The sequence below is a fragment of the Sesamum indicum genome, linkage group LG5 (assembly GCF_000512975.1).
Source record: "Sesamum indicum cultivar Zhongzhi No. 13 linkage group LG5, S_indicum_v1.0, whole genome shotgun sequence".
Lineage (NCBI taxonomy): Eukaryota > Viridiplantae > Streptophyta > Magnoliopsida > Lamiales > Pedaliaceae > Sesamum > Sesamum indicum.
The window spans coordinates 9,162,118-9,231,083 of record NC_026149.1 but is presented as its reverse complement, the minus strand read 5'-3'; the positions used below and the strand labels follow the sequence as shown (position 1 = coordinate 9,231,083).

The window sequence follows — 68,966 nt, the reverse complement described above, 5'->3', positions numbered from 1 at the left end:
CTTATGCCAAAAAAAAAAAAAAAAAAAAAACTAATTACTTGTCAGTAGGAGGGGAATGCTCTCAGCACCACTAGCTAGAAATTTCATCCTAAGGGAGAATGCCTCCTTCATCACTTGATCATCCAGGCTCTTTGAAACTCCTTCCTGTCCAACATTTAGAAAGATCTCCGATAGTTCACGGGGGACCTCCTCATTTTACTCAGGGGCATCAGCCAGCACAGCAAGAATGTCCATAAAAGAGGTAAGGGTGGTAGAAGGATAATAACCTACTTCAGCAAACTGGAGGGCACGGGTCCAAACCAAACATGGTTGTAGTACTTGAGAGCAGTGTAAGCTAGTAGGCTTTGGAAATCCAAAGACTTTTTGAACTCCTCCAACCTGCTGGACCACTCTCTATCGAGCACCTTCTTTCCCCCCTCAGACGAAGAATAGTCATGGATCCTTTCTTCCTGCTTTAGCACAGCTTGTTCCAAGCACTTATAAAGGCTACTAATATCAAATCACAAGTGGTCAAGGCTTTCTTTATGAGAACGATCCTTCTCCTAGGCTGCTCTCTCCAGCTCTTCCACCTTTTACTTTGCATCCTTCGTTTCCAACCCTCCTTGCTCCAGCCAATCAAGCAAGCCACTAACTAGCATAGTCTCCTGAAACATGTGAATAGGTTAGCCATCTATAGTTACATTTCAAAATATTATATATGTTATGCTAACACTTGCTAAGATGAGAAGTTCAAGGCCTGGGGACGGGGGCAAAGCCTCTATATAGGTCATGTCCAAGGGTAAAAGGGATTTCCTTAGAAACTTTGCAACCCGACTGCTATCACTTTCCTCTTACAGTAGGGAGTAGCCTTCACTGGTAACCATTTTTCCTTCATAGTTTTATCCCCAGCAAGTTTGGGAGTTCCAGCCCATGTAACAGCACGAGGAGCTAGAGGTTAGCTGACCCTTTATTCCTCTTATTAGGCGTCGAGGGGGGGGGGATCCGCCTGCCATTTACCCTTTGGGTCTCCCGTTGAGGCAGAACTAGCCAGAGTGGGGGTGGACTCTTCAACAAAGAAAGTCGGTAGAGGAACTAGCATCGGGGGATTTCTCCTCCTCAAGGACCTTGTTCTGCAGCAATCGATTAAACATTTCGACTGCAACAGAAACAAATATATCAATAGGTTAGACGAACTAGTTAGACAGGCAGAAAAAATACAACAAGAAAGCACGCAGACCTACCATCTATATTGGAATCTTTAGAACTTAGCTTGAAATTATGGAGGAGAGTTGGATGAAGTAGCTTATGAGGATCATAATGAGATGTTAAAGCAATCCAGCAAGAAGATAGTTGGGCGCGTACGAATTGAATATCTAAGAAGCTCAAGAGGGGTAGTAATCTACACAATGGGGAAACGCCAAGAAATGGGGGAAGAAATTAGTGGTGTTTCAACTCTTTCACAGTAGTATCAGAAGGCAGAAAGTGGGCATCCCCCTAGAGGTGAAATAGAACAACCCAACACTAGCTTTCTTCAGCACGAAAAATGAAATGAATAGGCGGTAGATGAGGTCTTGCCTGGAGTACTAATCAACATGATAAAGCTGTTTAGCAGACTGAAACATTTGGGGACTAGCTAACTTAGAGGAACCTTAAACAAGGTGGAAACTTCAGGAAGGAAGGCGTGAATAGGAAAGTGCAACCTAGCTTCCAGCTGGACCACATAAAAACAGGCAAAGCGTGAGGGCAAAAAGTTAGGGCGATATTTGGGGAAAGCAACCTGATCCGGAATTTATTGGGTATCCCATACTTCGTCCTTAGTTCATTTACATCAACATCTCTAAAACAAGAACGAAAAATCCCAAAAGATTCTACCTCCGAGGCTATTACTCTATCCTAAATTTGTCTTCTCTCTATCTCCTATTTATTAGCTTTTTTTTTACTGCTTACTTCCTCCTCGCCCTCGCTCTAACAAAGGGCAAAGTTAGAGGCAGCACCGTTTGTAATACCCGCACCCCTTCAAGTCAAACCAATTAGTTTAACCCTTATTATGGCACACCTTGACTAGCAATTTTTATCTTTTTTGGTTATTTTCAGATGTATTTTTATTCCTCCTAGAAATTGGATTTTAAATGCGATTGGAGGTCTTTTAATAGAATTCAACCTCCTAGGCCTATCTATACCCAACCACCACCCGAAAACAAGTAAATACACCCCATTCAAACTCAAGAAACCTATTTCTTCCACACACCTCTTCATAAGCGGGAATAAACAAAACCAACCTTTTGTCACCATAAACTCATACCTTAAGTTTATGATTGTCGAATCTAAATGACATCGTGGTAAAAGGAGATACAAGATAGCCAAATAACTCCCTAGCTGTCAATTTCAGGTAGTCATCATCTCAAAATTTTTAGTTTAATTAAGTAGTGATGTGATAGGTTATTTTCTTTGTAATCTTGATGATTTATACTCTAGGAATTCAATAATTGATTAAGTTCTTGAATTCATGGTGTGAAAATATTAGCACTAGTACTTATATAGTTGTATGAATTATAAATTTCTATTGAAATTGATTGGAGATTTTTACATTTAATAAAGAAAGAGTTTCAAAGGAGAGTTCGCGTTGATGGTGTTTTTGATGGAACGATTTTTTAGCATAGGCAAAAGACTCGTTTTGTGTGAACATTAAGCGTTTTATTTTATCAAGAACAGTTTTTTTATGGAACCTTATTGAGTTGTCGAATTATTCATAAAGTATCTGCAATATTTTGATTGTAATAAAATTTATAAAATTGTTGCACATGTACTGCCAAAAATTAGGCGTGAATATGGCAACCCCTTTTTCAGAAATATTCAACCTATTTCTAGATATCTTTTGGTTATAAAACTTTTATAAATTTTTATTACAAGATATATTCATCACAAGTAAACTGCTAGTCTGTATCATAGTTATTCTTCAACTCGATTTTGAAAATTCTTACACGCGCCTATTTGTTCAACTAAATTTTATCTAATATATTTTTAAATATGTTAATCAATACCTTTAGCACTTTATATAAATTTTTTCACATCCATATACTATGTATATAATTTTACAAAATTCATTTAATAAGATTGCCAATTGGTATCACCCTATTATCTATTTAATCTAGTTACTTTATTTGACTTGAATCGATGAAAGAGTAATGGAGTGATTAAAATCAGCAATTAATTTAGGTATTATTAATTTATTTTGGGTATCTATTTTTATGAAAGCCAATTGTGTACTGAACTAATATTTTGAGTTTGTAAGATCATTTAGGTTTAAATTAAGATAGAATTCTTCATAGTTAGTTTATTTAGAATTAATAGGTTGAAGGCCTATTTTTATTGGGATGAATGTGATTTAAGTAATTATTGATTTATAGGAATTATGATCAAAATAACTTATAGGATTCAACCCGAAACAAGTGGCCAAATAAGTGGATTTGAGTTCAGTATATTCTGTAAGTGGATTTTTCCCTCTTACTTAATATTTTCTGATCTCAAATGATATTTTTTGTATTTGTAGTAAAATGTGATGCCAGTATATGATAATTGGAAAAGTTCAAATTGAGGTACATGCGGTTGGATTTTCTGTCAAATATTTATGCAAGCACTTTGTGAATCTTGAAAATTGAAAATCATAACATTGTGTCAAAATTATTTTACTGTCTATTATGTTTTTGACATCTTTTTGAAATTGAGACACATGTGATAAATGTTATGTTAGTTTTTTTCTTAAGCAATGATAAAGCATGCTCAAGTCATCGACTAATAGATGGAACATGCTCAACCGTAAACGAAATCACTGTTTACTGGGGGGAAACTAGAGTTGTTTGAACCCTTTCAGTTGGGGTTAAAAATTGAGAACTTCTTACTAACCATCTCAGTTGGGGCTATAAACTGAGAACTTCTTATTGACCCTCTCAATTGGGGCTATAAACCAAAAACTTTTTACTGACCCTCTCAGTTGGTGTTATAAATGAGAACTTATGTCTGACCCTCTCAGTTGGGATTATAAACTAGGAATTGATGTCTGATCCTCTCAATCAGGGTTAAAGATTGAAGCCCGAATTATGAATTATAATAATAGTCACAAATAAGTATGATGTCTGTTATATTGCTAGTGAACAAGAGCATGCCTATTTAACTAAAATGGTTGATTTACGAAAGCACTTGCACTATTTAAACAAGATTGTGAATGTCACACACTATTATTTTATATGCATTTATTTTGATCGAAAAGTTTAGAATTTTCATTATGTTATCAACTGTTTTGAAGTGTTACATTTTCCTCATTTATTTCATTTGGTTTTAAACATTTTGGCAAATGATAGTTGTGCATTATCAATATCTGATGTTCTCATCTTGTAAGAGGTAGGGACCGCTTAGTGTGCAATAGTGGCTCATTCCACTTACCATATCTTGCAGATGATGTGTATGAGGAGTGTGAGAAGGATAAGTGGTAGCTAATCAAGGGATAAGTGGCGTTGATTATAAGTTCCGCAGATAATTTTATTTATTCGAATTACTTCTGCTTCTATTTAGTTTTATTTATTCGAATTACTTCTGCTTCTATTTAGTTGTTAGGACTTGGTGTAATGTTAAGATTTTAAAATTTATGTTTTATCGCGACAAATATGAATTGGGATTTTATTGTTCAAGTATTATTACTGAGTTTGGATTTATGGTTTAGTAGTGAGGGCTTCATGTTACTAAGGCTATAGACTTGGTTGCATGGTCATGTCATGACCCCTGACCCGAAGCCTGACAAGGTTTTTCATCCTCGTCGCGTAACGAGCTCACCAAATCCATCAACAACTCCTCCACTATTCGTCCGTTAAAACCCCCTTCAACATGGTTACTAAGAAAGCATGAAGAGAAAAAGAGAAACGTACCTAAGGAGTGAAAGGACTAAAAAATAGTGGGATCTAGCAGGAAAGAAGCTCGAATTCGTGAGGTGTTGATAATTTTTTTCCCGAAGTAAGCGCTAGAAGCCCTAATGTCGGCAGAAGGAAGAAAATGGGAGAAGAGGAAAAAATTACCTTGATTTTAAGAACTGTAAAAATTCTAAAAAAGGAAAATCCCTTATATATTCCACCTTGCTAGACAGTAGGACTCAGATTTCTTGCTGGCCAACTCACCAATCAAAAAAGGAAGGATCTTCTTCAGTAGATCCCTCTTGTTCCTATTTAGTCCCCTTCATTTCGAAAGCTGCTGGTGAACATCTGAGTCGGACAGGGATTCTTCTTCTCTCTTATCTCTTGCAATTATTATTGATTATCCCTTTTTGTAGATAAAAATTCCTAGGTCAGCACTCTGTAGTTCCTTCGAATGGAAGGACTCTCTAGCTCTTCAACTGGTTTGCATTACTTGAAGGCACAGTGGGATTCTCCCTACTGATGAACACAAAAGTCCTTTTATTTTTGGCAGGATATTCTACCTACTCCAGTAGTCCAGCTTTACGATCTGCAGTCCTAAGCGAGGAGGGTGGGGGGGAGTGATGATGCACTCTAAAGCCTTTCATAAACTCATAAGTAATGCACATCAGCCTAGTGGTCTCAAGTTTGGCTGGCCTATCAGTTGGGAGTTAAGGCCCATAAGGTTATCTCCCTTTACATTTACCTTCACCTTTACTGAATTTGCAAGCCCAAGAATCGAGCCCATTTTGATCGAACATGTTATATAGCTCCCCAAGATATTAAGACATGCCATCCTATATATCTCCAAGTGGCTCCTCGTAGATTGATGGAAAACAAGCTGGTAATCTATACATAACAGACTTTCGAGTTTTCAGGCAGACTTGACAAAATACCTAGTCAACAAGGTGTATCTCAACCAATTCAAATTCAAATCACACATGAATTTTTCAGTTAGTTAGCTAATTCAAAAAAATTTCAAATAATATAGGGCTCTCTACAATAAATTCCCGTATTCTACTCTAAAGAAACCTATGAGTAGAGGCCTTATACCACTAGTACAACATGGATTTTTTTAGGCTATTTTATGTGCCTCTACAACTATGAAAATTGCCTCTATATGTATTAAAGGCAATTTTCATAGTTGTAGAGGCATATAAAATAACCTCAAAAAAATCATGTTATACTAGTGTACAATCATTTGGTAACATCAATCAGGACTCTCAAATTTTTACTTATTCTCTCAACTCTCTCTCGTTTTAGGCTATTCTAAGCTTACATTTTGCTCCACACGAATATTTTTCACTTCAATATTATATATTTCACCATTATTCTCACTTTGATTCAAGTTTTCCTTTCATCTTTTTCAATAAAAGTTACTGATTTAAGCATCGGACTGCTAACCTTTATTTTGCAGGGTTAGTCCCTGTCAATCTGAGGATTTCCCTGAAAATCTTTCTACCCTTGTGGTGTGGCTAAAATTTGGTGTCATCAATATATATTCAACAATTTTTTTTTTATTTCAACAAATCTAAAACTCAAATAATTATATAACAAAAATAATAAAATCCTCACACCCAAATATATATACATAAATGTATTCCAAAAAAAAAAAACAAAAACAGATGTAATAAAGACGTAACATGAAACAAACAACAAAACAAAATCGCCTTTCTTGAATGTCATACAACTTTAATATGATTCTCGCATTGTTCCCAACACCTTAATTATATAAAATCGCATATATTAAAGTATTTCGATATGTACAAAGCATATGTCAATAACAATTAATATTATACCATGTGAAGTATTCTATCTATACTATTCATTAAGTAGGAAAAGGTTAGAGTAATTATTTTTTGTAGGCAAAAGTTAATAAAGTCGTTTGAAATTATCAATTTTATTCTTATAGTATTTTTTTCAACAATAAAAATATATATAAAATAAATCGGATGAGGTGGATGAAAAAACTCTAAAAATTGTAAAAAAAAAAAAATGTCCATCTAGTCGATAAAAATTTCAGAAAATTTCAAAAAGTAAGACATAATAATTTATAGTCCACAAGGGCATTTTTGTCAGTTCACAAAAAATGGATGAAAACCTAATAGAGACCGACATATTGGGCTAATTGTTGGGCAGTTGTCAAAAATCAGGAAATATTAGTACTTTTTCAAATAATGAGGAATATTTTTAATTATGTCAAACCTTGGGAGAGCTCATTATATTGACTCCCGGTGAGTTTAATTCCAAATACACAAATATTTCCTACCCTTTGTAAAATTACAGACGCCCTGGAAGGGTGTTAGTGTAATGTACCTTATGGAGTGCTTGTGTAAACTTTTATTATTGGATATGAGTGGTTTTGAAATTATAGATACAATCGTAAAAAATATACAAATAATTTGACAAATGATATTATTTAAATATAGTTTCGAAGGACATCAATGTAATTTTTTACTTTTATAATTATAATTAGGCTTAGGAATTTGATTGGGTTAAGGAAGAGTCAAAGAAGTGGAAAGAGTTGGGCAAAAAACAAAGGGAGAATGTCCGGTTCTGACAATGTCTTTCTGACACACCCAATCTGTAATTCTCCTCTTGTACATCTGCAGCAGCCTTTGACCGAATCTTAGCCGTCCATCAGTCTCCCCAACATCCACTTTTAACCTTTTCTTTTATTGAAATCATCTATCACTCTCTTTTTTCCTTCTTTTTCTTTCTTTTTTTTATTATTTTAATTTTTAGTAGTAATAATTTTTGGCGTCAAAGTCGCACTTTTGCTCTATTTAAATAAGGTCGTTTTCACTTTTAATTTCAAATTTTATTATATCTCAAAAAATCTTATATTACACCCATTGTATTTGAGCTGAATAGTTCAGACATGTATTATTTTTTAAGGGGTATGGCAATCATTCATATATTGAACACATAAAGTACTAAATATAGCAAAAATTTAAAATAAATTACAATTGATTTTCTTAGTATTTGTTATAATGACAAATATATTATTTTTATTTTAAAAACTATTAATACCCTCTATAATGAGCTATCACGATGGAGTATTTGTTAGATAACCGTTAATTTTGAAGGAATTTTTATAAGTTTTAAACGACAGTGCAGTAATTGTAAGTACGACAAACTTTAGAGAAGTTCTTTGTAATTTATCTAAAAAATTTAATTGTTTTAGAGAGTGATGTAGAATGAATTTTTCCAACGTGGAGGCAAATATTTGGATAATATAATTAGTAAAGTGTATAATTATTATGTTTAATAATCCAATCAACAAGAATCATATAACAAACTCCATATATATATATATATATATATATAAACCTAATCAAGACCAAATAATTTAATGTTTTTATTACATACTTTGAACATTCTTGACAAGAAGACTATTTCTCAACCTGCCCAAAAGTCCTCCTCATGACAATTTTCATTGATGTAATAATTCCTAGATTATTAACAAACTCAATGTACCAAGAATGCCACCAAGAGTGGCCCAAGGTTTCTGAAAATTGCACAAGGAGACAAAGGGCAAATCTGGGTTTTCACACTAGCCTGATCAATAATGGGTGTCCATAACCATAACCATACATCAAACAAGGATCCATTTGTTTATTACAACTCATCCGAAAACCCCAACAAACATGCAACACACAAAAGCGCGCACACACACACACCCACTTCTCTTCATTGTTTGCTTCTTTTGATTCACCTGTCTCCATCTTCCGCTTAGATCGGATCTTCCAATACCGCCATAGTCATCGACATCACAAACCCACAAAATCAAGAAAGAAAGAGAAAGACGGGGGAGATGAGATAGAACAAAAAACCCAACAAACAGGACGCAAGGAGGAGGGAAAAGGGTGCCGTGGTAGTTCCATAATCTGGGGCATTCTTGATGGCTTGAATTGTTGTGTTTCATGGTGAAAATTGGGTTCTTGATAAAGGGCTGTTTGTTGTTGTTGATTGGATAAAGGGATAAATGGGAAATGTGACGTCAAGCGTGGCTGCAAAGTTTGCGTTTTTCCCACCTGAACCACCAACGTATGAGGTGTACAAAGAAGGGGATGGTGGGAGGCTGGTGATGAGTGGGTTGACGGCTGATAAGAACGTCGACGTTCATTTGCTGGATACGAAAGGAGGAAATAAGATTGTAGCCACCTTCTGGAAGCACCCGGCGGGGAGGTTCACCATATTGTACTCCCATGGCAACGCTGCTGATTTGGGGCAGATGCAAGAGCTCTTCATTGAGCTCAGAGCACATCTCCGTGTCAACATCATGAGGTTTGCTGTTTGAATTTCTGTGTTTCTTGATCCTATGTCTGTGTGTTTGAGCAAATTCATGTTTGTTTTCATTCTTGGGCTTCCTATTTTGTTGTCTTAATGGGCCTTTTCTGGTTTCTTGTGGAGGCACCTGAATTGGGTGGTTTTGGATTTTGGTTATTTCCTGTTGGATGGATATGGAAACTGGAGGAAGACGTATCTTTTCTTTTGAAGATTTGTAGTTTCTGTTGGTATGTAATGCCTTTGAATGTGAATGGGAGATTTGTGTGGGAAATGGGTTGATCAGAATTTGGAAATCAGTTTCTGGGATTCATATCATGCTTGAATTGATGTTCAGGGTTGTCAGGACTGATGTTGCACAGGGTTTATTTCTTTCATTGATTTTTTGGTACTTTTTCAATCTTTGGACCATTGAAGAGTGTTTATGATTTGGTTTTATCTTGACCGAACATAGTTCAAAGCTGCAACCCTGTTAGTATAATTCACTGTATATGTTTTCCACGAGCAATTGCTCTTCAGTTTCTCGACTACTAACATACGAAATAGTCAAGTGTTTTAGTCACCAGAATTTGTGGTTTTTACGGACTCCATCATGTCGAGTTATGATCAAAAAGCGGCCATCTCCATGCTTATTGTTTGGCCTCTTTATTATTTGAATTCCATACTTGTAGTCAATCAACATCATGATCAATGCCATTTTCGCATTTCCTCTTTTTGTTTGCAAGTGTGCTTGTATCTACTAGCTTAGGGCAGGGTTTGGAGGTATTACTAATCTTGATGGTTGCTAGTCTGGTCTAGCGTAATCCATCATCGTCACTTGCCAAGTAGAATTACACAGAGCATTCTTCTCATTCTTATTGACATCCTATATTCTTTGACTTCGTTGCAGCTATGATTATTCTGGATATGGAGCATCTACTGGTAAGGTGAGAACATGTTCATAAAGTATTCACATCGAAATTTCATTTTATCTTAGGGTTTAAGGCATACTGACCATAAAGCAATTTGAGCATGAATTTTCATTATAATGGAAGACAGAGGAGGAATTGTGGAATTGAGTCTTTCAAGCTTGAGTTTTGCCACATGGATTCATTTGATGTAGTTATTTTATACTTGTTACAGCCATCAGAGTTGAACACATACTATGACATTGAGGCTGTCTATAATTGTTTGAAGAGTGAGTACGGGATCAAGCAAGAGGATGTAATTCTGTACGGCCAATCTGTTGGGAGTGGTCCCACGTTACATCTGGCTGCTCAGTTTCCACGGTTAAGAGCTATTGTTCTTCATAGTGCAATTCTTTCAGGCATACGAGTTCTGTATAATGTTAAGGTGACGTTCTGGTTCGACATTTTCAAAGTAAGTTTTCAACCCTCTTAACTTTTGTTCTTGACTTTACTATTCGGGGATGTCTCTAATTGAGGATCTCTGTCTATTATTTCCAGAATATAGACAAAATCAGGAATGTCAGCTGCCCGGTTTTGGTCATACATGTAAGACATCTCTCACTTTTGTCCTCTGTTACTCCAAGATACAATGTCAAGATGTGTTTACACTACCATCGCACCTGTTTTAGGTCACATTCTCTCACAATATAGGACACTAGAATCCCCCATTGGGTAAGTGACACCGTCATTACTCCTCCACGATCTAGACTGGCCACAAAACACAATCAAACTGAGGTTTATGCCACTAATGTCATTCTATCACACTCAGGACCTACGCGACCAGCTCCAGAAGTGTGGTTCGGTTTGATAGGTGTTGCTGACAACTATATTGTATTTGTCCTTGTTCTGTGAAAATGATTGATGCAAACACCCAATTTATGAACAAATCCAACATTTTTGCCAGAATCTATCTGGGATGCTGGAACGTTCATAGCTAAACATCAACCACCCTATAACATACTCTATAGTTTGAGAAAATGTTTAGTTGTGTGTAGTGTGTAGGCTGGACACGGGAGCATCCTTTAAGCCAAAACTTATTTCGGTATTCTCAGCCTCAACACCCTCATCGCCTCTATTTAAATCATATTACCTGAACATCCTAATATTTATGGCTGGCCAAGCAGATGAATTTATTCTTGACCTTCATAGTCATTACAATCATCCTCCTTTAATCTTCTGCACTTTTCTCTGTTTTACTCCTGGTGGCGAGAAATCCTTTTTCCAAGTATTTACGAAGCCCTTGACCTATGCAAGGTGGGTATTAGCATTCACCTCTCCAGCGAGACATGGTATCACTTTGAAACTCTTTAACGATAATACTTCCTGATCATGTCAAGCAATGCTCACTTTCTCCGCAGGTATGAAAGCACACATGGGTCTCTCCTTCTCTTAGCACTTTGAATAACCTTATTGTTCCTCGTGCTGAATAACTGTGTGAGCTGCGCAGTTATCTGTATCCACATGAATTTCCCTTGTTGCTTGACCTGAATTTCAACTGTAGCTTTACAGAGAATGGAGAGAGCCTGGTTTGGAGTGCTTGTGCTCTCAATTTGAAGTCCCGCATGCGCACTATTTCTTATTACCTTCTTATCCAAATTTTATGTCATCTCATATCTTCATGAGCTGGCAATGTGGTGTTACGGCTATAAGGATTCAATTTGGGGAATGATTTTCCTAGTGGTTGGTGGGAATATGAATTCTGAAACTAGAAATCACGTAGTTAATATATTGCTCCAGATAGGCTTGGATCTCTGATTACAAAAGCTGAATTGCTTATATAAAATGTTGCTTTAGACATAAAATTCAAATTCCCAACTACATCTTTCGGTCTTTAGGTTTATAATCAAATATGAACTTCACGTGATCAAGTTTTCTTAAAACTACACCCAGAATCTGTTAAGAGACATTAACTGATTGAGCTCAGCTACGTACAGTCTAACTTTATGATGCAACCAAGACCGATTATAGAAGTTACAATAAGGATTCGGCAGCTCTCTTCTTGAAGATCTGCTCCAACTATTCCCTTGCTCTTGTTTACATCACAATATTGTAGCTAGACTTAGATATGAAAGTTTCTACAAGCTCCTTTAGCTTTAAGTCTGCTCTCTCAAAGCTAGTAAGTCCTTAGCTCGTTAAGGTTTTATAGTTTACACTAACAATCTACGCACGGCCTTGTAGTTGATTACATGGTGAATGCTTCTTTCTAGCCAGCTTAAATATGTATTTTGTTAGAGAGGAGAAAATTTGAAGGCCATGAGACAAGCCAGGATTATGTTTTCTACTATAGGAGCTTCAGTTTTCTTCATGACTACGCAAAATGTGTCAGTTCACCGGCAGCTGGAGAACCTCAATAGGTTAGCTGAATAGAATTCTGGTGCAATTTCACACTAGTAGCAGCTTTTTTCAGCCATGTTAGACCTTGTTTCATCTTCATCCAGCATACAGATTTTCATCTCCGCTGCAAACTTCTTTGCTACTCCTTTTATTGAATTTTTCACTGCCAACAAAAGCTATGTATCTGCTATGAGGTGCCCTATCATCTGTTCTTTACTGCTATTATTTGTCAGGGTACGAACGACGATATTGTTGACTTGTCCCACGGCAAGAGATTATGGGAGCTCGCAAAAGAGAAGTACGAGCCATTATGGGTCCAAGGTGGAGGGCACTGTAATCTTGAAACGTTTCCGGAGTACATTAAACACTTACGGAAATTTGTAAACGCAATGGAGAAACTCTCCTTCTCAAAGAGGGGCAAGGCCCGCTCCGCTCCTGCCACAAACATGTCGGAAATCAAACACAACAAATGCTTGAGATTTGGTAAAAGATAACCGTTGCATGAAGACAGTCTTACTGGCGTACCATTGTGGGAAGTGTTCGAACTCATTTGATTGCTTCCAAGAACTTGACTCAACACAGCAGCTGCTGAGCTTATAGGGAAGCAATACTTACAAACATTGCAGCTTTTTGAGATCCAGTGCCTGCTGAATCAGCAAATGGATCTTTTCCTGACAGAGAACGACGATTGGAAGTTCCGCTCACATCAAGGTATGGTTTATTTCCATAGCATTGGAGTTTTCATGTATACTAGGATGTCAAGGTTTAGCTGCAAAACTTAGTGTAATAGATTGTTAACGTCTTGCGGGGCGAGGTGCCCCCTTATTCATCATCCTTGTGAAGCAAACAATGGATATGAACCTTTGCTCTTTGCACATCAAATTCTCCTTGTTTTGATGTTCAAACATTTATTTTCGTCTCTCGTGTACATATTCGATGACTTAACGTTCTTGCTTTTTCTTTGATTGTACGAGTTTTGGGCTTGCATAAATCAGTCTATGATGTTTGTTTCTACATAGTTTAGAAGAAACCAAAGCATCCAAATCTGATGATGTATCGTTAAATCATACATGATATTGTCATCATATAACTCATTTCATACCGTTAGATCATATATGAAATTGTCATCATATAACTCATCTCACAGTATCCTTACATTCTCATTCAATTCCAGACAATTGAACTTGAGTGATATATTGACTGACTCAGAAGGTTGTAGAATGTTCTTCAAGTGTATGAAGAGATTCTTACAGTGTGATTCTTTGTAGTACTAAACTCGGGCAAAAGTGTTGGAGAACTCAGCTTATGATGTCTTGATAACTGTCACTCCAGATTGGTAGGGATATGTAACCAGTAACCTTCCTCTCACATGGTTCTTGAAAAGTCAAAAAAGGAAAAATAAAATAAAATAAAATAAAAACACCTAATTCTTGAGAGTTCTCAAAATCATAAAATATTCACACAAATCAAATTTGAGTTAATCAAATCAATCACATCCCAAGTGTATTATACTTGTCATATAATTGATTACTTTTCTTAAACTGTATGCATCAATCACACGACAAGTACATTATAATTTTTTTAATATAATTAGTTTTGATCTGGCCAAATTTGATCCAAATTAAATTTTTTCTTCAAAATTCTAAATTTTTTTAGATAATCACAATCATTCATTTCTTTTTTTTTTTTTTTTTGAGTAAAAGTAAATTTCATTAAACAATAAGACGTACACGAGTACAGTACAATCATAAATCATTCTCTAGCTTTACCCCATATAGGCCAACGGATCCGACATTAGCGATAAAGACCTCATGAGCTAACAGAAAATGGTAAATCAGTACTAATAATCCGCTTCTCACATCATCAATAATAATAACAGAAAGCATATGTGCATTATGGCACACATTCTCGAACCGGCGACGCACAACCATTCATTTCTTTTAAATTTCTTGGGCAAATCACGTTCTAATTTTAGAAGAAGTCGATATAATTTATTCGATTATTTTTTTATATGGAAGAAAAGAGAATCAAATAAGTTACAAATCCAATATTAGATAACCAACATCAATCATCATCATTGGAGGGCAAGAATCATGGAAACCAGGCATTTATGAGAGGCGTGGATCAAGGTGGACATTGATGTTGACTTAAGTAAATTACATCACTACCCCCCTCCCCCCAAGCTGCCAAAGTAGTGGGACAACGGACAAGATCGTAAAAAGCCACTATTTTACGTTTTTTTTTCAAACCCACACACATCTAATAATTCAAATACAAGACGCGATGTAAAAAGTCGCTACTTGCTTTAATAGAATAGTAGTATATATACTCCCTCCCCTAGTTCAGTCGGAAGTTGGGGTGTAAAAGATCGAGTTTGAATCGAGCTCCATCATTTTAGGAAATTCGAGCTCGAGCTCGAGCTCGAGTCAAAGCTCAAGTTTTATTCAATTTTAAATTTTATTATAATAAATTAATAATATTAAATAGTATTATATTAATTATAAAAAATATTAAACATATGGTATAATATTTTAATTTATTGTTGTAAATAGAAATTAATAATTAGTTTAGTTGTAATATAATTAGTAGAAGTATAGAAAAAGTATTAAAATACTTTCACATAATAAAAGAAATAAATATAAGTTATCTTTTTAAAAGAGGTTGATCTCATTATATACAAAAAATAATAATTAAAGGATGATTTTTTTTAAATCAAAGTACAAAAATAATGATTGATCTCATTATATATATAATAAAATAACAATAAAAATAATTAAAATTGTTGAACCGTCACCATCATCATCATCATCATCATCATTATTATTATTATTATTATTATACTCTCTAGATTACTTTATGAGAATCACCAAATTTTGACATAAGCTTAGAGGCTACACAATTATTTTTAATTTGAGCGGGCTATTTGTAATTTTTCAAACAACGAGAAAGTATTTGTAATTATGTCTAACCTCACGGGACGTGGTTGTAATTTACCCTATTAAATAATTATTTACAAAATAATATTGAAGCTTATTAATTGTTGATTAAGCATGTTTTATATAGATATTAAATATATAAACAAGAGTACCATAATTTATTATTATCTAAAATTAAAATATATGATATTGATTAATAATTATAATATATGATTAGTTTTGAATATAAAGTTGAATAGTATTAAATATGAAGTTAAATATATAAAAATTTAAAAAATATACATTTATAATATAAAAAAAATAAAAAATCGACTCGCAAGCTTATGAGCAGAGTATATTGAACTCGAGCTGGCTCGATCCAAGCTCGAGTTCGAGTCGAGATTTGGGAGGTTGCATTTTTTATTGGTGAGACGAATTCTTTAGCTAGTGAGAAAATTGTGATATATTTAGAATTATAATTATTTTTGTTACATTTAAAAATTAAATGATAAATTATAATTGTATTGTGTTCATTGCTTTTGCGCAACATCAATTTTATAATTTTTAAATAATGATATAACGTCGCGAATTTTAAATTTTACATTTAAAAAGATAAATTATAGACGCTGCTTCAAAGTTGTAATAAATAAATGGGCACAAAAACATGAAATTGGATTCTATATGGATATGGTAATATTATAAAATAATTATTTGGGTCAGCTTATTTTTAGGATTAATTACATTTAGAAATAAATACTCTTTTCCACAAAAATTTTAAAATTACACTTACACCCTTATAAGATTTCTCCATTAACAACTATACCTCTTCTGGTTGGGACGAAATTTTTGAACTCAGCGGAAAAAAAAGAAAAAAAAGTTATAAACTTGTAATTTTAAGTTTCATATTTAAACTTCTAATTTTGCACCTCATTTAGTATTTTGTATAAATTATTAAGGGATAATTACATCTACGCCCCCTGATCTATGGTCTCTTTACAGAAACCATCCTTGTCTTTTACATAATTATAGAAACTATCACTGATACTTTTAGGGAGTGTATGTGAAATTTTTTAAAAAAGTAAGGGGTAGTTTGTGTAAGTGATAATTATATTTTGGTGAGTGTGTGTAATTATCTAAAAGATAGGGGTGGTTTGTACAAATAGACAATAGATCAAGGGATGTAAATGAATTATCCCGATTATTAACAAAATAGTTAGTTTTTCCATTCACCAACAACTAGTTTATATCCAATAGCAATAATTTAGGAACAATAATTTATTACAATTACACCATTTTAACGTTATATAAATATTATTTTAACCCCTCGCACATATAACAGTATACTAAGGTATATTTGTATATTAAATTCTTAATGAGAGGTGAAGAAAATTGAAAGTTCATGTAAATTTAGTTGATTTCACGATTTTTCGTCCAGTTCTTACTGAAAGGGATGTAGTTGTAAACTAAGAATTTTCGAGAGGGATCCAAGTATAGTTTAAAATTTTTCTAAAAAAAAAAATAATTATGTATTTTTTAAAAAGGATCTAACTGTAATTAACACTTATTTTAATATACATACGAATTTATTATATTGATAGATATATAAATATTTAATACAATAACAATAATTAATAAATTATTATAATTATTTATGTGTATGAAATTAAATCAAAACGTATAGATAAACTTGAACGTAATTGTCAGATTTCAAATAAATATTATAAATATCTATTAATTAAGTATTGCTTATCACGTATCATATGATATGTGTACAATATTTGTTAACTGAGTATTGTTGGCAAGAATTTACGCAAATTGTGAAGTAGGAATATTATTTGTATTAAGAGACGATGTGTTTGAGTTCTACGAATTTAAATTTATTATTTATTTTTTACAGTGGAATTTTATCTCTTTGTTTAGAAGTATCAATATTCATTATTTGTTGATGTAGAATATCAATATTTTAAATTCGTATTTAAATTTAAATATATTAAATTATATAATATTGAATTTATTTATTTTTAAAAAAAAAAAGAATATTGCTTGTACCAGCGGCTACTTTCATGTAAAGGTTCACATGATTCGAGCATATTGGACCAAGTCCCGAAATGGGACCCACCAATCTGCTAACCTACGGAAGCTGGAGAAGAGGAAAGGACATGTTTGGTTTTGTTTTTTGTTGTTAGATAAATTAGACGATACTTTTGAAGTTAGGTTTAAATATATAAATATTTTTTATATTTAAAAAATATAAGTATATTACATTTAGAGGTATTAATGTAATATATTTTATGTACGGTATATTTGTATTTATAATTATAATTATAAAAAATATAATTATATTTTTATATAAAATAGGGAATATTTTTGTATTTGAATCTAACTTTAAAGATGCTGATATAATTTATCTGTTATTATATAATGAGAAACGTGTAGTATCAATTTTGTACAGATTTTTGTATGAATATGAAAAATATTTGGATTAATCGGCGAGTTAGAGTGTATTTTACGCTGGTAGTGTTGTCACATCAATATATTATTTTTAGTTGATAAAAATGATATGTTATTATTGTTAATAAATATATTTTATTCAAATAAAATTAATAGTTATATTTTATTGATTTATAATTGTTAGTGATGTCATATCAAAGTATTATAAAAAAAATTTATAAATTTATAACATTCATGATTGAAATGATTTTATTCGTACATAAATACATATAAAAAGTAATAATTGAGATGAGAATGATAATAAAATATTTTAATAAAAATAAATATAATTGTACTTTCATTATTTGCAAATTGAAAATCAAAAATGAAAAAATAGGGCAAATTGCATATTGCCCCCTATATTTTCAAGAGTCGGCTAAAAATCCCCCTATGTTTTAAATTTGGCAAAAAAGAATACTTTGTTTTCTAAAATCCTGCGAAAAATCCCCCCTTTCGTTAGAAGTTAACAGCAAGGTGAAGTGCACTCGTGGGTGGTGCAAGTAGGCATGATCCTCGTGTGGACTTTGAAAATTTTTTATTATAAATTGATAAAATATACTTATATTATGTGGAGAATTATCATAATTAAATGCACATATTTTAATTGTAGTTTTATTGATTTTTTTTTGCATTTTCATCCCTCCTGAAAAGTAAATAATTTTTTTATTTTTAAATATATTTAAATATCAAATTACAAAATATATATTTTTTATAAATTTATAGTTTAAATAAAACATCAAATTAAGATCACAATGAAAAAACAGTATATATGTTCATCTTTTAAAATTTATATATTATATCAAATGTAGATATTAATTAATATAACAATAATCTTTTATTAATTAATTTTAAATATATTTTAATAAATTATTTATTATAAATAATTTAAATTTAAATTACTAGTATATGTAACTATAGTAAAAATGTTAATACTTTTTTTTTACTACTTTTAAATTTTAAATCAATTTTTTGTCACTTTGAAATTTTGCTTTTTCTTAATTTTAAAATTTATTAAAAAAAAAACCAAATAAGGCATAAGTGGCTCAATGAGATACTGAAAGGTGGAGGAATCTGGTACCTTTCACCATATGTTTAACAGCCCTGCTGTACTTGGTTGTACCTTTGGATGACAACTGAATATTAACTATGTTGTGATCTATACTCTTCTATGTTTTTTTTTTCTTTTAAGTATTAAAAATGATAGATAGTCCACAAAGTAGAAGTAATCATTAAGTTTCAAGTCTTTATAAAAGATTGATAGATGACTTAGACGCTGTTTGGCTAAACTTTTTTTAAAATAATTTATAAGCTTATATATTTTATAAGATATTTTATAATTTTATAAGATGTGAAAATATTTTATCAGATATTAGAATGTTCGACATAACAAGGTATTTTACGGTAAAATGACTAAAATGGGCATAATACTACTCGAATCAAATAAGTTGTTATTTCTTGATATATTAAATTTTTTTAAAACACTTTTATAAATAATACATATTAGTCTAATTCTAAATAAAAATTTAATAGATAATCTTTTTACAGTAAAAAAAATAACGAATTATTACCTAAACTTTTGAATAAAAATAATATATGTACATTCGTGCTAGTCGAGATTATTTCTAATCGTATAATTTATAATATTTTAAATTTATATTTTTCAATAAATATAATATCAAGATCAATCTCATTTTTATTTAACTAAAATAGTTTATTATTAAATAATAAAGTATTTTATCTTTTTCTCAAATGTTAGAAAAATTAAATAGTAAAAGAAAAATAAAATCTTGAGAAAGAGTTGTGTGTGTGTGTGAGAGAGAGAGAAGAGAGTGTAAGGATATTTTTGTCTATGACATATTAATTTTATATAATTAATTAGATCTTAAAAAAATTAGAAAATTTAACTTTTTATCTTATTGGAACTTATAAGCTTTCAAACATCTTATAAGATGTTTTGAGAAACTTATGAGTTCAGCCAAACACACTCTTAATTATATTCAAAGGCATAAGTTTCAATTCTATTAGACTTGAAATTTGAGTAAAAATTTATAGTGATTTCTGTAACAAATTCAGATTTAAATGAACACTAAAAACCATATGCATATTTTTTATGGCAAAATACAAATTTAGTCAAGTTGAGATGATAAGTTGATAAAAAAAAAAAAAGTTTTAATGGCAAAATGTAAAAGCAGACATAGTGGTCAGAACTTTGGATATTATGGTCCGTTCTACAATCGGCATAAACATATACAGATGAAATAAGCATATTGGTTCTAGAAAGTGATTCCCGTTCAATTATTACATTGATATGATTATAAACAAATTATAATAACTCACATGACCTATCACACATATTACAATAACTCTTAATTCAATCAATACCTGAATCCATATTATTATGTTCATAAAACCTCAGCCTTAGTCTCTACTACTAGGTTAAGACAGCCTTAGTCTCTACTACTAGGTTAAGACATCATTAATACAATTCTTTTTATCCCTTTTATAGACAATGATTTGCATATTTTTGTAACTCCAACGAGTGATGACTTTTAATCTCGACTAAACTCCATTTTACCCCCTTGTATTTTTCTGAAATAGCTAAAATTCCCCCTGTATTTTAGAAATAGACTAAATCCCCAATTCCATTACAGAGTAATGGAAGGTCGGACGCATGTGCCTGAAGTATGTTTGGACTTGATTTTTTTGTGTATTTTGATTTTTTTGTCTTGAATTGACTCAAAATGCCCCTAATTGTATAAAATTGCTATAATAAAAGTGCGGGGGAGTTAGGGTTTTTTTTATATAATAATAATAATTTTTGAATTATTTATATATAATATAAAATAAATAATTTTTTGAATTCATACCTTTTATTTTTTAAAAATCTAACTGTTAAAATTAATTGATTAGATCTGACGATCATTATTTAATAAAAAAGATCCAACGTTTATTAAAATAACAAATAATATATATTAAGTAAGGGTATAGTGACCATTTTATTAAAAAGTTAATGCCGTTAATTAGATTTAGCGGAGATAAACGATTGAGCTACGATTAAGAAAATAGAGAGAGATTCTTTTTGGTTATTTTTAAAATAAATGGAGATTTTTAACATTCTTTTTAAAACATATTTTATGCATTTAAATCTTTAATCTTTTTTACAAATCTATTATCCTAATATATTATAATTATTTGGTTGGTTTGTGTTAGAAGCAATTTTAACTTACCACAGGTACAACAAAAGAAAGTCCAGTTTTCCCAAATACAATTCTATTTCTACAACGGACGAACTTAAATAAAAAAAAAAGTTTTATAAATAATAGCAAATTGAACAATAAATGGTAACAAATTATAAATAGGCAATTATTTGAAATTTTTTCCTTATTCAATGCGTTTTTAATTACATAATCATGGCAAAGAAATATTTCAACAAAACAAATGATGCCGATCGTCGTGGTCATCGAAAAACTTTCATTCAAGTTTAATTTGGTTCAATCACACCAATTACATAACATGTATAATACACTTATTATGTGATTGATCATTTTTTTTTAAAATACATCAATTACACTATAAATATATTATACTTATTACAAAATTGATTCAAATATAATCGAACGCAATCCAAATCTGAATTTCCACATCATCATCATCATCATCATCATCATGTCAATGGATGGTAGGCATAAACAATTACCTTTAGACTTCTTTAGCTACTTAAATGTGAAAAGTCAATATATTCAAAAATGAACCACACATTGAGCACCTTTCATTATTCAAATAGGGTAAATTTGTACTGTAAATGATTCCCACAAAAGGGAAAAATGGGAGTATCATTAGCATTCATGTCCTAAATTATTACCAAGATTCTGATGCCTAGATTGTTCCTAGCAATATGTCAGCCCAAGTCCAACTGAAAAGTCCAAAATACCCCGAGTGGATTGCCACCATTCTGACCTAGCCCATATGGTTTTTGGGGGGCAGGGAAGGAATTTCAAGAAACATCATTTGTGAAGAGAACCTCAAAGTTTCCAAAAGAAACGTATGTTTTCACTAAGGTAAGTTTAAGTGCAAGGTCAAATGCACAACGTGAGGGAAATGCATTTAGACAGTCTTGGGCTTGATGACTGGTCAAGATTTTTCTCAAAACTGTGTTGAAGTTCTTGGTGGACATGTGAAACACTGAATCAATTCCCAATGAGTCTTCCACTTCCAAAATTGCATGCTTCGGCTCCATCTGAGTTGGGGGGAGAGAGAGAGAGAGGAGAGAGAAAAGTTGCTGGAAGCAGAGTATTATAAACAAAGGCTCCATTATTTGACTCCATTATTCACATCCAGTGGACACATGAATACACACACATCTATCTATATCTATATCCATATTCTTTTGTTTAATATATACACCTTTTGTCACAAATCACTACTCTAACAAAAGGTGGGGAGAGAAAGAAAAAGCAAAAGACAAAAGAAATCTATACAGAGAGAGAGAGAGAGAGAGAGAGTGGCATTAGCAAAAAAGAAAGAGAGGAACTGATACGATTTGGTGTTTTGTTGGGTTGAAACCATTCACTATGCTCTGGCCATCACCATCATTGTCCACCCGTACAGCTTTTACTCACTTCAATTAAAGTCTTTTTTCTTGTCTCTCTTTCTCTCTCTGCCCCCTTTCCATCTCTACACACACGCACAGAAGGTGTACTTTGTGTTTTCTTTGCGATCTCGAGTCAATTCTTGAATTCTTGATATTGAAGGAAGACTTTTTGAATCTGCGTTTTCTGTGGAAGTCTTCAAGAAAGTGACTTTTGGGGGTCAAAGACTCGAGTTTTAGTCTGTTTCTTTTTTCCCTCCTCCTCTTGGCTGTTTTGGGGTTTGGAATTGTGGGCCGCCGCAACAATGACTGTGGAGGAAATTAGGGGTGATAGTGAGAATTTTCCGGTGGGGATGCGTGTTCTTGCTGTTGATGATGACCCAATTTGCTTAAAGTTGTTGGACACTCTGCTCAGAAAATGCCAGTACCATGGTGCGTTTTTTTTTTTTCTGTTTTGCCTTCAGCAGTTCTTGAATTTGTGTGGTTTCTTGATATTCGAGTTGAATTTTCTGCTAATTTATGTTATTTGGTTGTCTGTATAACAGTACAACTGTTACATCGATGTGGATTTTGACTTGATGAGATTGTATGGCTCTCCAATCTTTTAAACATACTTTCTTATTTATTTTCAATTCTTGTCTATGTTTCTAGGAATTTTAGATATTTGAGGTTGTCGTGTTCAGTACTCCCGAACAGTTGAACATAGTAATAATTTGTACATTGCATGCAAGAATTGCGGATTTTAGTGCTCAAATTGCTCAACTGTCCTAATTTTACTTTCTTTGGGCATTTCAGAGGTTCTAATGTAAAAGTGGCCCTCTTTATGATTAAGTTTGAAATTTGCTGCAACTGGAAAATTTAATTTTCTTGCAAACAACTATAGAATCTGAATCATGAAGCTTCCTTTGGAATCTTATGTTATTTGTTCTGGAAGATACCGATTCATGGCCTATTTATCTTGTAAAAAATTTTCCGTGCTCTTTATTTGTTTTCCTTCATGTAGTCTAGGATTGTGAATAATATCCGGCCTAGAGAATATGGTGGAGAATGTCATGTTTTGAAATCAGAGGCCGGCTATGTGGGTCATGGTAAAGGGCTAAATTCACTGTTTTCATGGAATAATTTAATGGTTTTCACAGTCACTACAACGAGTCAGGCTAGGATGGCATTGAAGATGTTGAGGGAAAACAAAGAGAGATTTGACCTGGTGATCAGTGATGTCCATATGCCAGACATGGATGGTTTTAAGCTTCTGGAACTTGTTGGTCTTGAAATGGATCTACCTGTTATCAGTAAGTTCACGCTCGTTTCCCATCTCCTTGTTCTTTTCTTGTTATGTTTATATGGACTGTCAAGATCAGCTAACCATCGCGTCTCTTCTGGGATTTGAGTCTTTTACCTAAGCCTGCAAGACGTGTATTACATACACTGACCATATTTATTATGGCTATTAATCTTGGAGTACCTTTTGATGCTTTCTTGTCGCAGTGCTGTCAGCAAACAGTGATCCAAAGCTTGTTATGAAAGGGGTTACTCATGGTGCTTGTGATTATTTGGTGAAACCTGTTCGGATTGAGGAGCTGAGGAACATATGGCAACATGTAATTAGGAGAAAAAAGTTTGATGGAAAAAATCAGAACAAATCTGGTGATCAAGTCAAGACTCATCAGGCAAGTCGAGAAGTTCATGGTTCTCCATTGACAGGAGATACAGATCAGAATGGGAGATTTAACAGAAAGAGGAAAGATGAGGAAGATGAGAGTGAAGATAATGGAAATGAAAGTGAAGACCCCGGGACGCAGAAAAAGCCTCGGGTTGTCTGGTCCATAGAGCTTCATAGGAAGTTTGTTGCAGCCGTGAATCAGTTGGGAATTGAAAGTGAGTTCTTATAACTCAATGCGTTTGGATTATGTGTGAACTTTTTCAGCTTATTTTTGTAAAACTCTGATCCATTTTCTTATATCCTGTTTCTCAATGCAGAGGCTGTTCCCAAAAGGATTCTAGACCTGATGAATGTGGATGGCCTTACCCGGGAAAACGTGGCTAGCCATCTCCAGGCACTAAATTTCTCCTTCTCTGCCTTTTATTTTCCCCACCTAAGTCAAATTATCTTTTATTTGTTACATGTTGGAATAATCATGGACTAGAAGCATGTTAGGCTGCATTTGGGTCAGACTACGTGAATGGACTATGCTGATAGAAATAAAAAGCAAGCTTTAAATGCGAACATATCCACCACCCGTATTTGCATTGTTCGAATCACATACCGATCCATCAATTTACTCTGTGACTACCTTTTAGTTATTCATGAATGAAAATCTTACCAACAAATATGGATGGTTTTTAAGGCCCTAACACTGTTGGAGTTTATTCGATAGCATTGAAAAAGGACAATAGAGCAATGATGGATGAAAAGTGAATCTGTCTATTGAACTTAAAATAATTCTTAATCTGTGCTGTTGCAGAAGTATAGGCTTTACCTGAAAAGAATTAGTTCAGTTGCATCCCAGCAAGCAAACATGGCAGCTGCTCTTGGGGTCAAGGATTCCCCTTTCATGCGTATGGGCTCACTGGATGGGCTTGGAGACTTTCGAACATTGTCTGGAGCAAGACTTGCAAATGTAGGCTTATCACCTTTCACAACTGGTGGCATGCTTGGTAGACTAAACAGTCCTGCTAATGTGAATCTTCGTAACCTTACTCCATCTGCACTAATCCAGCCAAGCCAAACTCAAAACTTGAACAGCTCTATCACTTCACTCGGGAAAATGCATTCAGCCCTTTCACCTGCAAGTCCAAATGCAAGTTTATTTCAGGGAATTCCATCGTCATTGGAACTTGATCAGTTGCAACCAAGCCAGGGTGCCTTAGGAAGTGCGAACGTCAATAGTATTGACGACTCAAGAATGTTTTCAGCTGCAATTGGTAGCTCAAGCAACTTGATGAACAGTAGCACAAATAGTCCAATGATGTTGAACGTCCAGCAAGTGCTGGGTGGTGGAGGATTCGGAAATCAGTCTACTCATAACATGGCTTCTTTTAATGCAGAATCCTTCAATGCTGGTGTCTCCAGTTCGTCCAATTTGCTGGATCCTGGAAAATGTAATGAGAACTGGCAGAATGCGCTTGAATCGTCCAAAATGCAGCCAAACCCTTTGCTTTCTACTGAGGTTTTCCACAGTCAGTTGCCTCTCAATGGCTCGAGAGACAATAGTTCTTCAAATGGCTCTTACTTTCAGAACAACGCTATTGAGTTTTCTTCGGCCATGGCATTACCACCTTTTGAAGATTCAAGAGACATGCAGTGCCAGGAAAGTTTTATGGGCGATATACAGAATATGAATCAGGTGCCTAGCCAAAGGTGGGAAGAGCAGAGTGGAAACTATGCGCACAGCTCAAATAATGTTTTTGGTTCCTTGAATTCTCATATTCCGGGCAACGGTATTGTGTCTCCTCTGGGCCGGAGTTTGGACCAGAATAGCGGAATCTTGAACCAGAAGATGGACATGTTCATTAACGGCAGATCAACTGGAAGTGCTTCAAATCTTCTGCAGCAGAATGAAAATGAAAAGTCGGCAACAGAACCAAGAACGAGGTCGCATGATGACTTCCCTTTCGAGCACCCAAAATTGCAAGGTGGATATGTTCCCCAAAGTTATGATTCGTTGGATGAACTGATGAATGCTATGATCAAACGGGTACGATAATTATTTTGTTTCACTCCTGAGAGACTTCTTTCATTCTATTCGGTTCAAAGGCTAACATCTGCAATGAGTGAGATCTGCACCAGTATAGAGAAGTTCACTACATCTGGTTTCCATTGTGGTCTTGTTGTTTCTTGTTATTATTCCTGGACTTAAACATCTTGTCTCCTCAAAAGACAATGCACAGACGATCTTTGGTCAATAGCGCGTATGTTTTTCTTGTTGCAGTATCCTGAACATCATTTGACTTCTATTTATGTTAACATACCGTGTTTTCTTGATGTGTAGGAACAAGACGAAACCATACCAAATTGCGACTTTGGATTTGATGATTACTCTTTTGGATCAGGTATATGATAAAAGCTTTGTTAGCGACTTTTCATCATGAAGAAGCTGCAAAACTGAAACTCTTCATCAAGAGTCTGTATCTATTTGTAATCTGTTTTTATCTTTCAGAATATTTCTAGTATGGTTGAATTTAGCCCGGTTAGTTCTTCTGTTTCAAACCCTAAGTTCCAATTGAAAATAGCACTCTAGTAATTATCTTGAGAAATTCTCTTGGTTGCAAAATTATGAATAAAACGTTTCAGGAAAGTCCATGCTTTATTTTCTTCTATTTCCTTCCCTTGAGGGTTTAACCCAATTCTTGTTATGCATTCACAAATAAGGGAATTATGCACTTTTCTTCCGAGGTTTGGTGTAATTAAACGCGGATTTCTTGTGGTTTGCAAATTATATTTAGTATTATTGAAGTTTGTTTCTATTTGACAAATAAGCTCCCCGTTAGTCAGAAATCACTATATTTGTTAATATTAAAAAAAAGTTGGGACGAATTTAAATTTATGTAAAAGCAAACTTTAGGGTTACTAGATGTAATTTTTCAATCATCCCCACAGATAATTGTGCTTGTTTGCAATGCAAGTTGAACTTAGCTGCAGTTGGAGAGGACCGAATGAAATAACAAGTGCTCGTCGTCAACACAAGTTGAACTCAACTCAGCTGCAGTGGGAGAGGACTGAACAAAATAACAAGATACTAATGCAAACTTCAACACTCTCTAGATATCTATACTTAGTCGATTCATATTACATAGCATAGAAACTATGGTTTCCGGTTATCATTATTAACCCTCCCACCCAAGCAGCTTAGCTCGTCGTTCCCACACCAAAGTTATCTTCTTCTCTTTAGCGAGCAGCGTCTCAGCTCGTTCCCTGGCTCCCTCGCAAGTTTCTGTGGCAGCATTGCATTTCTCAGCTTCCCTCTGGTACTGGGAAGCCGACCGTCTTGCTTCCCCCAAGGTGATGTTCATATGGCGGGCTACTCTTTTAGTTCTCGTCTTTCCTGGATTCACATGTAGACAGCATTAGCAGAAAACAGAAATATATAAAATTTCTGTATGTAACTATTCCCCTTCCCAACCAAGTTGCCGTGCTCTTTGTTCCCACAATGTCGTCATTTTCTTCTCCTTAGTGAGCAGCACCTGGGCTCGTTCTCTGGCTCCCTCACAAGTTTCTGTAGCAGCATTGCATTTCTCGGCTTCCCTCTGATACTGGGAAGCCAATCTTTTTGCCTCACCTAATGTAATGTTCATATGATGAGAGTGCTCTTCGCCTACCGTTTCTTGCAACTTTAGCTCTTCGGACAGTAAGTCCACAAATTGCTTCTCCATCTCTTCCTTGAGATCAGGGTCATCTTTTCCGCAATCTGTCATTGAAAATTGTTTACTAGAACTTTTGCAGTGTCTTCACTAAAATTCATGAAACCGGAGGGGGCTATAAGCGGCCGCCCCCAACCGGAAAGGACGGGGGAGGGAGAAAGAGAGAAATGCAAGCTATCGGTACCTGTAACAGAGAGATCAGCCAAGCCTGCCACGAAAGAAGAGAAGGGAAAATGTTAATAGAATTGAGTTTTCTAATCCAACAAGACTGTATTAAACCATAACTTTCACCTTGTAATCAGACAAGCAGTGTAATCAAATAAGAGAAGATGGTAAGAACCGTACAAGGAAAGATGAGAAAATTTCACCAGAAAGACAAAACAATGTTCATTTGAGATTTGATGTCGTAGGTTGTTCAGTAAGAATGAGGCTGTTAGTTCAACATCAGCCTTATGAATTCTTTCCTTCTTTATTCTTTATCTTTTTCGTCTTTCCCGGCATGATCGATATGTAGGAATAAAATTAAGTGGAAATGTATTTAATTTAGGAATGAAACAAAAACGGGAAAAATTTAATTCGAATAGTATTCCTATGATTGGTATACACAATAAATTAGAAGGTAATAAAATTGTCTTTTTCTTTAGTTAATTCCGTTCACATAATTCATATTAGAAACAATGATTAGTGATATAATTAAAGTATATTATGACAAATTTGTCCTTTAGTATTTTTCTAAAATATAACTTATTCATATTTTATTTAATATGTTGAATTTAATTGTATATTAGTAGTATATTTTTCAGAATTGCTTAAGAAAGTTATAAGCAATATATAAATCATCTTATATGTTATCCAATATATATATATATATATTATATATGAAAATGTATTTATTTATATATGAAATACTTTATTGACTCAATAAACATATAGATAATATTTTTTTGCTAGTAAAAAAAAATTGATTCGAACAATCAAATAAACTACTACGTACAATCATAACATATCCATCATTACTTTTCCAATACTTCATGAAAGAAATATTTTGAATTAATAAAAATAATTAAATATTATCACCATACATACACAATTATTTCACAATACTAGACACAAGAAGTACTTAAATTTAATAATAATTAAAACTAAATATTAAATTAATACAAAAAAAAAAGATAGGATAACTTGAACTCCATCGTGTTGGACGAAGGGAAAAGCTAACCCCTCATCTAAGGGAATAAGTATTCGCAAACTTTTAACATACCAATCATAGATGTAGGAATGGATTTGGGAATGTTCATTCCGTTCCTGCTCCGTTCCTACATTCCAATTGCTCCCTAAGGGTCGGATTTGGGTGGGAAAGGAATGAATTTAGGGACGGAATTCAGGTAAAAGGAGTGATTTTATTACATCATTTTTATGTTTGGTATACCAAAAGAGTAAAATAGGAATTGAGATTTTCCAAATGATTCAATTTCATATGTTTGGTAAATAATAATGCAACTGATAAATTTAAAAAGAAAAAGAAAAGTTATACACAATTCCCATTAGGTAATTGAATAGTAGGAAATTATAGTGGAAAATGGAATTTAGATTGGTATTTTACACCACGCTCTCTTGAAATTTGTCATAATTAGAAGTATCTTTCGTTGTTTGGAAAATTATAAATACTCTCCCGAAGTTAATGACCGTTTACCAAATACCCTTGCCGACAGCCCATTTTAAGGAATATTTGTTAGACGATCTTTATTTTAATGAATTATTTGTAATTTTTCAAATAACGAATTTTTTTTTATAATTATGATAAACTTCAAGAGAGCCCTATGTAATTTATCCAATTTAAAAATGAGAGTAAAGATCTTTCAGAGGTCGCCAAATGCAAAAGATAAGAGTGTGAGTAAAAGTTACTCTTTAGGCAAAAGACCTAAAAATTGTTGTAAACTAGTACTAATCTGCCGTCTAACGTCATGCATGATACTTAAGAGAAGTCATCGCTTGCATAACTGCAACTTATTCACCTCCGTAGAATTCCTATGATGAGGAAGAGTAGGAAACTGTACTGCAATATGGAGCTTCTTCTACACTTATATCATACAAGGGAAAAATGCAAGCAACCCTCTTGTGATATCGTAAATGAAAGCAACCCCTTATGATATCGTAAATGAAAGCAACCCCTTATGATATCGCAAATGAGCAAATTACCCACTCATGAAAAAAAATAGCGATTTACCTCCTTATATGTTTTAAAATATAACAATTTATCCCCCTATAATTTTTAAAATGAAGCAATTTACCTCCCTGCATAAGGAGGTAAATCGCTTCATTTGAAAAAGTACAAAGGAGTAAATTGCTATATTTTTTTAATAGGGGGTAATGTGCTCATGTTCAATATCACAAAGAATAAATTGCTATTCACCCTATCATGCAATTACACGATAATTGTATTATACTTTTCGTATAATTGATTCAGGTTCAATCAAGCGACTTTTCCACCATGGAGTTACCAACCTAGAGATTTCATAGGCGTGGGCAACATAAGATTCCCCACCATTATCAACACAGCGGTCCATTGAAGAACCACAAAACAACTATTTTAGGTAGCTCCGGCAGCAAATTTACTCTTATTTACGCCTATTTTTGACTGAAAACTGAAAAGGAAAACACAAACAAACAGGGCAGTCAATGCAAGAAACAAAGAATGAGCACTTCGCTGAAAACAGAATTACAATGTCATGGAAGTATAGTTCCCCAAACAAGAGTGAGGTAACTGGTTAAAGACATTGATTTGCCTATTCACCTACGCAATTGCAGAGAAACCAAATGACAAGAAAACAAAGCAGCAGTCTCGACATGTTTGAACACATGGAGGTCATCAAGGAAAACAGCACAGAAACTATCAAACACTTAACTTTATCATGGATGCCAAAAAACTTAAAGCCAGAAACAGAAGATAATCAAGAAATTGAAAAAATCTGCAAGAACCCCAGAAGCTAAAAGCACAAAACAGCCCACAAAGAGACCGAAACTTAGACCAAGAAAGACAAAGTAAAGAGAGAGAGAGAGAGAGAGGACATACCAGGAGCAATCTGAGAAAGGGATTGAGGAGGGGCACAATGACAAACACATGGAGCACAAGAAGCAGAAACACCTTTCAATTTCAAACCTTTCTTCAACTTAAAATACAATGCCGGTCCAGATACGCATAGTGCAGAAACCACTGCAAAAATCACCAAGCAGCACCGTAAGCAAGTCCCTGGTCTCCAGTTCATCTCACCCTCTGCCCCCCCTCTCTCTTTCTCTCTCTCTATATATATGTGTATATGTATATACACACACTCAGACAGACACTCTTCTGGGTTTGCGTGTGTAAGAACAATGAGATCTGACAGTGGTTTTTATCAAATTAATACAGTACTTAGGGATCTATCCTCACTCTTACTAGCGAGTGTGTTCCAAATTCCTCGTGCTGTAAAATCTACAAATGTTCTCAGTTAAGCACTTCCTCTTTCCGCGATTCTTTTGTCAACTTCTTGTCTTTACTACTTTTACTCGTTTTCTCAATTTTTTTTTTTTGGATGTTTCGTACAAAATTTTTACCCGTTCAAATTTGATTTAAACAAATTATTATAAATGTAATTGATTATTTTTTCTAAATTGTACACCAATTATATGATAAATGTATTACATTTATTATATAATTATTTAGATTCGATCAAATTCGATTTGAGTTTTAACTTTTCGTATTCCGCTAAGTTTATTAAAATATTTTAAGCTCAAATATATGTTATAAGATATTTTTAGAATTAATAATGTTAAAAACAAATTCTTAGATTGTTTAAATAAAATAAGATTTATGGAGCTTGATGATACATTTCTTTGACCGTCCCAAACCATACCTATCAGTCTAATTGATCTCCAAATTGGTTGGCCTATGAGTAGGTAGATAAGGCCCACAAAGTCTTTGACTTATTTTTACTAAACTAATAGATCCAAGGAACCCCATTATAAGCCCGACACGTCATTAAACAACTAGGCGGACACATTATACAAATTGCCAATATCTTGAAACATATCACTCTAAAATATCTCCAACAGGCTCCTATCCATCCGATGGCAACCTTGTTGATAATCGACACGTAACAGAATATTGAAAAACTCGGACAAATAGGGCAAGACTCAATTAAAAGGCCATAACTCCAAAATAAGTCCAAATTTCGATATTCTTTTTATGTTATTTAGCTTACTCACATAGATATCTAATGCCATTGGATTCAACTAACTACACTCCGGATTAAGCTCTATGAAGGCCTATAAATAGAGGTTCCGTATAATCATTTGGTAACATCTACTCTCATACTTGAACTCTTACCACACACTCAACTCTCTCTCTCGGTGTTTAGCTACTTTTTAGCTCATTTGTTGCACTTTAGACCAATTATATAACTTTTATCATTATATTTCACCATTATCCTCAAATCATTTTGAGTTTTCCCTTCATTTTATTTAGTAAATCAATACTAACTTATGCATCATAATGCTAATCTATGTTCAGCAAGTTATTCTCCATTAATCTTAGGATTTCGCCGAGGATTCTTTAATCTTTGTGGTGCACTAGAAATTCGGTATGCATCATTAGTGCCGTTTGTGGGAAATATTTGAGCTTACTAGAAATGGCATGTTCAGATAAGGGGGTGACAACGGGTATTTTGAGTGAAACACTTCCCTCCCTATTGCAGCGTGTTCCACTATTCCACCTTTAGAGCAAGTCCAAGGGAGACTTAATGCCCAGACCTAGCCTTCGATCCCACAGCTACACCTGCTGCCATCAACCCACTTCTCAGTGAGCAGCTCCGATAATTCATAGTGGAGATCACAATGCAACTCTTCGAGGCTCCCAAGTTAGTAGAGTAGGTCAATCATCCCAGCAGGAAAATAGCAGAGCATCGGGTGGGCAAGCAGCTAAGAGCAAGTTCCTATTGGTTTCTAGTAGAAGGGCCTTGTATCCACCAAGCCTACTAGCAAGGAGGTAGTTCCTCAAGGGCCTTCCGAGAGCTGGCACCCCCTTATGAGAAGTATGATGGAATTCCACCAAGGGGTAAGGAAGGAAGTCCCACTCTTAAAAAGTGGCATTCCCTTTAGCACTAACATCATGACAGAGGAGCTCCCTACTCATTTTAGGGCGGTCTATTAAATGTCACGTATTTCTTACTACACTTAGTTTTGCTAGTGAATAATGGTTCAACCAGCTTCCAACTGGATTAATAAGATCTTTCATAGAGTTTAGCTCTCTTTTCCTATACTAGTTCACTAACAGCAAGAACTGCCGAAATTCAGTCATCAACCTCTTTGGAGTGAAACAGAGTGAGAAGGAGACATTGAGGGCATATGTTGAGCACTTTAACAAAGCTATCTCAGAAGTCTCGACCACTCACCCGAAGGTACTAATCAGTGATATCACGCAAAGACTTAGAGGGGGACCTCTATTCGAATCCTTGGCTAGGAAGCTTGTTTCCAACTTCTACGACTAACTAGCTCAGGCGGACAGGTATATAAATTTAGAAGACGACCCGGCTAACAAAAGAGATAATCAACCGATAGAAGAAAGGACAATGAAGGACCCTCATCTCCCAGGAGCAGAGGGGAACCCAGAGGACGATCTAATCCCCTCGACCCCAAGAACAAGCATACACCCTACTCATAACCAGTCTATCATGGATTCTCATGGCTATAGACTGGGTCTATGCTTTGCAATGGCCTGAAGGTTCCTAGGAGGGACCCTAGCTTTCTAAATCTAAATATTTTTGTAGGTATCGCAGGGAGTATGGGCACAAAACCAACAAGAGTCACCAGCTAAGAATGAGATAGGGCGACTTGTTCAAGCCAACAACCTTAAAGATTATGTTGATAAGGAACGACAATGTGAGAAAAGGGGGGAGCACTCCAGCCATCGAGGCTCCTACCGACGTGAGGAGAGGGATGCAGATCCCACCAAGAGGGGGCATAGAAGGGAGAAGGTTTCTGCGAGGAGTAGAGCCCAAAAACACCCTAGCCAAAGGTGTGATCCACATGATAATAGAATGACCTATTGATGGGGACTCCAGGAGAGCTAAACGGGTGCATGCTCGTGCTACCAGAGTAGTCATGGAGATTAATTGCAAAGTAACAGCAGAGGATCCTAGTATCCACTTTGGATTTGCTGACACACAAGGAGTTCACCCCTCATAATGATGCTCTTGTTATTTCTGCTACTTTAACTAATTATATTGTAAAACATATCTTTGTAGATTCTGGAATTTTGGTAGATATCCTATTTTATGAGGTCTGTCGGTAGATATAGCTTAGTGATACCCCGCTGGAGCTGGTAGATACATCTTTATATGGTTTTGTAGGAGAGGTGATATACCCCCTAGTACAGATCCTGCTCCCCCTATACTTAGGGGTAGAGCCCAACAGGAAAACTAAAATGATTTGCTTCCTTATATTGGACATGCCTTCAGCTTACAATATCATCCTAGGGCAACCTATTCCGAATGCCTTCCAGGTGGTGGTATCCACCTATCACATGAAAATAAAGTTTTCTATTAGAATTAGAGTGAGGTAAGTAAAGGCAATTAATACACAACATGATAATGCTATGTCGAATCTATGAATGGAAGCTCATATATGAAAGTAGACCTTCCCCAGCTCAATCGGAAGAAAGATATGAAAAAGAGACCACCCCCGACCCAATGGGACGAGTAAGGAAAGGAAGTTCCTGTCTGTGTGTAGCCTATAAAAGAGCTGCTGAGTATTTGATTGGTCCCAAGAGAGCTAGACAAAACTACCAGGATCGGCTCCTAGCTCAGCCCTGACTTAGCAAGGCAACTAACCACTTTCTTGTAGTAAAATGTGGATGTTTTTGGGTGGTCAAGTGTTGACTTAGTTGGAATTGATCCTAGTGTTATGTTGCGTAGCTTGAATTTAGATCTATATTTCCCTCATGAGAGATATTTTGGTCCAGAAAAGGAATTGCTGGGCACATTAAGGAGATTCAATTTTCCTAGTGGTTATCAATGTTGGAATAGGTCACCAAAAACCAATTAGATTGTGGTTTTTAAGAACCATTCAAGTAATCTTTATTTAAGCAATATTATCTCGACGAATATGGTAAGTATTCATTTTTAGCACATGTGTCTATTGTGCTTACCAAATTACATTAAGCATTGCTTTGACGTCACAACAGACGCCCACAGACCACTTAATAACCCATGTAGTCGGGTTGCGCATTAAATGGCGGCTATGAAACAAACTTCTGAGGGTTGGTCTGAAATATTCCAAAACGAGGACCTCGAGACTGGCTATCAAGAGTTTTACTAAGATTTGCACTAAGTATTACATACACTGGATGAGTGTTGCGTTTCACCGGCGATAGATGTTGGACGTCTATGCAATTTCAGGGGTTAGTTGACAAGGTGGTCAATTGATTGAACTGACTCGTGGGGATCATCATATGGAAGCCTTTGAGGCTGATCGGTATGACTAAGTCCCCTACTTCGATAGTACGGGAGTAGTCCTTAGACTTGAAGAATCACGACAGTCATGTGCATACGATGACTGTATCTAGGATCTATAAGAGAGGTGATTGTGTCACAAACATGATCATCATAAGCCTTGTCAAGTGCAGTCGGAGTATGTAGCTAGGCGGTGAGTTCCAAGAAGAGGATTCGTCCCTGTCAGTATGTGACAGAGGTATCTCCTATGCACTTAGAGATACGTTCACGCTTTATGAATCTGTGGCCATAGTTGTTGATCGAATAGAAAAATGAAGTTCCTATGTTGAGAAACTTGGCGTAACGCGATCTTAAGTATTAAGCATAGATGCCTAATCTAGGATGAAAACGGACACCTAATTCCATGCCCTAGACTATGGTCGGGAGACGGTAGACGTTAGATGGAAGGAAAATACCAGTATGGACTCGAGAGCCTAAATATTTACAGGGTAATTCACATAGTCCCTAGTGCCATAGAGCGTTGCTAGATGACCACCCATTGTGACGGGCTTTCTTGATTAAAGGTCAATCAAGAATTATTAATTAAATTGAATTTAGTTAGTAATAGTGTTTGATACTAACCCAAGTCTAGTTGAAAGGTGAACCTAAAGAGTTACACAAAAATCACCAGAAAGGAATAACGATTTAATTTGGAATTAATTTCACAAGTGATTGAATTACTTACAAAGAGAGATCCATTGGATGGAAAGGGCCCAAGAATAAATTAATAATATTAATTTATATTGGGCTTGTCCTTATAATTTAATAAGTTGGATCTTATTAAATAATAAGATTAATTTGCACTTATGTATTTAATTAGATTAAATACAAGTTGAGCTCAATAAATTAGATTTTTATTAAATTGAATCTAAATTAAAATTCATTGGACTTGTATTTTTAATGGTAAAAATAGACCAAGCTCATTATTTTGAGCCCATGAAAAATTCCATGAAGGAAATAAATAGCTAGCAAATTATAATTTTGGAAAGTGCAATTCTAGCCATTTTGGGGATCTCTTTGTTTAATAAAGAGAAATATGCCTTGTAGATAATAGAATGAATTTAGAAACATTCTTAATTATAAAAAAGGTATATATATATGAAATATAATTATAATCATTATTACACTAAAAACAAAATCCCCTCTTCTCTGAAGCTCTTGCACTCGGCCACCCCTTCTCTCTCTAGCACTAGGTGCATTTTTCTCTTCTTCTCTTCTTCTCTTCTAGCAAAGAGGACTTAGAGAACCCGACTCCGATGTGGTGTGGACGAATTAGAGGGTTGCTACATTGGGGCCTCAAGTAAAGAGCATTTCAAGCGAACTTGAAAAATGAAGGTATTGTTTTTCCCTTTGTGTTTTTCGATTTTAGTGATATTACATCAGCCCCATGTTTATTTTTTTTAGTACATCGAACTCCCAGGAACTTCAACGGTACACCCGTTGGATTTGTTTAATTTTGGCGTTTAATTTTTGTTATTATACTTTTTTATTTGTTGCTTCTGCTAGCACGTTCCCAGACCGTACCACATGATCCCTTCAATCAAATGTTGTGCTTATCCCCTGTTTAGGTAAAAGATGGTGCATGTGTGTGGATTTTAGAGATGTTAATAAGGCAACCCTAAGGACTTCTACCCTCTCCCCCGCTAGTGAAGGATCACGTGGTACAGCCCGAGAATGCGCAAGGGGAAGCGGTAAGAGAAATGCATAAATTAAAATTAAAGCGTAAAGTAACAGATCCAAGGGGTGTAATCTTGGAGTTCCAAAGTGTTCGATATGTAAATAGATAAAATAAACATACATGAGGCTGAGGTGAAACTACATAAATCAAAAATTAAAGAAAGTAGAAATATGATATCTTCATTTTTCTAGAGTTCGGCTGAAACGCTATTCACTTGAGGCTCCAATGCAGGAACCCTCTAATTTGTCTACACCATACTGGAATCGGTCAATGCTCTCTTTGCTAGAAGAGAACAAGAGAAAAAATTTGCTCTAAGAGCAAGAGAGAGAGGGGGTGGCCGAGAGGTGCAAGTGAGGAAGAGGAAATTTTGTTTTGTATATTGTGTAATAATAATCTTTCCTTGATAAATTATGGACAATATAAAATATATACCTTGTATAGATGTAAATGAATGTGTATAGATACAATTTGTCTATATGACATGTCTTCTTAATCCCAAATCAAAAAGATGGCTAAAATTACAGTTTCCAAAATTGCAATTTGCTAGTTTATTTCCTTCCATAAAATTTTTTCATGAGCTCAAAAAATATCATGTTAGCCAATTTTAATCAAATAAAAATACAAGTCCGATGAATTTTTATTTAAATTTAATTTTAATAAAAATCCATCCAATTGAGCCCAATACATAAGCCCTCATTGTCTTTATTAATTGATAAGGTCCAACTTCTTAAATAACAAAGACAAGCCCACTATAAATTAATTCTATTAATTTATCCTTGGGCTTTCCATCAAATGGAACTCTCATTTGTAAGTAATCTAGTTACTTGTGGAATTTATTCCAAATTAATTCCATGTTCCTTCCCAGTGATTTGTGTGTGACTCTTTAGGTTTACCTTTCAGCTAGACTTGTGTTAGTATTTAACACTATTATTAATTAAATCTAATTTAGTTAATAATTCTTGATTAACCCTTAATTGAGAAAGCCTGTCGCCATGGGTGGTCATCTAGCGATGGTCCATAGCACTAGAGATTAGGTGAATTTCTGTTTGAACATTTAGGCTCTCAAGTCCATACAGGTATGGTCCTTTCATTTACCGTCTCATGACCTTAGTTTAAGGCATTGAATTAGGTATCGGTTTCCATCCTGGACTAGGTGTCTATGCTTAGTTTCTAAAGGTAACAAAAAATGCAAGTGGATTGGCCTAAAAATGCGCAAGCGGAAGTGGTAATATAAAATTCATAAATTAAAACCAAAATATAATAAAAACATAATTTCAAGGAGTGTACCCTTGGAATTCCTGGGCGTTCGATGTAGTTAACAATAACAACAATAAAACTAAAACAGGGCTTATGGCAAAATAAAAAAAATGAGAGGTGTTAGAAACACAAATCGAGGATTACCTTTTTCTTGATTTGTTTCGAACTTATTTTTGTTGATCCGTTCATGCGAGACTTTAACGTAGAAGCCTCTAAAGACACGTCCACACTACACCGGAATATGGGATCCCTTAATTTAATTTGCTAGGAAAGAACAAGGGAGAAAAACACACCAAGTGTGTAGAGAGGAGACTGGCTGAATTTTTTTCGAGTGTCTAGGGCAGAAAATTATTTTTTTGTGTTATGTTTTCATGAATTATTCCAAATAACTAATATACATAAACATACCTTGTACGGATGTACTAGAATGTGTTTAGGTTCATTCTACAATCCGTAAGGTAATAAATCCTTTATTCCAAATAAAGGATGACTAACATAGCACTTTCCTAAAGTGAAATTGTTAGTCAATATTTTCATTTCCTAGATTTTTCCAACAACTTAAGTAGAGTGCAATGGTCGATTTTATTAAAAATAAAATACAAGGCTCAATTAATTTTAATTAAATTTATTTTAATTAAAATTCACCTAATTAAGCCCATCATTTATTTAATCCAATAAAATACTTGAGCCCAATAAGCCTTCATTAATTAATAAGTCCAACTTATTAAATAATTAGGGCAAACTCAATATAAATTAATCCTATTAATTTATTCTTGGGCTCCTCCATCCAATGGATCCATCTCATTTATAAGTAATCCGATTACTCATGGAATTAATTCCCTATTAATTCCTCGTTCATTCTCGGTGATTTATGTGTGACTCTTTAGTTTCACCTATCAGCTAGATTTGGGCTATGTCAAACACTATTATTAATTAAATATAATATAATTAATAATTCTCGATCAATCCTTCGATCAAGAAAGCTTATTACCATGGGTGACCATCTAGCAATGGTCCATGGCATTAGAGACTAGGCGAATATCCATGTGAACTTTTAGGCTCTCGAGTGCATACGGGTATGATCCTTCTGTCTACCATCTCCCGACCTTAGTCTAGGGCATGGAATTGGGTGTTGGCTCCCGTCCTGGACTAGGCGTCTATGCTTAATACTTGAGATCACGTTGCGCCAAATTGCTCGACATAGGAACCTCCTTTTCCTATTCGACCAATGATTGGCCACAGGTTTATAGAGTGCATACGCATGTCCAAGTGCATTTAGAGATACCTCTGTCACGTTTTGAAAGGGCACAGATTCTCTTCTTGGAACTCACCGTCATCTCTACATGTTTTGACTGCACTGGACAAGGCTTATGATAACCATTCCTGATACACGATCACCTCTTGCACAAATTCAAGATACAATCATCGCATGCACATGACTGTCGTTATTCCTCAACTCTGAGGACTACTTCCATACTATCAGAGCTGAGGATTCGAGTCATACCGACTAAGACTGCAAGGCTTCTATATGACAATCTCCGCGAGCCAGTTCAGTCGATTCGACACCTAGCCAATCGACCACTAAGATCCATAGATGTCCCACGTCTGTCGCCGATAAAACACGACACTCATCAAATGAATGCGACTCGTAATGCAAGTTTTCATAAGACACTCGATGCCTATTCTTAAGGTCCTCAACTTGGAACATTTCAGACCAACCCTTAGAAGTTGGTTTTATAACCACCATCCAATGCGCAGCCCAACTACATGGGTTGTAAAATGGTTTGTGGGCATCTGTTGTGACATCAAAGCAGTGCTTAACGTAATTTGGTAAGCACAATAGATACGTGTGCCAAAGACGAATACTTACCATATTCGACGGGACAATATTGCTTAAATAAAGATTGCTTCCGTAATTCTCAAAATCTCTAATCCAATTGGCTTTTGGTCACCTATTCCAACAGTTTCTTGATATAGGAACCTCTTTTCCCTATTCGATCAACTACTGTGGCCACTGGATCATAAAGCGTGAACGCTAAGTGCATAGGAGATACCTTTGTCACATACTGACAGGGGACGGATCCTCTTCTTAGAACTCGCCGTCCTCACTACATATTCCGACTGTACTGGACAAGACTTTGATGATCATGTCTGTGACACAATTATCTCTTGTGCAGATCCAAGATACAGTCATCGTATGCACGTGACTGCCGTGATTCCTCAAGTTTGAAGACTTATTCCATACTATTGAATCCAGGGATCCGAGTCATAGTAAGCAAGCCTCCATGACTTCCATATGACGATCCCCGCGAGTTAGTTCAGTTGATTTGAGATGTCCCGTGTCTATCACCAATGAAACACGATACTCACTAATTGAATGCGACTCTTAGTGAAAGTCTCATAGGACTCTCAATGCCCATTCTCGAGGTCCTCGACTTCGAATGTTTTAGACCCAACCTTTTGGCAATTAGTTTAATGACCACCATCCAATGCACGGCCCAACTGCATGGTTGTCAATTGATCTATGAGCTTTGTTATGATGTTAAAAAAAAATGTAGACATATAGAATGAGCACAATAAAGTAAATGCGAATTATAAAAAATTACATAATACCAATTAATTGTCAGAATAAAGTACATTCGGGCCAATCTTATTGGCTTTTTTGTCATCTATCCTAACACATAGATCTACTAGTAGATTCCACCTCTGGTCATGAATTATTAAGCTTAATAGATGCCTTGTTGGGTTACCATCAAATTATGCTTAACCCCGATGACCAGAAGCGAGTTAGCCTCATCATGTCAGGTGGGAATATTGCTATATTGTTATGCACTTCCGGCTTAAAAGTGCAGAAGCTACCTACCATCAGCTGGTGGACCGCATCTTTTAAGAGCAACTAGGGCATAACAAGGAAGTATACATCGATGGCATGCTGGTGAAGAGTAGACAATCCAAAAAACACATTATAGACTAGGCTGAAACCTTTGGCACGATAAGGAAGTATTGCATCAAATTTATGTCTAGCTAAATGGAATTTGGAGTCCAGAGTGGCTGATTCCTTGATTATATGGTCACAGGAAAAAGCAACAAAGTCAATCTAGACAAAGTACAAGAAATACAGGAGATGAAAACCCCTTACCAACCTAAAAAATGTCCAGAAATTAGCTGGTTGCGTAGTAGCCCTCAACAAGTTCATATCCCGCTTAGCGTAACGCAACCTACCCTTCTTCAAAGCTCTAAGAAAGGTTAAAGACTTTGCTTAGGAAAAGGCATGCCAACAAGCTTTCCTGAACCTGAAAACCTACCTGGCCAAGCTACCCTTACTCACTATACATTTACATTGTTGTAGGGCAGAACGCAATGAGTATGACATCTCATAAAATTCTAGAACAACCATTAAGGCCCAAGCACTTGTTGAATTCATGTCTAAAGCCACACCATTTGAGGATGATGAAGGAAAATAATTATTGTACGTAGATGGCTCCTTAATCTATTATGGCAATGGAGTAGGACTCGTGCTAAACAGCCTGAAAGGGGACGAATTGGAGTTTGCTATGAGATTTAACTTCAAAGTCTCAAACACGAGGCTGAATATGAGGCCCTAATAGCAGGTTCCAAAATAGCTCTTGGTGCGGGAGCAAGGAATCTAATTGCTTACTCTGATCCAACTGGTAACCAAGCAGGTGGATGGCACATATGATGTAAAGGAAGACAAAACGAAGAAGTACCTCCAAAAACTCAACGAACTTAAGAGCAGGCTTAAAAACTTCTAGCTTCATCAAATCCCTCGCATTGAGAACACCGAGACGAAGTACCTTGCTCGGCTAACTAGCTCTCTAGTTGACTACAACACTCGTACTATCCCTGTAAGAACACTTACTAAAACTTCTAATGATTTTAATATGAATATTTTTTGCAGATCAATATGGATTGGAAGACACCCCTCTTAGATTACTTACAGGATGGAACTCTTCCTATTGACAAAAATGAGGTAACCGACCTTAAAAGCAAGGCAGCGTTATTTACCTTGCTAGGAGGAATTATGTACAAGCGCAACGTCTCTCAGCCATACCTCTGATTTTTGTCAGCAAAAGAGGGAAAACTCGTGCTACAGGAGTTACATGAGGGATCTTGTGGATTTCATATAGGTGGGATGGTTCTTGCAGAAAAGATCTTATGAGCTAGATATTTGTGGCTTACTCTAAAGAAGGAAGTGGTGGATTGGGTAAGAAAATGCGATTAATGTTAGAAGCACGCTCCACTCATCTATGTGCCTGGTGGGTGTCGAGATCACAAAAAATAATTCATATAATACTTGTGAAAGTGGGAGTAGGGTCGATTCCACAGGGATTGATATAAGTTGATTTCTTTAAGAAAAAGAAAATAATGGGGGGAGATTTGACGATAAAAAGAAATAATTAAAAATTAAATAAACTAGAGAACAATTGAAATTACCTGACGAAGATACGAGAGAGAGATTTTCCAGTTAAGGCTGGGATCATGCTTGATTCTTGTGAGTTGATCATTGATGCAAGAATAACACATGTATAAACAAATAAATCAGTTATAGTGTTCGTATGACCTAACACCTTACCTTTTCGTCAGCCAAGGTACGACAGTTGGCTAGATCCCTAATTAACAGACAATCCTAGGAATGTACACAAGATTTAATCTATTAACAACATTAAGAATTAGAAAGGCCTGATTCTAATCAACAAACACCTACGAGGATAATTCGTTTAAACTAGATCATGCATTCCCCATAACATAACTAATTACTATGACATAATTAAGGATAATTCGTTTAAACTAGATCATGCATTCCCCATAACATAACTAATTACTATGACATAATTAATCATGTTATGTTGCTACTAAGCATTAAACTAAATAAATAATTATATGGATTAATAAAGTCCAATTAGCTAAGAAAACCTTCTTGATAATGAACAACCGGCCGAATCATTCATAAATCAGACGTTTGTAATTAAAGCGCAGAGAATAGTATGAATATTCATTTAACAAGTGTAAAGAGCAGATTAAATCTCACAGCATATTACGAATCAAACAATTACCATACCTTAACCAAAAAATAAGGAATTTAACCGGACATGTTAATAGAAGAATACACTAAAAAGTGGAATTCCATTAACTCCGGTTATAAATTAAAACTAAAAGAGAGAGGGTGAAATAAGCTAATGAAAATTAAAGTATCCTATTGAGTTCCAAAGAATAACGAATCCCGTTCAAATGAAGAGACCCCCCCTTATTTATAATAAAAGTCTCCTACGAATCTAGACGGGGAGGGGGGATAAGTACATAATTAATTCTAAAAAGGTAAATAAATCACAAAGAACTTATTTTTAGGAATCCTTTCCAAATCTAAGCACATCATTTCTTTTTCTCTTGCGAAAATCACTCTTTTCCTTTCTTCATCCGTGTTGACCACTCCACTAAGCGTGGACACGTTTAGTCAATCCTGCAGAAATTGCCTTGTAATCTCCTATTTCCTTTTTGATGCCTTCAAGGTTTTAGCTTGATTTTTGCCATCTTTATCTCATATCTTCCCCTTTTGGCTGAATATGCAATAAAATCACATGATTGGGAATGTTTTGGCTTAAAAAGGGAGATTAAAATCACTATAAAATCATGACAATTTGCGGAGTTATCAGTGCCTATTTAACCTTTCAAAGTCGTTTCAACACTTTGCCTATTCGCTAAATAGGGAATGAACATAGTAGGTATTTTCCCAATTGGACAAGAATAGTGCGAATTCCTACTGGTATCAACGGACAACTTCAGCTAGTGGGTAGAGATTGATCCCCTTGCCAAGATCACAGAGTTTCCTTTAGAAAATAGAGTTTGTAGGTATGGTTTACCTTGGGAAATTATCTCTGACAATTGTTGTCACGTTCAGGGATGAGAAATGTAGCATTGGTGCGCCGACGTAGGCATCCAACAACAGTTTATCTCGATAGCCTACCCCTAAATTAACGGGCAAGTGGAGGTCAAGAATAGATATTGGTGCAAGGCATCAAAATCAAGCTTGAGTGAGCAGGTGAACAGTGGGTTGATACCCTGCCTAGCGTGTTGTGGTCCTACAGAACCACTCCCAAATCCACCACAGGAGAAACTCTTTTCAATCCTAGTGTATAGCTTAGAAATCATCATCCTTGCTTCACTTTTAGAGTCCAACACTATGAATATTAGAGTAACAATATCTTGCTGCATACTAACTTGGTTATAATCTTAGGAAGTCGTACTTTTGAAACCCTACTCTTGCTTATGATTTGGTTGCTTTATTAGCTAAGCACTTTATTGCTAGAATAGGAATTGTTCTCAATCTCTTTACTATATTCAATGCTGGTAACAAGTTAATAACCCTGGTAGTCTAATAAGTCGCCCTCAGCTGGAGCACACATACTTGCTAGCTTCAAGCCCTAATAAGCCGCCCTCAGCTGGTGCACACATACTTGCTAGCTTCGAGCCCTAATAAGCCGCCCTCAGCTGGTGACACTTACTCGCCGATTTCAAGTCCTAATAAGCCGCCCTCAGCTGGCGAACTCTCACTCTCACTCATCTTTTTAGATCGATTTGTGGTTCTAATAAGTCGCCCTTAGCTGGCGCGTTCTTGCTCATTTCATAGGCCATGAGATGTAATAAGAATGCCTTTAGGATGCATATTTACTTGGTTTACCATTTTATAGTTTGTGTACACTCACTTGTTATATGGATTACTCTCTTATCTCCCAATATCCCATGCTTGCTTATTTCTTCGTGCAATGGTGTATCTTTGCTAGACATGGACAATTGATTATGCTTTCATAATAGGGGGAAGGTTCTGGCCAACCTGCCCTATTAGCAGGAAGGAACATATCAAGCTACCACCGTACGAGTTAAAAAATTACTCATTCTTTACTTAGGAAGATATTATATTTACCTAAGCAGGTAAAACAAGTACCATTTAAACTTGCTCTTGTAGCAAGATTCAGAGTTTACCCCTCCATTTTTATCACTAACCACCTACATGGAAGCGATTATGCAAGTATATATAAAACGCAGGGATATTCTAAACATTCTATTTGACCTGTAGTGAAAGCACACATTTTCGTGCAAATATCTTTAATAGTTTACATGAAAAAAGTATGTCAAAACCCAATAGTAATTAATCAAAAGAAAAGCATATTATAAATCATTAACGACAATAAGGAAGGGAAAAAAAAAAAGAAAATCCAAGGCATTTAGTGCCAACAAAAACCAACAGTATTCAAGCCCACTCTCAGGCATTTCCAAAACCTCATATAGGAGGTACCCAAAAGTTAAATTGTTTGTTTGTGCAAAACAAACAATTACATACCAGGAGGAGCGGAGACACTCTCATCACCACTAGCTGGGGGCTCACACCTGAGAGAAAAGGCATCCTCCATCTCTTGATCATTTAGAGCCTTTGGAAATCCTTCATCTTGCCCAGCATGCTGAAGGACCTTCTTTTCCGGCTCAGGGGCATCAGCTAGCCTAACATGTATATCCACGAAGAAGCATGAGTACCTAGAGGAGGGTAGCCCACATCCACAAATTGATGGGAGTAGGACTGAAACTCATGGTAATAATACTTCAAAGCACTGTCAGTTAGCAAGTTTCCAAAAATCTAAGGACTTTTTAAATTTCTCCAGCTTGTTGGTCCACATGTCTCTCTGAGACTTTTTTCCTCTCCTTGTAATAGTGGGTTAGTTTGCAATATAGTCGATTGACTGAATTGATTTGCGAGAATTGTCATATAAAAGCCTTGAGGGATTTATCGGTATGATTGGAATGCTTGGTTCTGATAGTATAGGATTAGTCCCTAGACTTGAGGAATCATGGCATTCGTGTGCATGTGAAGACTGTATCATTGAATCTGATGAGCGGTGATTGTGTCGTGAGATATGGTCATTATAAGCATTTTCTAGTGTAGTTGGAGTATGTAGTGTGGATGATGAATTCCAAAAAAGAATGTATCCCCTATCAGTGTTGTGACAACGAGATCTCTTATGCGCTTTGAGATGGTTAAGACTCTTTAAGTCTTGGCTACAACCACTGATTGAATGAGATTTTCTACATCGATCAATAGCGTAAAACGCATCTTGAGTACGAAGTATCTGCCTAGTCAAGGATGGGAACCGACGCTCAATTCCATACCCTAGACTAAAGCCAAGAGACAGTTGATAGTAGGACTGTACCTATATGAAATTTGGTTCCTAAATATTCACACTACTATTCACTTAGTCTTAGTGCCATTGATTGTTGGTAGACGACCACCCATGGTAACAGTTTATTTATGATTATTGGTTAATAAAAAAAATTAATTAAATTAAATTTAATTAATTATGTCAGACACAATCCAACAACTCTAGTTGAGAATGAACCCAAAGAGTTATACACAAATTAGTAGGACGTTCTGGAATTAATTCAGGAAGAGCAGAATTAATTAAATTAGATTAAATAAATTCCTGGAAAGTTTATATATTGGATCATTTATGTAGTCATCAATTAGACGAATGATCCAAAATTGAGTTAACTAGATTTATTGAATTTTGGATTTGGTATTTTAATTAATTGGATTAATTTAAAGGAGGCTTGGGTCAATCAATTAAGTAGATTGGAGATGGACTTGTCTAATTAGTGGCTTTGATTCATTAATTAAAAATGAGCTAGAAATAATTACTTGGACTAATTATGTTTGATTGAGCTTAATTAATTAAGTGGATTGAATTCATTTAATTAATTTAGTGCACATTGGCCTGTTAATATTTAATTGGATTAAATATTCAATTGAGATTTTTTAATTAGGTATTTTATTTAACTAGATTAAACAATAAGCCCAACAAAATTAGTTTTGGGCTCAATTTAATTTGTTGGATAAATTAATCGAGCCCGATCCAAAGGCACCGAAACCTAGCCCGTCTAAGTCAACTTACCTTGTACCAAAAGACCAAAAATCAGCTGCTAAGGTTAGGAGAAGGCAGATTTTCGAATTTGAATGGATGAGGAGAGTTTATGAAAAGTTGGTGGAGATAGGGAAGTTATCAGTTGATTAAGTCTTCTACCCTTTGCTCCCAACTCTTCCACACTCAATTCTCTCTAACCCTAGCCGATTTCTCTCTCTCTCTCTCAAGGTTTGAAATCATCCATCTCTCTCTCTCCATCTCTAATCCTCTTCTTAATTATACCAAATTAAGAACTAGGTAGATCAAAAAAATACACTAAGCAATTGTGTAGCTTTTTCAATTCCTCTTTTCAAATATGTTTATTGCTAGCACGAGGACAAATTCCATACTCTCGGTGTGGTGTGGATAGTATTAGAAGACTCCTACATTGGAGTTCTGCGTGCACGTACTTCAGAAAGGAGCACAACCAGTGTAGCCGATCAAAAGGAGAAACTGGTAAAGGTATCTCTACTATTATGCTTTCAGTTTTTTCTTTTCATTTTTCATAATCCAGATTGTAGATCTAGTGTTTTCTTTTTTTATCTCTATAATTTATACACTGATAGTCCTAGAATATTCAAGGGTATACATCTTGAATGTCGTTTATCCTTTTATTTTTACATTTTTCTATGCTTCAACCGCATTCCCATGTCGATCCACTTTCTTTCAGTGGTATCGGAGCACGGTTCTGCGTATAAAGCTATGGAATAATATATTTTTATGTGTTGATGCATGTTTTACATGTTTTAATCGGCTTTTATGGCATGATTTTTGGCTTTATCTTCACAATTTTATGTTTTGAAAAAGCTTGTTTGATTTTGCTCTAATTATTAGATATTAGGTATTTTTGAAAATTAAATATTTTTTGAAAATAGTGATTTTTTGCGTTATTTTAGTTGAAATATGCAGCAAAAAAATAGTTCTTTTTAGTAAAGTCATACAGCAGCAACTGACCGCACATAAGTGGGTGTGGGCGTCCGCCTGCGCGTGCACACGCGTGTAGAGTGTGAGTGTTGCGTGTTGTTGTTGTTCAAGGGACCCATGGCGCCGACACTTCTTCTTTTGCACGCGCATGCAACTATCTTGGGCATGGCTAGCCGATGTGCTCGAATGGCTGGGCCGTTTTTTCTGATTTATTCAAAAAAATATTTTTTTGATTTTTCTGCATATTTCTGAAATGGTTACTTTTACTTGAACTTAATTTTGATTGATATTGGATATTTTTTAAACTAAATTGCTAAAACTAGTTTGGAATGGGTTTCCAAACCAAAATCAATTTTTGCATGGGTTGAACTAATATCCAATTATTATACAATTTTAGCATATCATTATGTTTTAATATGGTATTGGTTATTACATACTTTAAACCATATTTGTGATACATACCGAACTTCAGCCGTACCATGAGGGTCGAAGGATCTTTAGAAAAATCTTAAAATCAATAGGGGATTACCTTGTAAAACAAAGGTTAGCACTTTGAAGTTTAAGTTAGTAACAGTTTGTTGAAGAAATGAAAGGAAGACTTGAGTCCAAACGAGAATAATGGTAAAATATGAAGATAAACTAACATATTTTTGTATGGAGTGAAAAATACAAGCTTATATTAGCCTGAAAATGAGAGAGAGTTGAGAGAATAAGTGAGAATTTAAGAGTGAGGATTGATGTTGCCAAATGATTGCACAAGACCTTTATTTATAGGTGTATTAGAATAGGATACGAGAGTTTGTTATAGAGAGCCCTATGTGGGATCCAGAAGCATTGAGCTCATAAAGATTTACTTGCAATGCCATATCCCCTATGTGGGATCCACATGCTCTTTCATGTATCTCTTGCAATATGGATTTGCCTTCCTCTAGCGACAAGCATCGGAGGTAGGGCTAGGAAAAACTGCGGTTGTAGAGGATCTGCCTAGCAGAACAAATCTAGTTGCTCTATACTTGTAGAGGATTTCGTCAAGCAGAATAAATCTTGCCTTGCTCTTCATATGGCTACCTCCTTTTCATGAACAGGAAGAACTCCTTCCTTCAAGTAGTCTAGGAGGGGTTTCTTCCAAATCCATGCTAATATGCAAGACGGTCATGTCAGTATCAGAAGGGCTTTTAATAAGAGTTGTTATAGTAATAGCTTCGGCACTACAATCAGCTAGAGAGTTGGCCAATTGGGCTAGGTAATCAGCCTTGGTGTTCTTCGTGCATGGAATTTGATGGGGCTAGAAGTTATTCAGCTAGCTTGTGAGCTCACTTATCTCTTGGAGGTATTATTTCATCCGATCCTCCTTGACATCATACATGTCTCCTACCTGGTCACCAACTGGGAATCAAAGTAGGCAGGTTCTTAGCTCCTACATCAAGCGTTTTCCTGATACATGCTATGAGATCCGTACTCGGCCTGGTTGTTTGAGGCCTTGAAGTTGATACTTACGGCATATTCCAACTCGTCTCTGCCTTCGAGCTGGTGAGGACAATTCCGGTTCTACTACCAACAAGGGTTGAAGAGCCATCAACATGTAGAAGCCATTTTCCTTCGTCCTCCTCAATAGGTATGGCCTCGTTCACAAACTTAGCTCATACATAGGCTTTGTGGATCATTCTAAGTTGGTAGGAAATTTCGTACTCGTTGAGCTCGATGGCCCACTTAATCATCCTACCTGAAATTTTAGTTTTCCGCAATGTTGCTCACAAGAGAGCAGCCGTATGCACAATAATGGAATGTGATAAAAACTGAGGACATAGCTTACGTGTTGTAATTAATAAAGCGAAGGCTAGTTTCTCTACCTTGGGGTAGCATTGTGTGGCCCATTAATAGCTTGCTTACGTAGTTGATGGGTTTTTGGATTCACTTATCCTTTTTTATGAGTATAAAACCTATTGCGTGCTATGTCACAACTAGATATAGATGCAGTGTCCGCCTGGTGCCGGCTTGGTGAGTAAGGGTAACTCAGCCAGGGAGACCTTCAAATCTTAGAAGGTCTGCTGGCAAGCCTCATCCTAAGGGAAGCTCTTGGTCTTTCTGACAGCTTCGAAGAATGGAAAATTGCGCTTTGCTTAGCGTGATATAAACTGGCTAAGGGTTGTTGTGCGACCAACTAATTTCTAGACCTCATTGAGGTTGGTAGGAGCTTTCATTTCCTCTATTGCTAATATTTTTTCAGATTGACTTTGATGTCTTTTTCTGTGACCATTTGCCCGGATTTAGCTTCATATGGTACTCACTTAGTACGTTGCATGTCTCAGCTACGTTAGTGATGTGCTGGTTTACCTGCCAACTCTTCACCCACATGCGATCAACATACACCTCTGTATTACGTCCTAGTTGTTCTTGAAACATGTAGTCCAGCAGATGTTGGTAGACAGCACCTGCATTTTTCAACCCAAAGGGCATAATAATGTAACACTAGGTTCCTCTAACATGATGAAGCTAACTCGCATCTAATCATCGGAATTAAGCATAATTTTGTTAGAATAGGTGACTAGAAAACCAACCGGATTGGGCTTTTGTAAACCATTTCCGACAAATTTGATGCAATATAATATTTATGATTTTGAATAAAAGTAATATTCAATAATTGGTCTTGTACTTTATTGTGTTTACTTATTTTGTTAATATTCTTAACTACACAATAAAACCCACAGACCAAACGGATAAATCCAAGAGGTTGGGCTACGCATTGGTTGGCGGCCATGAAACCAACCCCTATGGAATGGTCTGAGAAATTTCAAGTCGATAAACTCGAGGGTCCTATAGAGACTCGAACTAAGTAGCAACCGTGTTTCATTTGTAGGAGATGTAGGTCGTTTATGCAGTTTTAGTGTGTTGCTTGTCAAGATAGTCGACTAACTTAACTGACTCATGAGAATCATCATATGAAGCCTTCTAAGGTTTGGTTAGTATGATTAGGATTCCTGGTTCCAAAAGTACGAGATTAGTTCTCAGATTTGATGAACCATGGCATTCATAGGCATATGATGATTGTAGCTTAGATCTGGAGAGCAATGTCCGTGTCGAAAGATACGGACATTATAAGCCTTATCTATTGCAATGAAACTGTGTAGTTTGAACAGTATGTTCCAAAAAAGAACTCATCCCCTTTCAGTATGATGACAGTGGCATCTATTATACGCTCTAAGATACATTTCCCTAAAAATATGTGCCCATAGTGACTAAATAACTGAGATAGGTTTTCCCGTGATAATTCAGTTGTGTAAATGGGTGGTCTCAAGTTATTGAGTGTAGATGTCTAGTCCAGAATGGGAACCAACGTCAATTCCATGCCCTAGACTAAAATTGAGAGACGGTTGGTGGAAGGACCTTACTCGTATGAATTCGGTTCCCTAAATGTTCATCTATATTCACCGAGTCTCTAATGCCATGGACTATTTCTAGACGGCCACCCATGGTAACGGGTTATTTCTGATTATGAGATAGAAATAGTTAATTGAATTAGATTTAACAAATTATGTTGGGAACACACCCAAATTTAGTTGATGGTGAACTTAAAGAGTCATACCCTACCACTAGAATGGGGTGGAATTAATTTAAAATTAATTTCAGGAGAGTCGAATTAATTTAATTGGATCAAATTAATTATTGGACGGAGTAAATGGTTGGATCATTTATTTAGGCCCATCCATTGGATGGATGACTTGAAATTTAATTCATTGGATTAATTAGAATTTTAAGTTAGCCATTAAAATTAATTGAATTAATTTTATTGTGCTTGGTTCAATTTACTAATTGGATTCATAAATTTATAGAGAGATGAAAAGAGGCTTGGATCTCTTAATTAGATTAAGGGATTTTAATTTTAACGTTAGGCTAGCAATTAAACTAGGTTCAATTGAAGTCCATAAGACATGGGCTTGATTTAATTTTGATTAATCAAGCCTGGTCCATTAAAATATAAGTCCAAGACCGTGGCTAGACCTTGACTAGACCTTGACTAGATTAAAGAAGAACCAAACACTCCTTAGAAGTGTGTTTGGCTGAATTGGTGCCTTAGGTTCACCAAACTCGGCTACAAGGTAGCTTTGTAGTTAGGGTTGGTTGTTGGAGTCTTTCTAGGTCACGACTCTTGCTATATTTAAAGCTTGAAAAACCCTCATAGCCATCCACTTGAAGCAGCATCACACAAACATCTCATTTTTCATTCTCTTCTCCTCTCCAAAAGTCTCTCAAGATCTTAGAGATCAAAAGAGAATTCAAGAATCAAATGTTAATCAATAATGTTTCTTTTCTTGTGCTTCAGTGGTGTTTTTTCTAGCACAAAATCTCCAAATTCTTTTAGTGGTGGTGTGTTAGTCTTTAGAGGATCTCCAGATTGAGATGTTGGACTAAGAAGATGAACAAATTGAATGATCATAGCCGAACGACAAAATCAACAAGGGTAAATATCTTCTTTAGATTTTCAACTTTCCTTTTGTCTTCTCGTGTTTCTATGGCCTTTATATTTTATTTTTACACTAAACGCCCAAGAAAAGATTAAGGGTATAGCCCTTGATCGAGAATTAATTTGCTTTATTGCTCGATTTTTCATTTTTTCGCACTTCCGCCGTGCTTCTTGGGTCGATCCACTTCCTTCTAATGGTATAAAAGCCCGACTTGGTGTATAGGCATAGGATCGAATGTGCTTAATGTGGATCTGCATTTTAACATGGTTTTATCCGCTTTGCAAGCATGATTTTAATATTCTAATTGCATATCTAGATCTAGGGTTTTGTATATTTTAATTTTGCATTTAATTTTGGGCATGAGGTTTTTCTAAATGTGGAATTTTTTTATCTAATTATTTTATTGTTGTTTTAAAAATTACAAAAAAAATGAAAAAAATAAAAAAATTGTGCTGACGTGCTATAAAAATAAGATCGCATAGACGTCCCACATCTATTGCCGATGATACAGGCACTTATCAAATGAATGCGACTCTTAAATGCAAGTCTGCATAGGACACTCGATGCCCATTCTCGAGGTCCTCGACTTGAAACATTTCAGACCCAATCCTTGGCAGTTGATTTCATGACCGCATCGAATGTGCAGTCCTACTGTTGCACAATTATTAAAGTGGTCTGCAAGCTTTGTTGTGATGCTTAAAAGAAATGTAAACATATATAATAAGCACAACAAAGGAAATTCCAGTAGCGAATACTCATTTTATTTACTAAATAATATTACATGGAATCGAGTTATTTTCATAATGTCTTACAAGTATGTCAATCTAATTGTCTTTCAGGTCACTTATTTTAATAATCTCCCACTTGACCTAAAGCCAATCACTTATTGACCTCAAACTCATCTTATCCAGATGAGTATGGGTAATTTGCAACATCGGCTTGGTAAGTGGATCTGCTGTGTTTTCTGCTAAGTTGGCTCGGTCCATCCTGACGTCACCTCTGCTCACTATCGCTCTAAGCAGATGGTAGCATCTAAGAATTTGTTTGGAATGGTGATGAGATCTCGGTTCTATCGCCCTGTTGTTATCGCAGAAGATAACTACGAGCTCAGCAATGCTAGGCATCACACCATAACTCTTGGATGTAGTTTTTCATCCAAAGTACTTCCTTAGTTACTTCTGAAGCTGCTATATATTCAGCTTCAGTTGTGGAACCCATTGTGGTATTCTGCTTGGAACATTTCCAAGCAGCCACACCACCATTTAGCTTGAATACAAAACTTGATTGAAACTTAGCATCATTATCGTCCGACTGAAAGCTAGCATCGCCATAGCCTTGCAATATCAATTACCACCGTAAACCAAGAACATATCATTAGTCCTCTTCAGGTACTTAAGTATAGTCTTGACTGGGCTCCAGTTTACCTCCCCGGCGCATGGTTGATATCTGTTTGTCATGCTCAAAACATATGCGATATCGAGCCTGGTGCACTGGACAATATACAGAATGCTTCCTACAGCTAAAGCATAGGGGATGTTCGACATCCTTTTAAGTTCCTCATGATTCTTGGGGGACTGCTTCTCAGACATCTTAATCCCATGCCTCATTGGAAGGAATCCTCATTTTGAGTTCTCCATCTTGCATCTCTTCAAGACTTTCTCAATAAACGAGGATTAGTTCAATCCTAACATCCTTCTAGACTATCCCTATAGATCTTGATACTAAGGATGTAAAAGGCCTCACCTATATCCTTCATGAAAAATTGTGTGGATAACCATACTTTAATATCACCCAACATCTTGACATCATTCCCAATGAGCAAGATGTCGTTTACATAAGCACAAGATATGCAACCGTGCTCCCACTAATCTTCTTGTATACACAAGGATCGAATTCATTTTTCATTAAATCACAACCATGTATAACTCATCAAAACGCTTATTCTAGCTTCGGGAAGCTTGTTTGAGGCATAGATGGACCTTTGGAGATGATAGACCTTCTGTTCTTCTCCAACGGAAATGAAACCCTCGGCTGATCCCTGTAGATCTCTTCCTCAACAAAATCATTGAGAAAAGCCATTTTCTTCACGTGCATCCACCATATCTCATAGTCATACCATGTTGTTATGGCAAGCAGAATCCGAATGGACTTGCCCATGGCAACAAATAGGTTTCCTCAAAATCAACCCCAGGTCGTTGAGTGTATTATTTTGCCACGAGCCTAGCCTTAAAGGTTGTAACCTCACCGTTAGCTCCAAGCTTACCTTTGTAGACCCATTTGCATCCAAAATGTTTAACACCTTTTAGGTGGGTCTAGGGGGTCCAAACTTGTTTTGAACCCATCGAGTCCATTTTGGATCTCATGGCCTCAAGCCACTTATCCGAATCGATGTCTAACATCACTTCTCCGTATGTCTTTGGATCATTTTCGATTGAATAGTCAGTCCTAAGAATCTGTACCTATCAGGCGGTCGTGATTCCCTTGTCGACCTACGGAGGACTGGAACACTATCAGTGGGAACTATAGGTTTAAATGATGCTCCTTCATTCTGCTGACGTGCCTCACTTGTTTCCTCAAGGGGCAATTCATCGCGTCGGCTATCCGTAGGAAAACCTTTTTCCAAGAACATTGCGATTCTTGAGACAAAAACCTTTTGCTCAGACGGATCATAGAAGTAGTATCCTGTAGTTTCTTTTAGATATCCTACAAACCTGCACAAACTAGACCTTGAGTCTAGTTTATCTCCCACTAGCCTTTTGACGTATGCGGGACTACCCCACACTCTCAAGTACTTGTAGGATGCAGGCTTGCCATATCTCATATGGCGTATGGGGCTTCGTTTTGGATGGCGCCATGTTAAGTAATTTGGCCGCCGTTTCAAAGGCATGACCCCAGAAGGAAGGGGGCAATTTCATAAAACACATGATGGATCGAACCATGTCCAATAGGGTTCGATTCCTCCTTTCAGCCACGCCATTAAGTTGTGGTATTCCACGGGGAGTCCATTGAGAGAGAATTTCATTCTCTTTTTAGTAATCAATGAATTCACCACTAAAAAATACTCTGCCTTAGTCTGATCGAAGAGTTTTAATTTTATGGCCAGTTGATTCTCGACTTCATGTTTGTACTCCTTGAACCTTCCAAATTCCTCAGACTTGTACCTTATTAGGTAAACATAACCATACCGTGAGTGATCATTCGTGAAGGTTATGAAGTATGAGTATCCTCCTCTAGCCAGAGTATTTAATGGTCCACATACGTCAGCATGGATCAAATCTAAAAGACCGCTGACAAGCGCACTTTTCAACAAAAGCTTCTTGGTCATTTTCTCTTTCAGACAAGATATGCAGTTGGTAGGTTGTCCAAATCGTCTACCTCTAGACTTTTTGTGTTTACCAACTTTCTCATTCTATCTTTTGAGATATGGCCTAGCCTTGCATGTCATAACTGTGCGTTCTCATGATTATTCAATTTTCGTTTGTGTTGGACAGTCATAATCCAATTGGACTATTGGAGAATATAAAGACCATTGTGTAATGTACCAAGCATATAAGAGTTATTATCAATCATCAAATAAAAAATATTTTTATTGATCACAAATTTATAACCATCATTGTTTAAAACAAGAATAAAAATAATATTCTGGATCATGCTAGATACATAATAAAAATCTTTTAATTCTATTCGAATATGATCACTAATAACTAAGTTGAGAGATCCCACTACTTCCGCAGCAACGGCCTTCCCATCCCCTAGCCTTAGAATCATCTCGTCCTTACTTAATCTTCTACTTCTTTCCAGGACCTGTAAGTTATTGCAGATGTTAGATCCATAGCTAATATCTAATACCCAAGAAAAAAAATTAGTTATAATATTTACTTCAATAAAAAACATACCTGGGTTGGAGAGGAGTTGTGGGCACTCTCTTCCATTGCCCCTATCTTTGGCAATGCATGCAAACATCATTTGCCTTCGACCACTGAGAACTGCTAACCTTCCCTTTCCCTTTGCCCATTCCCACAGGAGCAGTAGGGGAGCTCGAAGCGCTAGTAGTGGTTGTTGCGACTTTTCCCTTGCCCTTCTTGTGCTTCCAGCGTCCGGCCCTCTTGCCTTTCGCTTTGGAGGTTGAAGCCTCTCCTACCAATAACACCAACGCAGACTTGTGGGTCCTCGCCTCGCATTGGATCAGCATATTAATTAACTCATGAATAAACTTCTAAAGTTTGTTCATATTGTAGTTAATAATAAACGGGTCGTAGGCCGGAGGAAGTGATTAAAGGATCACGTCAATGTACATGTCATTGTCAAACCTAGCTATGAGGTCTTCGAGCTTCTCCACTAGGGATAGCATCTGAACCTCATGAATTTATATAGATGATCCTTCAGCCATCTTTGTACAGATGATCCGTCAGGAGCGGCTTGTCCAAGATATAGCCTTGGTTCTCGAAATCTAAGACAATCCTCAAATTTTGCAGTCAGTCGTTATAGTTCATGCCATTGAATTTTCTAGTCTCCATAATCATGGTTAAAGGATTCTAAGACATTTTCTAGAAGATAGAAAATAAATAGAAATCAGGAAATGATTGTAATATTATGAATTAAGTTTAAAAATTTGGTCTTTAAGTCTTTAACTCTCCAACTATTTATATGAAAGCCCACCACTCTCAAGTGGGTTTCGAGAATAATGTTTTCTAGCGGGCTTGGGATCCACAAGCGAATTTTTCATGCCCCACTTTTACGATTCACATGGCAAAAGTCTCGTGGGAGGTATCCACTACCATTCTTATTCCATTAGATTCCCAAGATCTTTTACCTCACCTCTTCACATGATTTCGAGGACTCCAAGTGAATCATATTACTTGGTGTTAGGCCAGACCCAACAACCAAATCACATTTCATTTGTCGCCCCCCACGACTCGTGAGATAAGGAACGATGAACATGTTCCTTTGTTCACAACAATGGTGCAACTTTCCTCTATCCCAAATATGCCACGACTATTGAAACCAAACTTGAGTATTGGTAGCTTCCTCACCACATTTTTGTGGGTGGAAGGCTTCAACGGATCAAAATCATTTCGATCCAAGTCGTCATGGGCTTAATATTTAACTTGGTGCAACCTAGTGAGAGTTAATATTGAGTTTTAAACCGAGACCTCATCACATAATATCATTGCATGCATAAATATCAAATATTCAAAGCATTAAGTAAACGCATCGCATGAAATGTAACCTAACTTACCCCTATTGGATGATCACGAGCCCAACCTATGCGACCCACTGAGATCACACTGAGTCTAAGGACTGTCTAAGATGGTCCTATGCTATTATAATAGTGATTTATCCATCAACATAGAAATGGACCTCCAAACTCCTTCCTTCTTCACGGGCCTTTATCTCTAAGGGCTTGCTTTTACATAGAAATTGTATAACCTCACCAAAAAACCTATGCTACTCTAATTACAGTTAAAATAAAAAACTCCGATCAGAAGTTGGGGGGAGTACATAGTGGGAGGAGAGCAAACCTTATTATTCCAAGGCATAAAATGAGAGAGAGATGAGAAAAATAAATGACAAGGGCACACGGGCCCACTAAACAAAATTAAAAGACGTACATACAGTCTAGGGCTCAGTGATCATCCATCCACATTCAACTAGCACATAATAACAATTAATCATGCTAGATAAGAAAATGAACATCCTAAGAAAAACAACGTGATATCCAATATCATGACATACAATTATATGTAGAAAACAACAAGTTTAAAATTTACAATTTAAAAGAATGACAAAGTTTCATGCATCTAATACACACAAACCAACCAAATTAATTAAAGCAATTTAATTCTACAAAAAATCCAATTTTATACAAAATTAAATCAGCAAAATATCTTACAGAAAATGTGTAGAAATTAGAAATTTTAATTTTCTAAAAAAGAAACGGCAAAAAACGGCCCAGCCATCCGCCGTCAATGATAGCAGCATACCAGCACCGCACAGCTAGCCCTGCGCGTGCGCTGGCTCTCTACCACCATGCATGTGCAGCTGCACTACCTGCTCGCAGGATCTGCGCATCGTGCGCACACGCCCGTGCACGCGGTGGCAAAAATGCGAGTGGATCGGTCTGAGAACACACAAGTAGAAGTGGTAAATTAAAAATTCATAAATTAAAAACCGAATTTAATAAACCATGATTCGAAAAGTGTACCCTTGAAGTTCCTGGGCGTTCGATGTAGTTAATAATAAACGATAAAAACTAAACCGGGTTTTATAGTGAAATTAAAACAAGGAGTGCAAGAAACATAAATCAAGGATTACCTTTTTGTTTGATTTACTTCGAACCTTCTTTTGTTGATTTGTTCATGTGAGACTTCAATGTAGAAGTCCTCTAAAGACACGCCCACTCCACACTGGAATATGGAATCCCTTAATACCCTTTGGTAGAAGAGAATAAGGGAGAAAAACATACTAAGTGTTTTGAGAGAGGGGGTGGCTAAATTGGGGGTTCTAGCGGAGGTATAATTTTTTGTGCTGTGTAATCTTATTAGTTATTCTATCTAACTAATATATATATGTATGGATATACTAGAACGTATCTAGGTTCATTCCACAATCCATAAGGTAATATATATTTTCTATACCAAATAAATAGTGACTAACATAACACTTTCTAAAAGTGAGAATTGTTAGTCAATTATTTTCTTTCCTAGAATTGTCCAATGAGTTTTAATTAGGGGTGCCTTGGATGATTTTATTGAAATAAAATACATGGCCAGCTAATTTTAATTAAATTCAATTTAATTAAAATCCACTTAATTAAGCCCATTATATATTTAATTTAATTAAATATATGAGCCCACTAAGTCCAACTTATTAAATAATAAGGGCAAGTCTAATATAAATTAATTCTGCTAATTTATCCTTAGGCTCCTCCATCCAATAGATCTCTCTTGTTCGTAAGTAATCCAATTACTTATTGAATTAATTAACAATTAATTCATCGTCCCTTGTCGGTGATTTGTGTATGACTCTTTAGGTTCACCTTTCATCTAGATTTAGGTTAGTAACAAACATTATTATTAATTACATCTAATTTAATTAATAATTCTCGATCAACCCGTGATCAAGAAAGCCCATCAACATGGGTGGCTGTCTAGCAATGGTTTATGGCACTAGAGATAGGCGAATATCCATGTGAACTTCTATGCTCTCGAGTCCATACAGGTACAGTCCTTCCATCTATTGTTTCTTGGCCTTAGTCTAGGGCATGGAAATGGGTGTCGGCTCCCATCATGGATTAGCCATCTATGCTTAATATTTGAGATTGCATTACGCCAAATTGCACGACATAGGAACCTTCTTTTCTATTCGACCAATGACCGTGGTCATAGGTTTATAGAGCGTCAATGCATCTCCAAGTACATAAGAGATACCTCTGTCAGTACTGACAGGGGACAGATCCTCTTCTTAAAGCTTACTATCCTCGCTACATGCTTTGACTGCACTGGACAAGGCTTATGATGACCATGTCTAAAACACGATCACCTCTCACACAAATATAAGATGCAGTCATCGTATGCAAATGACTACCGTGATTCCTCAAGTCTGAGGACTACTCCCATGCTATCAGAGTCATGGATTCTAGTCATACTGGCCAAGCCTCCAAGGCTTCCATATGGCGATCCTCGTGAGTCAGTTCAGTCGATTCGACACCTAGTCAATCGACCCAGTAAGATTGCATAGACGTCCCACGTCTGTCACCGATGAAACACGACACTCATCAAATGAATGCGACTCTTAAATGCAAGTCTCCATATGATACTCGATGCCCATTCTCGAAATCCTCGACTTGGAACATTTCATACCCAACCCTTGGCAGTTGGTTCATGACCACCATGCAATGTTTAGTCTAATTGTTGCATAGTTGTTAAAGTGGTTTGTGGGATTTGTTGTGATGTTTAAAAGAAATGTGAACATTTATAATGAGACAAGTAGTGAATACTCATTTTGTTCACTAAATAATATTGCATGAAATCGAGTTATTGTCAGAACTGATTACAAGTATGGCAATCTAATTAGCTTTCAGGTCACATATTCTAACAATTTGATATTTCCCAAAACTAAATTACTAAAATTAATTTTTGAATGAGTTTTTCAAACATGAATTAATTTTTGCATTGGTTGCACTTGTATCCATATTTAAGTTGCATTATTTCAATTTCCTTAGGTTGGATATGTAACTAGTTTTATGGTATTGTTTATCATATATTAAGCATGAATAGTTGGAGTATTTAGATGCTACTTCTGTTAATTGGATTAGCATGGATGATCACAAAGTCCATTAGACTTTATGGATGGTTTTATTGTTATGTTGGCTTAGGGCCTGTGTGCCTCTTATTTTTCCTTATCTACTAAATTTTAGCCTAAATTGTAAAGGTTTGCTTTCTCCCTATTTATGTATACCCCTCAACTTCTGATTGGGATTTTCCTTTAAGTTGTAATAAGAGTAGAATAGGTGCAAAGGATTTACAATTTTTTGTTACATGACAATTGTAGAGACCAAACTCTGATGATGGAATCCCATGGAGGAGGTCATGGGCTTGGCCCACGGAGATTCATGGAGAAAAGGCTCGAAGATGGAGCCCGCGATGGAGATGAAGAAAATAAAGAGGTGTTACAAGGCCCATAACATGTTAATGGGTTAAAAAGCTTGTAATAGTGTAGGCCCATCCTAAGACTGTCCATAGATCCACTGAGGGCTCAGTGGTTCACATAGGTTTTTTTTTTCCTCAAAAAGCCGTCTGTGCCTAGACGGGTGGTTTGGTGGACCCCTACCTATTTATTACTCCAAAAAAATTATAGTGTGTACAATTGAAGAACAGTAAAACAAGGAGTACTTACTCCTTTTATATTCAGAATTCCTAATCTATTTGCAACATTAGTAATCAATACCAAAAACACGGTCTATCCTAGCCAAGAAAACAAAAAAGATCTTAACCTCTTGCCGTGCCCATCCCTCCTTTGCGTTTGTTGGACCTGCTGCTTAGTGCCCCCTGCCAATCTCTCCCCTTATACCCGACCAGAAGAAAATCCCAAAGCGTCACACAAGCTCATTACTGGCGAAGGTACGAAGTGCCAAGTCTGTCAAGTCGGACAATGGCTCATAGTACTCCCGTAATATCCTCCTGATACAAAACCAGAGTCAATTATAGGGAAGCGGCTTCCTTCGCAAAATGACCAACCGCTCCATTTTCTTCCCAAAAAATATATCAAACGTCTAATCCTAATACCTGCTGGAGCTGCACAATGCGCATGATCAAATGTTGCACCTCTCACATCCGAGACGCTCGAGACTGTAATAGTTGGAGAACTATAGTTGCGTCCACCTCAACCATTATGGGAGCCAAACCGTGTGTCAAGGCAAACTCCAAACCACGCGAGATAGCAGTTAGCTCTGAAAGCACACTAGTGGCTGTGCCAAAAGCAAATTGGTATGCAAGTCGCACCTGTCCAATTGCATCCCGAATAATACCTGCTGCTGGTGGCCCGGGGTTCCCGAGCATGGACCCATCCGAGTTAAATTTGATCCAAGCCGGAGAGAAGGTACTCCACCACACCACTTTGGGTGCTCGAGGTACCCTTGGTCTGAAACAGAAGCCCATAGCCAATGCCCGGTGCAAATCACCCTTCCACTGTGTGCTTGTCAAGATCCGTGCTGCATATAGTGTTCGAAGATGATGCTGAACCTCAAATATGATGTTGGTGGCAGTAAATTGTACCCTACGATATTTTGCAGCATGTCGTTGCGTTCATGTAAACCAGAGGATCAGAAATGGTACCAAAGTACAAATATGCAAATCCGAGTGAAACGGGGTGGAGTAATGCCAGAAGTGCACCATACGGAGAAGGTCCCCTGATTCACAAAGCCTAAGCCCAAAGATGTTAGTAAAGTGCTACCACACATCCCGCACTGTTGAACCTTCAACAAATAGATGCAGAATAGTGTTCTCTGTCTCGCAACATTGACATTTATATGGGAAACTAAAGCCCTTCTACTTCATGCGTGCATCCACTGGAATCCAGTCCTAGAATAGCCGCCACAAGAAAATGGACATCGTTGGCCACAAGGAACGGTGCCATATATTTGTAAAAAATTACTGCTGAGGAGAAGCCACTCGAATAGCTTCCCAGGTCGATGCCGTTGAAATAGTGGTTCACATGGGTTTTAGGTTTGTTATCATCCAATAGGGTCATGCTATGCTTTTATTTTTGCATGCGATGCGTTTTTAACTGTTCTAATATTTGGAATATTGAGCATGCAAATAATTAATGTGTGATGAGGTCTCAATCATAATAAAAAGTAATGAACTCTCACTTGGTTGGAGCAAGTTAAATATCAAACCATAATAAATGGAACTTAAGAAATAGTTGTTTTTCCATACCTTCCATCCACAATAATGTAGTGAGGAAGTTAATTTCACACACACGTAGTCTCATGAGTCGTGACACATATGGACTAAAATAAAGCTGCACTATTATTATTAATGAAGTGAATACGTTTCTATTTCCCTGTCACACGAGTTGTGTGGGGTGACAGGTTGCACTATGATTCGATTGATGGGTCAGATCTAACGTCAAGTAACGTGAATCATGTGAAAAAGGCAAGGCAAAATATATTGGGAATCTTGTTGGCAAAATATAAAACCTCATTTATATGAATTTTCTATCAATTTCTCGCTATTATATAAATTAATTAAACAACAATATGTAGAATTGCGTATTTAGTTAATAATTTCAATGGAATTGTATAAATTAGCTAATATTCAAATTTAATAAATTTAATAATCTAATTAACCGACAATATCACTTTTATATTTGATTTGATATTCACTCAACACTATTTTAAATAGCCAAACTCGTAAAATATTCCTGTTAAATTACATCATTCAATATAATCAATATTTAATAAATGAACTAATTAAATAATATAATTATATAAATTAATAAAAATTAAAATTACAATTTCATACCTTTGATTCGGTCGAGAGATAAATTACAATTTTTTACTTGTGTGTGTTGTATATTTGCATGTGTGTAACTGAAAAAGAAAGGAAAGAATGAGAGGTGCTATGGGGATTTTGCTTGTGGACATGAAGAATTTTGCTTGTGGACCTTAAAAGCCCACTAGGATTGTTTTTCAAAACCCCATTTTGAGAGTGATGGGTTTTCATAAAAATAGTGGAGAGTTAATGATTGAGTCCAAGTCCTTAACTTGAATTAAATATTATAGTCTTTTACTGGTTTTCTACTCTTACATTTATGTAATAATGTGTTGAATCCATTGACTATGATACTGGAAAATAATAAATTTAATGGAAAAAATTATAACGACTGGTTGCGTAGTTTGAGGATAGTCCTCGACTATGAGAACCAAGGGAATGTCATGGTTAAGATGCTTCCTCAGACACAGCCGTTGGGTCCATAGACGAGCATATCATGTTTGAAAGATAGCATGCAGACCACCGCAAATTTTGAAGCATCATACTGGTTTTCATGTCTAAAGACATACAAAAGCAATATGATAGGTTAGATGATATGGCCTCAATTATGCAATGCACGAAAGAGGTTTATGTGATTCCAAATAGGCATACGAGGTATGTCGCCACTAACGAGTTTTTTAGGACCAAATGACTAAAGGGTCCTTTGTGCAAGAGCATTGGTTTAAGATGCTATCCCTAGTGGAGAAGCTTGAGGACCTAAAAGCTAGGCTTGACAACGACACATACTTTGACGTGATTCTTCAGTCACTTCCTCCGTCCTTTGGTTCACTTATTGTCAACTTGAATATGAAGGGGATTGAGAAGTCCATCAAAGAGTTGATCAATATGTTGGTGCAATATGAGGTAACGACTAAGAAGTTTGTGCCGTTAGTATTGATAGGGGAAGCTTTCACCTCTAAAATGAAAGATAAGAGGGTCGGAAGCTAGAAGAGGAAGGAGGGTAAGGCGGAGGCGAAGACTATCGTTGCAGCAAAAGATGCTAAGAGCACTCCTATTACTCCATTGTGAATGGGTAAGAGAAAGAGGAAGAAGGTTACTCAACAGTAGCTGAGGGCGGATGATATCTACATCCCCTACTATGAGCAAAGGCATTAGAAGAAAAATTGTCCCAAACCCCCTCCTAAGCAAAGTATGTTTGTTATTGAAGTTAACATGGTTACTAATTCTGATTCATGGGTATTAGATACCATTTGTGGTGCTCACATCTGCAATGACTTGCAGTTGCTGGAAAGAAGCAGAAAGCTAAGAGAGGTGGTCCTTGGGCTTCGCAATGGCAAGGACGTCATAGCTGAAGTTGTAGGAACCTTCAACATAGTTGTTAGCGATTGTTATTTTGTACCTAGCACGATCAAAAACATCATTTCCATTTTGTTGTTAGAAATACTAGTTTTGAGTTTTTGATGAACAAAAATTGTTTTTATTTGATGAAAGATGGTTATTCTCATTTGTTGGGTAAATTAGATATGGTCTTTATATTCTACAAAGGCCGGATTGGATCATGATTGCTCAAAAGAAACATAAATTAGATAATCTTGAGAGTGCACAAATTTGGCATGCAAGGTTAGGTTACATCTCTCAAGATAGGATAAAGAGGTTGGTGGACTCAAAGAGTCTAGAAATAGACAATTTGGCAACCTAACAGCTTGTGATTCCTGTCTTAAAGGGAAGATGACTAGGAAGCTCTTTGTTGAACAAATTACGCTTGCCAATGGTTTAATGGATTTGATCCATATAGACGTCTGTGGGCCACTGAATACTCAGACTAGAGGAGGGTTCTCCTACTTCATAACAGTTATCAATGATCATTCATGGTATGATTATATTTACCTAATGAGGTACAAGTCTAAGGCCTTTGTAAGGTTCAAAGAATTCAGATTTGAAGTTGAAAACCAAACTGCTAGTAAAATTAAAACACTTCGATCAGACCGAGGTGGCGAGAATCTAAGTGGTCAGTTTCTGAATTATCTAAAAGAAAATAGTATACTCTCTCAATGGACACCTCCTGGGAAGCCTCAATTGAACGATTTGGTAGAAAGGAGAGTTAGACATTGTTGGACATGGTTCGATCCATGATGAGTTTTACTGAACTGCCCTTGTCCTTCTAGGGTTATGAGCTTGAGACGGTGGCTAGGTTATTAAATATAGTTCCATTTAAAGCAATAGCCCAGACACCATATCAAATATGGCAACTTGAGACTGTGGGATAGCCCTACAAATGGGAGACAAGCTAGACTAAAGGTCTAGTTTGTGCAAGTTCATCGATTATCCGAAAGTAACTGTAGGGTATTATTTTTATGGCTCCTCTAAGCAAAAGGTATTTGTCTCTAGGAATGCAGTGTTCTTGAAAATAGGTTTTCTAGTGGATACCCAACGCGATGAGTTGTTCCTTGAGGAATCAAGATACCTTAGTCGAATGCAGGGACTTCATCTGTGCCTACTGTTCCCATTAATAATGTTCCAGTCCTCCGCAGTCAGCTAGAGTACCACAACATCCTGAAAGGTATGGTTCTCTAGGTGTCACCGATCAGTTGGATAATGATACGAAGAATTACAAAGAATAGATCTCGGACATCAATTCGGGAAAGGGGCTTGAAGCTATAAAATCCGAAATGGACTCTATGAGCTCGAACCAAGTCTTAGTGGACCAACCTAGGGGTGTTATGCAAGCACTGGGAAAGTGCAAGAGGATGGGCCCGGGAACGCGCAAGCGGAAGCGGTAATATAAGAGTACGTAAATTAAAAATAAAATATAATAAAATCATAGTTCCAAGGGGTGTACCCTTTGAGTTCCCGGGTGTTCGATGTAGTTAATAATAAACGACAATAAAATTAAACGGGGCTATGGTTGAATGAAAAATGAGAGATATATAAATCATAAATTAAGAATTACCTTTTGATTTAGTTTGTTTCGAATCTCATTCGTTTGATCCGTTCACGCAAGGCTTCAACGTAGAAACCCTCTAAAGTTGAGTCAACATCGCATTGAAATTTGGGATCCTTGAATCCTCTTTGTTAGAAAAAAATTAGGGAGAAAAATACACACCAAGTCTGTACATTAGAGGGGGCGGCTGAAAGGTGGAGAGCGGGTGTAGGAAATTATTTTGTTTATTATGTATTCATTCATTAGTTATTCCAAATACTTATGAAATTAATTATGAAATTACTTATGAAATTAATTTCTAATTAATTCCTCATCCCTTCTCGGTGATTTGTATATAACTCTTCAGGTTTACCTTTCAACAAGACTTGGACTAGTATCAAACAGTATTATTAATTAAATCTAATTTAATTAATAATTCTCGATCAACCCTTGATCAAGAAAGCCCGTCACCATGGATGGCCATCTAAAAACGATCCATGATACTAGAGACTAGGCTAATATCCATGTGGAGTTTTAGACTCTCGAGTCCAATAGGGTACGGTCCTTCCATCTACCGTTCTCGACCTTAGTCTAGGGCATGAAATTGGGTGTCGACTCCCATCCTAGACTAGGTGTGTATGCTTAGTACTTGAGATCGTGTTACACCAAATTGCTCTACATATGAACCTCTTTTTTCCTATTCGATCAATGATTATGACCATAGTTTTATAAAGCGTCAACACATCTCCAAGTATATAAGAGATACCTCTATCACGTTTTGACAGGGGATGGATCCTCTTCTTGGAACTCACCATCCTCGCTACATACTCTAACTGCACTGGATAAGCCTGATGATGATCATTTTTGTGACACAGTCACCTCTCGGATAGACCCAAGATTCAATCACTTTATGCACGTGACTGCTGTGATTCCTCAAGTCTGAGGACTATTCTCGTACTATCGGAGCAGGAGATTCGAGTCATACCTATCAAGCCTCCAAGGCTTCCGTATGATGATCCCAATGAGTCAGTCCAGTCGAGACACCTAGCCAATTGATCCACTAAGATCGCATAGACGTCCCACATCTGTCGTCGACGAAATTCAACACTAATCAAATGAATGCGACTCTTAATGCAAGTCCCCATAGGACACTGGATGCCAGTTCTCAAGGTCCTCGACTTGAAACATTTTAGACCCAACCTTTGGTAGTTGATTTCAAGGCTGTCATCCAATGCGCAGTCCAACTATTGGACGGTTGTTAAAGTGGTCTGTGGGCATCTGTTGTAACGTCAAACAGTGCTTGATGTAATTTGGTAAGCACCATAGATACGTGTGCAAAAGACGAATACTTACCATATTCGTTGGAACCAAATTGCTTGAATAGTTCTCATGCCAATCTAGTTGGCTTTTGGTCACCTATTCCAACATGTTTAGGCCGTTGGGTGCAAGTACGTTTTTAAACATAAGATTGGTGCTGATGGGGAGGTGACAACCTTCAAGGCCATGCTTGTGGCAAAAGGATATACTCCGCAACCCAGGGTTGATTTGAGCAAAAGTTTTCGCTCGTAGCCATGGCTAAGTCCATGGATTTTTCTTGCCATAGCAATGGGTATGACTATGAAGTATGGCAGATAGATGTGAAAACAGCTTTCCTTAACGGTTTTTTTAAGGAAAAGATCTATATGGATCAGCCAGAGGGATTTACTGTAGTTGTGAAGAGCATAAGGTATTCCATCTCCAAAGATCATCTATGGTTTGAAACAAGCATCCCAAAGATGGAACATATAAGGATAACCAAAAGGTCCGGCATCTAATTGGCATCGATGACTAACAGATCCAGATACAGTACGAAAGGCATGATGATATTAAGTCGATAATGCTCCACGTGAAAGATACTTATACAGTATTAGACAGGCATATTAGATATGTTGTGACCAAGGCATTCTTCGGTGCTAGAATCATTGAACGGTCGTCTGTAAAAAAGCATGGAGTGGTGATCCTATCCCCTTGTGATGAAACTAAAAGACCTCCATGTTGATCTTAAAAAGAGGAGACGTAAATTGATGTGATCCTTCAGTCTCTTCCTCCCTCATTCTACCCATTTATCGTCAACTAAAACATAAATAGGCTTGACAAAAGTTTTCATGAGTTGATAAATATGTTGGTTCAATACAAGGTAATGGCTGTGAGATGGAGAACACATGAATGAAATATCAATCTTCTTCTTCTTCCTCATTGCTCTGTTTCTTCCGATTTCCCACCTCCTTTCTGGTTAATTCGTTAAATTTGATCTCAAACCATTACATTTGGCCTCAAAGCCACTCAATCGTTGAACCTAAAATCACATAAAGTCACAAAAAAGTGGCAGACGGAACTCGATTAAAGGAAATA

General features: G+C 36.1%; 3 protein-coding genes across 3 annotated transcripts; 2 read left to right on the top strand and 1 right to left on the bottom strand.

Annotated features, from left to right (window-relative positions):
• On the top strand, positions 8,533–13,401 carry LOC105162292 (protein ABHD17C). Its single transcript, XM_011080297.2, has 5 exons — positions 8,533–9,209; positions 10,099–10,135; positions 10,332–10,568; positions 10,655–10,702; positions 12,724–13,401. The coding sequence occupies exons 1-5, from the start codon at positions 8,908–8,910 to the stop codon at positions 12,982–12,984; spliced, it is 885 nt and encodes a 294-aa protein (XP_011078599.1). The 5' UTR covers positions 8,533–8,907; the 3' UTR covers positions 12,985–13,401.
• Positions 22,198–27,349, top strand: LOC105162291 (two-component response regulator ARR12). The gene is made up of 6 exons (XM_011080296.2): positions 22,198–22,915; positions 23,623–23,775; positions 23,972–24,361; positions 24,464–24,540; positions 24,949–26,181; positions 26,476–27,349. Exons 1-6 carry the CDS (start codon positions 22,789–22,791, stop codon positions 26,542–26,544), a joined length of 2,049 nt encoding a protein of 682 aa, XP_011078598.1. The 5' UTR covers positions 22,198–22,788; the 3' UTR covers positions 26,545–27,349.
• Positions 27,522–31,307, bottom strand: LOC105162290. Its single transcript, XM_011080295.2, has 3 exons — positions 30,918–31,307; positions 28,029–28,052; positions 27,522–27,891 (listed from the first exon to the last, which is right to left on the bottom strand). The coding sequence occupies exons 1-3, from the start codon at positions 31,108–31,110 to the stop codon at positions 27,590–27,592; spliced, it is 519 nt and encodes a 172-aa protein (XP_011078597.1). The 5' UTR covers positions 31,111–31,307; the 3' UTR covers positions 27,522–27,589.

Bases quoted from the DNA above. Each gene is read 5' to 3' on its own strand.
- LOC105162292 (XM_011080297.2), top strand. From the start codon at position 8,908: ATGGGAAATGTGACGTCAAGCGTGGCTGCAAAGTTTGCGTTTTTCCCA. The intron at 10,136-10,331 runs GTGAGAACATGT...TACTTGTTACAG, and splicing joins ATGGAGCATCTACTGGTAAG to CCATCAGAGTTGAACACATA. The intron at 10,703-12,723 runs GTAAGACATCTC...ATTATTTGTCAG, and splicing joins GCCCGGTTTTGGTCATACAT to GGTACGAACGACGATATTGT.
- LOC105162291 (XM_011080296.2), top strand. From the start codon at position 22,789: ATGACTGTGGAGGAAATTAGGGGTGATAGTGAGAATTTTCCGGTGGGG. The intron at 23,776-23,971 runs GTAAGTTCACGC...TTCTTGTCGCAG, and splicing joins AATGGATCTACCTGTTATCA to TGCTGTCAGCAAACAGTGAT. The intron at 26,182-26,475 runs GTACGATAATTA...CTTGATGTGTAG, and splicing joins TGAATGCTATGATCAAACGG to GAACAAGACGAAACCATACC.
- LOC105162290 (XM_011080295.2), bottom strand. From the start codon at position 31,110: ATGAACTGGAGACCAGGGACTTGCTTACGGTGCTGCTTGGTGATTTTT. The intron at 28,053-30,917 runs GTATGTCCTCTC...CTTTCGTGGCAG, and splicing joins CCTTTCTCAGATTGCTCCTG to GCTTGGCTGATCTCTCTGTT. The intron at 27,892-28,028 runs GTACCGATAGCT...TTTCAATGACAG, and splicing joins GGCTGATCTCTCTGTTACAG to ATTGCGGAAAAGATGACCCT.